The sequence below is a fragment of the Rosa chinensis genome, chromosome 1, assembly GCF_002994745.2.
Source record: "Rosa chinensis cultivar Old Blush chromosome 1, RchiOBHm-V2, whole genome shotgun sequence".
NCBI classification, from domain to species: domain Eukaryota; kingdom Viridiplantae; phylum Streptophyta; class Magnoliopsida; order Rosales; family Rosaceae; genus Rosa; species Rosa chinensis.
This window is the reverse complement of record NC_037088.1, coordinates 42613124-42667952: the sequence shown is the minus strand read 5'-3', so window position 1 is coordinate 42667952 and position 54829 is coordinate 42613124. Positions and strand designations below refer to the sequence as shown.

At 37.1% G+C, this 54829-nt stretch overlaps 2 protein-coding genes, 1 long non-coding RNA gene and 2 pseudogenes across 7 annotated transcripts; 1 reads left to right on the top strand and 4 right to left on the bottom strand.

Annotated features, from left to right (window-relative positions):
• Positions 1-10487: 10487 nt before the first annotated feature.
• On the bottom strand, positions 10488-12705 carry LOC112167191 (annotated as a pseudogene).
• Positions 12706-15414: 2709 nt separating this feature from the next.
• On the bottom strand, positions 15415-17168 carry LOC112176877. 3 transcript variants are annotated; one of them, XR_002927184.2, is made up of 4 exons: positions 17135-17168; positions 16717-16843; positions 16559-16609; positions 15415-15684 (listed from the first exon to the last, which is right to left on the bottom strand). It is a non-coding gene; the product is annotated as an uncharacterized LOC112176877 (long non-coding RNA). The 3 variants fall into 3 exon arrangements; XR_005804835.1 differs by lacking the exon at positions 17135-17168 and adding an exon at positions 16940-17121; XR_005804834.1 differs by lacking the exon at positions 15415-15684 and adding an exon at positions 15701-16401.
• A 966-nt stretch (positions 17169-18134) lies between these two features.
• LOC112176841 (methionine aminopeptidase 1A) lies at positions 18135-23567 on the bottom strand. 3 transcript variants are annotated; one of them, XM_040512829.1, is made up of 17 exons: positions 23344-23567; positions 23117-23198; positions 22870-22920; positions 22500-22661; positions 22236-22311; positions 22032-22079; positions 21845-21889; positions 21140-21239; positions 20754-20805; positions 20613-20654; positions 20247-20308; positions 20065-20163; positions 19542-19615; positions 19383-19452; positions 19210-19275; positions 19034-19122; positions 18135-18473 (listed from the first exon to the last, which is right to left on the bottom strand). In XM_040512829.1, the coding sequence occupies exons 2-17, from the start codon at positions 23170-23172 to the stop codon at positions 18396-18398; spliced, it is 1170 nt and encodes a 389-aa protein (XP_040368763.1). In that variant the 5' UTR covers positions 23173-23198; positions 23344-23567; the 3' UTR covers positions 18135-18395. The 3 variants fall into 3 exon arrangements, with proteins under 3 accessions (XP_040368763.1, XP_040368762.1, XP_024170710.1); XM_040512828.1 differs by having other exon boundaries at positions 23366-23567; XM_024314942.2 differs by lacking the exon at positions 23344-23567 and having other exon boundaries at positions 23117-23295.
• A 1305-nt stretch (positions 23568-24872) lies between these two features.
• On the bottom strand, positions 24873-26838 carry LOC112167187 (probable pectinesterase/pectinesterase inhibitor 36). Its single transcript, XM_040513116.1, has 3 exons — positions 26711-26838; positions 25780-26115; positions 24873-25564 (listed from the first exon to the last, which is right to left on the bottom strand). The coding sequence occupies exons 1-3, from the start codon at positions 26772-26774 to the stop codon at positions 24873-24875; spliced, it is 1092 nt and encodes a 363-aa protein (XP_040369050.1). The 5' UTR covers positions 26775-26838.
• A 14350-nt stretch (positions 26839-41188) lies between these two features.
• On the top strand, positions 41189-42669 carry LOC112182749 (annotated as a pseudogene).
• The last annotated feature ends 12160 nt before the right edge of the window (positions 42670-54829 follow it).

Here is a 54829-nt window from a genome sequence, read left to right as displayed (position 1 = left end):
GATGTTCAATTCTTTTGATTTGTAGATCTTCTTTGAGGTAGTTTATGTGATTTTCTTTGTTTTGAATTAAATTGACCCTTTTGGTGATTGCAGCATTTCGAATTAGGTTTAAGTTTCTAGTTTTTGCCTTTTCAATAAAAGGAAAACGGATTGTTTGACCTAAAATTGTTGTTTCTAAACCTTCATCAGTTGTCAAAAATGGATGGATTAAACTGATAAAAGGGGTTCCTAGGATCAGTTCAGTGTCTAAGTTGGTGACAACTGTGAGAAATGTTTGGATGCAGATATTATCTACACATACATGAACTTTTGGTAATTTGTATCGTATTTTCAATTTTGATCCTTCTGCTCCAGTAAGTTTTTCTTTTGATTTTTCGCAGTATTTGGTAGGTATTATACCTTGTTGAATACAGTTCATATCTGCTCCTGTATCAATCAAGGCAACTATTTGGATAGTATAAGAATCTGAAATTGCTAGAGTTATTAATGTTTTCCATTTTTGGTAGGTTACTCTAGTAATAAGTCCAATAAATTGTTCATTAAACACATTTTCTTGAATATTTTGATCGTTTTGGCTACTTTCTCCTTTTTCTTCAATTTTGGATGGTTCCTCATTTGTAGGTTTACTCTTGAGTTCTGCAATTTCTGTTTTTAAAAGAATTATATCTTTTTTGACTTGGTTTATTTCTTGTTGTAAATCTGAAATTGTTACTTCAGATTTTTGTCTTTTATCGAATCTTTGAAAAATATCTTTTATGTTATAAAGGTCATTTGACTGATTATCTTTTCCTATATCTTCTTTAATTAAATCTTTGAAGATAGTGAGAAATTGAGCTTGAAGTTCTGTGTCTTCCATTTTTGCAGCTATTTCTAAAAACTCATTTTTTGTTTTTCGGGAAATCATTTGAATTTTTAATTTGTCTTTACAGTTACAAATTTTTATACCTTCTTTTGAGATTTTATATTCTGTTTCTTCTTCATCAGAACTTGAAGTTTCTGAGAAGTCAATTTCGTCTATTTGCAAAGCTTCTTCTGAATCAGAGTCGTCATAGTCTGAGCTATCTGATTCTGAATCAAGCATGATTTTGAGAAGTTTGTTTTTTGTCTCTTCATCAAGATTTAAAGCATTGATTTTTTGTTTGACTCGACAGTCCTTTTTGTAATGTCCTGCTTTGCCACACTTGTAGTAAATAGGAAGTTTTGGGTTTTGACCTGAGTCTTTCTTGACAAATTTTCTTTTGTATTTTTTATAAGGCTTTGAGCTTGTATAGGGTTTAGATGTGACTTTTCTTTCTGGGTTTGATCTACGTTTTTTATAATATTTTGAATATTTTTTATGATGCTTTGGCTTTTTCCTAGAAGGAGATTTGAGAGATTGGTATCCAAATTGTTCACAAAAAGATCCTAGTTCTTTCTTTGTTGTGATTTGATTCTTTTTTATTTGGGCTTTTAACCTAATATCATTACAGAGTTCTAAACCTGTGGTGTTAATCGTACTAATTAACTGTCCATAGGTTAAATCTCCATAAGGAATTTCATTGCCATAAGTTTGTTTTAACTTTTGTCTAATTTTTTCAGCAAAAAGATTTGGTAATCCTGATATGAATTTTTCTTTCCATACAGGTTGGTTTGAGTCAGTTCTAAGCATGACTTTTGAGAGGAAAACATCTTTGTACCAACGAAAATCTTGAAGCTTTTTACATCTTAGATTTGTAAGGGTTTCGGCCATTCTATCTTTGATTGCTTTGTGATCACCTATAAAGTGAGTCATGATGGAGTAACAAAGCGTTGCTACTACATCGGTTACAGGCAGATTTTGCTGGTCAACAATCATTGCACCAGTTGTTTGTTCTATTTTGACACTGCTTAAAATTTGATTGCGTTGATCAGATGTGAGATAATTATCCCACCATCCTTTCAATTGGCCAGTAAATCCTGCTACGAGGATGTTACCGATTTCTCTATCTGTTTTTGTATTTTTGTAAACATTGCTAACCATTAACATTTCATTGATGTGTTGGATGATTCTGTATTCACTCATGCCGTCTATGTTCCACTCGTACAAAGTACCAGCAGAATATCCAGCATGTTTTTCAAGTTTTGCTTCTTCAAATTGCAAATCTATTGGAGTTGGTCTTGGATAATAATTTCTTGAAGGGGGGAATTTTAGTTTTTCTATCTTGAAGTTTTCTTCAATTTGGCTGACGTCAGAGTCACTATCCGAATCTTCTCTAAGGTCAGAAAGGGTATTGATTCTTAAGGAGTTTGATGGATTTGAACTAGTGGGCTCACTTAAATTTAATCTTTTTAAGTGTTGTTCAATTTCTTCTAGTAGTTGACTATCATTTTTTAGAGAAAGGTTTTCATCTGGTTGAAAGGGTTTGAGTATAGGCTCATTTATTTCTTTATTTTTTCCTTTTGGGTCTGGTCTAGGTTCAGACCTAACTAATGTTTCTATACGATCCAATTGGGTTCCTACCGTATCTAAATACTGGTTTGTAAAATTGTTTTGTTCCATAATTTTTTGAATATCATCTTTTGTTGCTTCTTTTTGTCTATCTAGCGCATTTTGCATTTTGTACGGAGAAGCAATAATTGTTTCTTTTCTTATTGGAATTTTTATTTCTTCCATTGGTGGTCTCTTAGCTTCTAGGGTTTTCTTGTCTGCTAGAGTCCAAGTTTTTGTAACTTTGTTTGTTACATTAATTTTCTTGTTAGAATTATTTTCAGTTTTGGACAAGTCAAAGTACCAATCAAAGAAAAAAATATTTAATTTGTGTTTGTTCATAAAAGCATAGTATTCTTCTTGAATTTGGTCTCTTTCTTGTTTGTCAAAGATTGCAAAGAAGGCCTTACGTTTGGAACTATTTTGGTGAGAATAAAAGTCTTTCCTTAGGTACTCTTTGTCAATTTCAAAGGGTTTTAATATTATAAAAATTTGAGGATCTCTTATTTCTTCTGCAGCCATTGAGGATTGAGTTGGAGAAGCTTGTCTAGTTTCTTGTTCTTCTACAGTATAGAAGGGTCTTGGTATTGTAGAGGATTCATCTAAATTTCTTAAATTAAGGTTTCTAAGATTTCTTTCATTTTCATGTGAGATTGGGGTTGATCGGGTAGATCTATTTGAGCTTGAAAATTGTCTGCAGAGCAGATTGTTTCCTGAACTACTTGATGCAAAACGTATATTTACACTTCCATCAGAATTTTGGGAAATATAATCTACTTGATGGCTTTCTATGGGTTTTGGAGGAACTGCCTCATCAAGCTTCCACTCAGAGGGTAGCTCAATGTCAGTCCACTTTATCATTTTGGGTATGACAATATTTGACTTTCTCATATCTGTTTCTAATAAAAGGGTTTGACCTTTGGGATCTGTAGATTTTGCTTTTGCACTTAACAGAGTGTTCATTACTCTGTAGTGAATTCGGTAAATGACAGCCAAGGGTTGTTCACCTGGAGACATGTCATAACCATGTGTTTTGACATTTAAGGTTAAAGCTTTTAAAAGTCCTGGATCATTAAGTGACACAGGAAAGTTTGGAAAACATTCAAAGTGAATAGGACCATTGCATAAACTTGATTCAACTAGTCCTAAAATTGAGTCTTCAAAGTTTCTGTGTCTACAATCACGTAGAGCAACAAAAACAGAGGCTTTGAGACCATTTCTGGTCAGGGGTTGAATTCCTAGTTGTACTGCACCTATATGCAAATACTTGTAGTCTTTCTTTTTGTGTTCTGCTAAAGCTTTTTTAGTGAACATTTGAATAACTTGATGGTATGCTGTTTTGTACTTGTCTTTTTCTGCGATTTGGATTTGCCAAATACTGAAAGTATTGCTTGCCATCTTGCAAAAATTTGTTTAGAGGCAAGGTTTTGAACATCCTTTTCTAAAACTGATTTTGCTGCTTTGCAATCAATGCGAAGTAAAAACCTTTTGTTCAAAAGATCATCTTGAAACTTTGTGATACATAGCACTATAGCCAAATACCCTGTTGTCCTCCCTTCTGTGTGTTTTGATTTTGATCATTTTGATTTATACCTTGTACCCATAGTCGACTATGACTGGTGTATATTTTATCAAACCTGAAATGTTTTTTATCTTCAAAATAAAAACAGGCAGCATTCCTGGTTTGTTTTCTTTTGCAAAAACTTTCGCCCAAAATTTCCTTCATGGTTCAAATCATGGTGGCAGTACTTCGGTGCAACCGAAATTATTTTGCCTCCACCAATGAAAAGCTTATTCAAATTCTTTCAAGAAAATTGTGAACTTTCTATCATCAAACCCTTTGATGCAATTTTTACTTTTTATGCCTTTCAAAATATTGCTTGGATCATCTCGTGGGATATAAATGCCCATACTCCAAAGATTAGGTACCGGGAACACAAGTTGCTACTTCCTCAAAGGACAACCTCCTAAGGTTTGGGTCTCTCTCTCACTAACTTCCCTCTCGGCCTTTTGGCTCTGATACCAGAGACGTATCCCAGGGTACAGGTGCTAAGCTGGATTTGGGGCTTAAGCTAAGCTAAACTGGAATTGAGGGGCTTAACTGGATTTGAAATGGCTTCACAGTATTTGGAAATAAGTTGACAGGATTTGGAACTAATAAGCAAATAGAGAAAGTTCATTTGAATAGTATTTGATTATTAAATTCAAGATCTTCTAGACAAAAGGTTGATAAGACCTAGCAAATCTCCATGGAGTTGTTCAGCTTTTTATGTTCAGAAGGTTTCTGAACTAGAAAGAGGAGCTCCAAGACTTGTAATTAATTACAAACCTTTAAACAAAGTCCTTCAGTGGATAAGATACCCCATTCCAAACAAAAGAGATTTACTCAAAAGACTAGTTCAAGCAAATGTTTTCTCAAAATTTGATATGAAATCTGGTTTTTGGCAAATCCAAATCGCAGAAACCAGTCTGCTTTGCTGTGGTCTTGTGGGAGTCATTGCATAGGATTCTTTTGAAGTTGGATGGGTTTTTTCACTCATCTTCCCTGTAAAAATTCTCTTGTAAGAAAATCTGGAAGGGAATTGCTCTCTCCTTTGGTGAATGCAATGTCGAAATCAAATACTGAAAGTATTGCTTGCCATCTTGCAAAAATTTGTTTAGAGGCAAGGTTTTGAACATCCTTTTCTAAAACTGATTTTGCTGCTTTGCAATCAATGCGAAGTAAAAACCCACGAGAACATCTTCAAGCTCAATTTCTCACTATCTTCAAAGATTTAATTAAAGAAGATATAGGAAAAGATAATCAGTCAAATGACCTTTATAACATAAAAGATATTTTTACGTCTCTGGTAAGGTTTTGAACATCCTTTTCTAAAACTGATTTTGCTGCTTTGCAATCAATGCGAAGTAAAAACCTTTTGTTCAAAAGATCATCTTGAAACTTTGTGATACATAGCACTATAGCTAAAATTTCCTTTTTGATAATGCTATAATTTTGCTGAGCTTGGTTCCATAAACCTGAGGTAAATCAAACCAGGAATGCTGCCTGTTTTTATTTTGAAGATAAAAAACATTTGACCAGGCATCAATATAATCCCAGTAAGTATAGTGTTGAGGAATAAAATCTTGAGAAAACCGTTTGGGAGTCATTGGGTGTTGATTCCAATCATCGAATGCTAAAATTTGGCGAATTTGAATTTTGGAATGAGAGATTTGGCCACTTGCTTTGTCTTGGTTGTGGGTGATTGTGATAGAATTGGTATCAACCAAGATAAATTCATAAAACCTTTGGCTTTTGTTTGGGTCATTGGTAACAAAATAATGAGGATAAGTTGTTTTTCTAAGAATTTGATACGGTTCAGTATCATAAATTTCTGGATCAATAACCAGAATGGTTTTGGTTTCAGGTTTGATAAAATACGGGCTTTTAAAATCCCGTATACTTGCTCATATACGGGAGTAGTTTCCTGGTTTGTTTCTTTTGCCGCTCACGAGTGGACAGATGCCCATACTCAAGATAAAAGGAAAAAGGGAAAAATTCACCAACGGTGTCTGGACACTTAAGGGACTTTCAGAATGATACCTGAACTTACAAAGTTATCAATGTGATACCTGAACTCATTTTTTCGTATCAATGTCGTACCTATGACCAATTTCCGTAACGGCTCCGTGACGGAAATTGGCCGTAGGTATCACATTGATACGAAAAAATGAGTCCAAGTATCACATTGATAACTTTGTAAGTTCAGGTATCATTCTGAAAGTCCCTAAGTGTCCAGACACCGTTGGTGAATTTTTCCCAATTTTGCACGTGAGTCACTTAATAAAGACAAAATGACCGATTTACCCTCAAATTCTTTCTTTCTTTTCTTTTCTTTTTTTCTTTATTCTTCTTTCTTTCTTTCTTTCTTCTTCTTCTTTTCTGGTTTCTTCTTCCCCTGATTTGAATCATCAAGATTCAAATCATCTTGCTCGTCCGATTCCCACCGCCGCTGCGTCTCAATCCACCTTCATGCACCACAGATGTTTCTGGTTCCCCCAACTTCAAATCCTATAGCAAATTGAAATTGTGCATTGAGGCTTCACCGCACACTCCGAGTTCATCCCCGCCACCGTCGCCAATGACTTGACCACAACATCCTCCACCACCGCACAACAACGTCATCCTCCACTGCTTCTCGATTGGGTTTGGGGATAAGGACTGCTTCTTCCTCCACCGCTAGCGAAATCGTGGAGGCTCAAGGCCACCGGCTGGAAGGACAGCCACAGCAAGGTTTGCACCACTAAAGGCCCCATGGATCGCAGCATCAGGCTCGTCGCCCACACCGCCATTCAATTCTACGACATGCAGGACCGGCTTGGATACGACCAGCCTAGCAAGGTCGTCGATTGGCCGCGCAGGACACGCAGAACGTGAGCCTCAATTTCTCGATGGTGGAGGCTCCGAGTCCTTTGTTTACTAATCGGCGAGGCACAATGGTGGGTAGCAGCGGAGTGGCGAAGCTGGTGAATAAGAACAGCTCGAATTTTCTGCAGGTGAGGATGGTGTTGAGGCCGAATTTGTTAATCTTTGTCTGCCTAAAATTGCCTCTGATCGAAGTTGGGCTAGAGGCCGAAGTTGTCGGCTAAACCGATGAAGTTGCAGGTGAGGATGGTGTGGAGGTGGTGTTGCATGTCGGGAAGAAGGAGAGGATGGAGGGGTGTGATTGGAGCTGTGATTTGAGAGTGCAGGGCTGGCGGGGTCTGAGTTTCTGATCAATGGTGTATAAAAGGGGGTCGGAGGAGAGAACGAGAGTGGTGGTGGTCAAGTCATTGGCGGCGGCGGCGGCGGGGATGAACTCGGAGTGAACGGTGAAGCCTCAATCCACAATTTCAATTTGCTATAGGATTTGAAGTTGGGGGAACCAGAAATATCTGTGGTGCATGAAGGTGGATTGAGACGCAGCGGCGGTGTTTGATCAGCGATCGGCGGTGGGAATCAGACGAGCAAGATGAATTGAATCTTGATGATTCAAATCAGGGGAAGAAGAAACCAGAAAAGAAGAAGAAGAAGAAAGAAAGAAAGAAAGAAGAATAAAGAAAAAAAGAAAAGAAAAGAAAGAAAGAATTTGAGGGTAAATCGGTCATTTTGTCTTCATTAAGTGACTCACGTGCAAAATTGGGAAAAATTCACCAACGGTGTCTGGACACTTAGGGACTTTCAGAATGATACCTGAACTTACAAAGTTATCAATGTGATACCTGGACTCATTTTTTCGTATCAATGTGATACCTAAGGCCAATTTCCGTCACGGAGCCGTTACGGAAATTGGTCATAGGTACGATGTTGATACGAAAAAATGAGTCCAAGTATCACATTGATAACTTTGTAAGTTCAGGTATCATTCTGAAAGTCCCCTAAGTGTCCAGACACCGTTGGTGAATTTTTCCCAAGGAAAAACTAGACAAACTTTCTTGTTGGAGAAGCTTGCTACTGGTTTTCCTTAAAGTATACGGAAAATTTTTTTTTTTTTATTATTATTATTATTATTATTATTATTATTATTATTATTATTATTTATTATTATTATTATTTATTATTATTATTATTATTATTATTATTATTATTATTATTATTATTATTATTATTATTATTATTATTATTATATTATTATTATTATTATTATTATTATTATTATTATTATTATTATTATTATTATTATTATTATTATTATTATTATTATTATTATTATTATTATTATTTTATTATTATTATTATTATTTTATTATTATTATTATTATATTATTATTATTATTATTATTATTATTATTATTATTATTATTATTATTATTATTATTATTATTATATTATTATTATTATTATTATTATTATTATTATTATTATTATTATTATTATTATTATTATTATTATTATTATTATTATTATTATTATTATTATTATTATTATTATTATTATTATTATTATTATATTATTATTATTATTATTATTATTATTATTATTATTATTATTATTATTATTATTATTATTATTATTTATTATTATTATTATTATTATTATTATTATTATTATTATTATTATTATTATTATTATTATTATTATTATTATTATTATTATTATTTTATTATTATTATTATTATTATTATTATTATTATTATTATTATTATTATTATTATTATTATTATTATTATTATTATTATTATTATTATTATTATTATTATTATTATTTATTATTATTATTATTATTATTATTATTATTATTATTATTATTATTATTATTATTATTATTATTATTATTATTATTATTATTTATTATTATTATTATTATTATTATTATTATTATTATTATTATTATTATTATTATTATTATTATTATTATTATTATTATTATTATTATTATTATCATCATCATCATCATCATCATCGCCTCCTCGTCTCTTATTATTATTATCATCATCATCATCATCATCATCGCCTCCTCGTCTCTTATTATTATGATCATCATCATCATCATCATCATCGCCTCCTCGTCTCTTATTATTATTATCATCATCATCATCATCATCATCATTATTATTATGATCATCATCATCATCATCATCATCATCATCATCGCCTCCTCGTCTCCTCGTTTTTCTGAAGGAGGTGATCGTGGTCTACACGGGCCTATTTCCGACGACCTTCTTCACGCTCCTAACTCTACTCTTCGCCGCTTACCATGTCCTTTTTGGGCTTTTTGGGCCGTCCGAGACCCACAACTGCCCCAGGAGCTTGGAGGAGATGCAGCCTCTTCCGCCACCGATCCAGCTCGGCGAGATCACCGCTGAGGAGCTCAAGCAGTACAACGGCTCTGATCCCAAGAACCCTCTGCTCGTCAAGTCTCAGATCTATGACGTGTTTCAGAGCAGGTGTTGAATCGAAAATTTCAATTTAGGGTTTAACTTTTGGGATTGTGATTGTTGTGCTTATCTGATTTATGAAGTAGTCAACTGGGTTTCTATTTTGATGTTACTTTGTTATCTGGTAATTTTAAAGTTGGAGACTTGATCATCTGATAGTTTCTAGGTTCTGTTAATTGTTGAATTTGGAAGATGATAAAGACTTGGGTAGAAACTAGAGCTGCAAATTGTTTCAATTTGGGGATTACGAATTTGCGATTTTTCTATGTGGGTTAGTGATTACTATCTGTGTGTTTTAACTTTTAACCAGTGGATGTTGTTTGTTGAGTCTCACCATTGTGATTAACAAGGTGGCTGCTTTCCATTTCACCGCTTGATGAGAAAGTGTTTCTATCTAGCTTGGTTTATGTTAGAGGTTCGATACAAAATAGTGAATTAGAAGTGTTTGGAATTGTTTGTTATGCAGCTTTTGTTTATGTATTTGCTAGTTCATCCATGGTGTTCGGTTCAAATTGGTTTCTGTAGAGTTAAATTTGTAGTTGGTGGAATTTCTTTTTTGATGAACTTAGGAAATACCTAGATGTTGGATATGTTAGTTTGATTGATTGTGCAGGCCTGGTTCTTGGAATTTGCTAATATATGATGGCAATGGAATTGGTGGTTGAGCTCGAGAGAGAGCTCGGTTGTGGTGGTTGTGGTGATTTGGGTGTGAAGAAAAGTAGGAAGAAAAGAAAAAGAAATGGAATAAAATAAAATAAATTAAAAAGAAAAAAGGAAGGGAGAAAGAGTATAGGGTTATATTGGACATTTCACTATTATCGAGCTGACTTGGCGTAACTTGGATTGCCACGTCAACAACTTAACGGCGCAATTTGACGGAATCTTAATGGTGAGGACCTATTGGACGGAAATTGTGACCTCAGTGACTTTTTGGATGAAATTAAAATGTCAGGGACTGAAACGATGTTGGAGGCAGAATACATGGACTAAACATAATTTAATCCAAAAAAAAAATTGTGAGAGCTGATTTGGTTTTTTTTTTTTTTTTTTAAAGAAGAAATACACAAAAAGGCTAGCGGACATATCACTACCACAATTTTGATACGTACGTATTAAGTTTATTTACAGTTTTCGATATAATTTTTCTTACAAATTAAACAACTACTAGTCATGCTCGATGTTCATGTTGTTGCCCTTACCAATAACATTTTATGGGTAACATGTTGAATCGAGGAAGCACCCGATGATTATATTCCAAGCCAAACTGGCACACCAGTGCCTAGAATCCATGACTCTCCTTGAATGAAACGACTAACTGTGAAGGGGCTGACCTCCTGTGGACCATTAAGCACATGAAAACCAGGCCATCTAACCCTCTTGTCAGTTGAGGCACCCACCCCTACATTCATATACTCCCCATAATAGAGTGTTGAAAGTGCAAAACTACCTAGCCTCTCCATTCCGTCCACCCCTTTGGATCAACCAAACCATCCAAATCTGTCTTCAAGAACAGAGTCCTCGAGTATCTCTGCCACGGCCGACCAAGGTAAGTCCTATACGAACCCTTAACCCCCTCAAACTCCCTCGCAGGTCTAACGCTACAACCTTGAATAACAATGCCCGTGTTCTCTCCCGGGTTGTCGCGTCCTTGGGCAGTGATCATGTTGGATTGGTGCCCCATTGGCCTCCTCACAAGAATGTCACAATTTTGTAGCACGACGGGGGCGTCACCGAATATGAAATCAATTGTGCCATATATGTGACAGTCACTGTAGAATTGCCTTAGGGAATGGGTGTAGAGAGTGTCTTGGTACCCCTTAATGCTGCATCGGTAAAACACTGCCAGGTCAGAGCTGACCCTCAATGCCACTGCTTGGTGCTTTTGTGGACCGGCCGTATTCTCAAACGTTATGTCCCTCGCCCAGAAACCATCCCCGGAGACACCTGCAAACGACAATATTATATGTGACTAATTCATAGTCATTAATTGTACTATGGTTTGCATATTCTAGCTTATATGATGTATTTTCTGACAATTAAAAAGGAAAATTTCTAAAATCCGCTATTGCACCCTGATAAAAGAGAATTGTGCTAGCTATGTATTGACAGAGATAAAGTTAATTTGGAATATATAATGATTGATTTTTGGGATCAAACTCACCGAATGTGGCTGAGGTCAAAGTGCTGTCACCGTCCATGACACTGCGGCTACCAGTGATTACAGTTCTGTCCATGCCATCCCCAACAAGCATCACATTCTTCATATGTCCACCAATTTCCACCTTCTCATTGTAGACGCCGGATTTCACATAGATTATGGCTCTTGGAGGTCGTCTGTGACCCATTCTAGCAAGTGCAGCCACGGCTTGGTTAAGTGTTGTGTGAGTGCCTGAACCATCTTTTGCAACCACGAAGTCAGCCCTGGATGTTGCTGGACTCCATGATGCTAAAAGCCCTCCATTTGGCCTGGGTTTGGAGTTTTGTCCATGTGATACGTCTACTATATATAACACCATAAAATGCAAAAACTCAGTTATGATAATAAGAAAAGCAGTACTTGTGGAGTTGTGGTCAGGGAATTAACCAAGAGATCGATCAATGTCGGAAGCTGGGAAATTGAGACACTTGGGACAGTAATTTGAATCACTAAATACTAATCATTATCGTCATTTTCACTATTGTAACACCAAAAGAAAAATCGCTCATCATTTCATTACAAAGAATTAATTGCAATTTTAATAGACGGAGCATGAGAAGCCACTCTACTTTTGGGGATAAATCAAGAGGAACAATGAGTATATAGACGTTTTATGTAAAAGTTTGGAAAATAGTAACTTTGAGTGCAAATTATACGTCCTTTTTTTTTTTGGCAATAAAAAAGATAAAGGTGAATAATAAATTATGAATTCGATCGTCACCTTACCTTTCTCTAACCAAAAAATAAATAAAAAATGTTCCTCTGCTAAATGTGCAACACAAAATATTCCTAATAGCAAGATGTCTTAACTGTATGTTTCAGTTGGTATAACGCACTGAAAGTAAGATTCAAATATCACCAATTGGCTTAGTTTAACGATCAACTACTTACTCATTGCCTCATCAGTAGTCATAGTACTCTTCCCATACAAAGCAAGAGCCTCATCAAGCACCATGGTCAAGTTTTGTGTCACCGCCCTATAATGATGAGCACCACTAGCATTCTTAAGAAAACCCTTCTCCTCCAAGCCATCCCAACAACTCCTATGGTTGGCAAGCACACCACTGAGCCATGTCCGAGCATCTTCTCTGGTATAATTACGCTCACCGGAGATCAACTCAGTGAGCCTCGGCACACTCTCATCATATAGTCTTTCACAGTCCATCAGAGCCACTTCATGGCCAGCAGAATCCGATTAGGAGCTTGTCAACCCATGTACCAGGTCCATAGATGTACGGACCACATTAGTGGCTTGAAGAACACCATTTAGGGCGAGCTGAACCGGGTTCGGATCTCGGAGGCAGGAGGTGCAAAAAGCAATAGCCATGGCTAGCAGGAGGAAGGTGGTGACAGAAGTGTACATTTTTGCTTAGTTAATGCTAGCTAGGGAAGAGCAGTGAGATGCATGAGCCAGCTATACCTTAAATGAGTTGCACTATCGAGGTGTTGTGGATTTATAGGGAGAGTTGAGGGAAGCAAACACGTGGAGCTAGCTACTAGTGTTGCATATAGCAAGCCAAGTGGCATTGGTGCTGAGGTGGAGGCAGTGCTTTGAGTTTGATACTTTGATGAGAAGCAAGTTGCGATAAATAATTGATTTCTAAGAGGGAGTTATGAAAACAGTTCTTAGGTGGCGAGTGGTTTGTGACGTTTATGTAAGGGTAGACTTATTGGGAAATGATGAGCTTCTTCCAAATTCAGCGATGCATGTCATACATTGTTTGCTGAGTTTCTTCCAAATTCCTTCACGTGATTGTTCCTGATTTTTCTCTCTTTTTCTTTGTATTTTTCTTTCTGCTAAGGAAGATAATTAGAGGAACGATTAGTACACAAACCTTAAGATTGATGTACGTAATTAACCAGGGATATATAAATATATATATATATTAATATATATTATATCAACTACCACGACAAATAAGAGATCATTTCTAGCCTAATTCTCTATTTTAAAAAGTTAATTTATAGTTATCAGTTCATGTCGATCTTCGATGAGTTTAAGAGCTATTATGATACTTCGATCTGTTCAGAGATAAAGTATATATGATCTTGTTATGAATTAGTATATATAAAACTCATGTTAGAGATAGAACCTAGCTAGGGACCTGAAACAACGTGTTAGGGAAACCAGCAGGTAGTGATTGATTTGGCAATGTAAGAGTAGAGGTACGTGCCATTGTTCTAAACATGCGCTATACATAACGTTCTATTTATGAATGTTTCGTCAGTTACTGCCGATTAATTACATTCCGGTACGTTTATATAATGCTGCCTTAAGATTGGTAGCAATCCTTCTTTTGTTTGGCTTTCCATTAAATGGTGAAGAGAACTGCTGGAGAAAGGATGCATCCGGAGAATTGGTAATGGGGAAGCAACAAGGATCTAATATGATAAATGGATTCCTAGACCCTTTCTTTTCAGAATTTGGAGTCCAGTGGTCCTCAATTCTGCTGCTACGGTGAATGAATTATTTCTACCCTCCGGTGAATGGAACATTCCTCTCATTTACAACAGTTCAACAGAGATGAAGCGGATATTATCAGTGGCATTTCAATGGGAAATAGAAATGACATCGATCAATGGAGATGGTTTTTTGAAAAAAAAAAAAAAAAGGCAGATACACAGTAAATTCCGGTTACAAGCTTGTTTTGGACATAGAGAGAAATCTGTCAAATATTGGTGGAGGTTCAAGTAATAAAGCCGACAGTAAGTTTTGGAAAGTGATTTGGGGACTTCATATTCCCAATAAGATCAAGTTTTTTTTTGTCGAGAGCAGTTCATGATATTCTTCCTTGTACCTATAACCTTCATCAAAGAAAGAATACAAACAACCCCTGCTGCTTCAGATGTGGATTTCAAGCTGAGACAACCTTTCATGCTTTATGGGATTGTGATTTTAGCCAGAAAGTTTGGAAGAAATCCAAGCGGAAAACGTACATCAGGAAAGAATCATTTTGTCTTTGCTAGTTGGTGTGAAGCAATGATTGGTCAAGCTACTAAGGATGAAATTGAATTGTTTGCTTATTAAATTGGTATCTTTGGAGGTTAAGAAATGACCATCTACATGGGAAGATTAATTCTCAGAGTCCAAGCTGCATCATCTCTAAAGCTACTTCTTTTTTGGGTGAGTTTAAGGAGGCTAACACCTTCAAGGGTCTCCAAAAAGTTGATAGAGATTGTCAATGGCAACCTCCCCCTGAAGGTGTGTACAAACAAAATACTGATGGTGCTGCAGATCCGCGAAATGGAAGAAGAGGCCTTGGGGCTGTGATTCGAAATGAGAATGGTGAACTTATGGGAGCATTTGCACAACAAATTATAGGTACGATCACTACCAGAAAAATGGTCTTTTACTGCCCACAAATGGTCTTTTACCAGAAAAATGATCTTTTACGGCACACAAAAATGCGCCGTAAATGGACATGCCGTAAAAGACAAAACTATTTTACGGCGTGTTTCCGAAAAGCCTTAAAAGACCCTACCAGCAAGCCGTGAAAGACATAAAAGATCGCCGTAAAAGGGTTTTAGAGATTCTTAATTTCGATTTTCAAATACAAAGCGCGCCGTGAATGACCAAATATGTGCGCCGTAATTGATATCAAAAGCATGCCGTGATTGATCTCAAAAGCACGCTGTAAAAGACAACAACGAATGCCGTAAAAGGGTCTAAGAGATTTTTTATTTCATTTTGAAATAGCAAAGCACGCCGTAATTGATATCATAAGCACGCCGTAATTCATGTCAGAAGCACGCCGTAATTCATATCTGAAGCACGCCGTAAATGTGGTTGTAGGATATATTTACAGCATGTAACATTTGCACCGATTTTTTTTTTCCTGTAAATTTTGTGATACCATTTCAAAATCTATATAAATCTATACAATTTATTGAGTTGAAAAGAGAGATAACAAACTGCAATATCACATTACAAAATGTAAATTAATATGCCAACAACAATGCTGTATGAAAACAACTTAATTAAACCAACAATTTATCATCACCGTCCTAAAATGTAAAACATTCCTGATTAACAGAGAGCATCCTAGATTAGAATCATCTTTGTTGATTGCAAAAGATGAATGGTCAGTGATCCATGCTGTGGCCTTTTAAATATCTTCATATTATGTTTGATGCCAACTTTTACCTACATAACCAAAACAAACACAAACAGAGCAATGAAATCTAGTCTGTCATGTGTCTTAATGTCTTTCGTTCAAGGAAAACACATGTAGCTAAAGTTCTAATTCATCAATTAATGTATCATAAGCAAATAGAAGCCCTTATTTACAATTAATGTTCTAATTCATATTATAGTGATGGAATCAATATATGTCTATCAATCTGCAATGTATGTCAATGGAGAAAATGGGTTGTATCTAGATAAATGAGCAGAGAGATCATGATTAATAGCAATAGTTGCTGTAAAAATATAGTAACTTGGAGCCTTGATGAAACAAAGTTCAAAATGAAACAAAAGCTATATGCAAAACAGCAAAAGGAAACCAAGAATGCACCATGTGCAAAACAAACAAAAAAAATCATTGTTCTGGATGTATTAAGTTAAAAAATCAAACCATTATACACTTACATGAGCAACAAAACATTACTAGAAAAAATATTTACAGCAAAACCTATATCTCTAAACCTATTGGCATGCAAAAGTCATAATGGCTATCAATGTGAAAAATGAAAAGATATCTTTTTCCCCCTAATATACCTTCTTTTTAACTACTATAGGGATCCACTTACTCTATGTAAAAGTTCAGCACATTATACCTCAAATAAAAATAGTGGTTCCCTTATCTATTGTGAAGGTAATTGTCAGCATACTTCATTAATTACCATAGACACAGAAATGCCACTGTAAAGGAAGCAAATATAAGAAACTTGCATAGAAACATAGTAACAAATTGAGAGAGATAAACCATTCATTATCAAAAGTTCAAAACCAGTCAATTGTTGCTGTACTCATGCCTGATAGAATATGTCTACAATATCTTGCATCCTAGAAAATATACATGAATGCATGGTTGAGAATCATGAGAACTGAGTATCCATGGAAGAAGCCCCTGAATATAGAAGAATGAGTTGAATATAATTGGAATCTAGGCATAATTGTAAGCATATAGTAAGCAGAAAATGCATGATCATAAATAGAGAGAAGTGTTTTACATACTTGTTCACAACAGCATCAAAATCTTGAATCACTATAGCAGCGGCATTGAAGACCCTTCCAAAGACGAACAACCAGAAGTTCTTCATCACTGGATAGCTGGCTTTTCAACCCCATGACTGACAATGCTCTGAAATAAATAAAAAAGCAGACGAATCAGTAAAAATAAATTGGAAGCAAATAACCTCCAGGAAATAACATACTCTAAGCATTAATCAACATGTACTTTGAAATCTGCAGGAGAGCAAAAAATCACCCTCAAAAGAACCAACAAGCAACTCAACAGAAGGTTAACTGCAGCAACTAAATAACCGAAATAAAAAAGTTGACATCAGCTACACAAGGCAGAGTCCAAACATTCAAGACATGAAAAGTTCTTTTTTCCATTCATAAAGCGACACAGAGGGAAAATCCTATGCACTGAATGCCTCACATAGCCGGCGGGCCTTGTCACAATGGTGATGCAAGACCTATACCAGATGTAAAAAGGATGAGTCAGAAATAGACATCCATTGGAAAAAAGAAGACTGTATTTAGTGCAATACTATGCACTAGGCAAGAAATGACCATCTTATGCGCTGCTCGGGAATGAACAGTCTCAACTCTAACCACATCGGTGCTCTAACTTAGACAAGTACCCATGTTTTGGTTCTCAAAATTAATGACAGAAAACAACCATTCAAGAAAAGGTTCAAGCTTTCACTGAGATTCACTCAACTATGCAACGGGTCTGCCAAATTCATAACTACAACTAACAACTAACACAAAGGAAGCCTTAGTTGTAAGACCAGAACACTTGAAAGACACAAACACCAATGGAAAACAGAGAAGGATGTTGAGTAAGTGGGTTACCCTGAGAAAGGCAACTCCAGCAAGTGGAATCGAAGGCAATGTTGGACTTGAGCCGAGCAGAAGCAATGGCGCTGTGAAGAGGCATCATTGATTCCAAGCTTCCCAATACCGAGACGAACCTATATATACTACAGATAACAATCATATATAAGAAAATCTGATTCCCATAAATGAATCCGTGATTTAAAAATGAAATGAAATTGCTAAAATCAGAATTCTCCATCTTAAGCCAAAAACAAGACAACAGGGGGCAGGAATAGAAATTCCATGACCCAAAAGCCAAACTATCGATAAGATTATGAACATCTACCATCCCCCTTGCCAAGGTTCATCATCAGTCTCAGTACCTTGGTCTTTGAACGCATGGTCTGCAATATTAATATCCACAACTCTCCTCAGACTGAAGAGCTTAGCTAAAGCCATGTTCAAATTGTTTTATTCTGATTTCCTACGTTTAACATTGTATGTGAATCATACACCGATTAAACGAAACAATTGTATGAACTATTCCGCCTATCACCCAACATCAATTACAATAGCGCAACAACAAAAACAATAGCCAACTCTAATGAGAATTAAATCATGAAATCTAATATAGACTCGGTGCTTTTGAAATCAAACATGTCGTAACCAAAACATACAATTGTCCTGTTTAACATTATTCGTCTTGCTCTTATAAAACAGACAGAGAAAATCATTCTTTAACCAAAATGTAAAATTGAAAGTTACAAAAACGAATGACCCCCTACAAAACACAACATTTGCTTTACTCCTGTATTGCCTGCCATAATAGAACCCCTCTGTTTGCAACTTTAACCAAGAGGCAGTGATCAGGCATCTAACCAAGGGTACACTTTTGGCGATGAAGGCAACCGTGCTGTAAGAACTTCAACTCCGGTCTCAGTCACCTACAAATTACGGAAGAAAAGAAAGATAAAGGAATTAGAAATGTAAGCCACTATAGCTGCATTCAGCCCAGAAAAATAATCACAAATTAATAACACATGAGCTAACATCATGACAACAACGGCTAACCTATCTTCCTATGAAAAAGAGAGTCCTAACTAAATCTCAATGGCATTGTAATTCAATGAAAAAAAAAGGCAGATTTGATTTAAGACAAAATACCAAGATACTAGCTTAAGGTACTTCCTTATCATCTCATAGGCAACATTTGAAGTCCTAATGCTAGCATGCCACGATATCCATCCTTTTATAACATGGAACTAGAAGATGTCTTCATTTTCTTTACATACTTATGGTGACTGAAGACCCAGAACAAATTTCAGAAACAGTTTCCAAGAAGAAGGAAAAAAAAAAAAAATCAATGCATACAGATCAATCCAAGAATATGCACAGAGATGCACAGAAAACCAACAAGAAAGTTATTCTCAGAGTCAGAGTAATGGCACTTAGAAGTTGCAAACAAGTTACGAACATAACATAATAAAAGGAACTGCACAGTTACCAGAAGTGTGTGCTCAAATTGAGCACTTCGTTTTCCATCTGCGGTAACATCAGTCCACCCGTCAGGCCACATTCGATCACGCCAAATTCCTATTGATATTTTGTTCATATTTAATAAGGTGTGGCCAGCAACCAAAAAACAATTCAATATGCTCATAAACAACTTTTCAAAAATACCTGCATTGATCATTGGTTCAATCGTAAAAGTTTGTCCAGCTTTCATCACTCCAACTGCTTTATTTCCTGCTTGGATTAAAGGTACCAATGCATTAAAAGGAGAAGCAAAAAATATATATATGAAAAAAAAAATCAATGACCGGTAGATACACAAGCTTCTTAAAGGAGCATACTTGCATAGTGAGGAATATTTGGTGCACAATGAAAGAGCTCCCCTATACCATGACCACAATATGATTTCGCCTGTTGGTGCAATACAAGAATACTCAGTCTTATCTGTTATTCTTAAAATTGAAAGTACTGTGCAAGTCCAAATACAAGTTACAAATTACCACAGAAAATCCCGCCATCGTAGCATGGCGATTAATGACTTCTCCAACTTCACGAAATCTAACTCCAGGTTTTACTGCACTCAACAAATATCACGAATCAGGTATTACGCTTTCGAACCCAAATACTTGAAATTATACTATTGTACACTTCCAATTACAAACGAATAGGTTGACTTCTCCGACACAATCAGTTATCACTATAATCTAGAATTTGCCGATACAAAACCAAGCAAAAACAAAACCATAAAGATATTTCAAGAATGATTGCAACTTGCCCGGCATCAAATAAGTATACAAGCAATATCAGAGAAAATAAATAACAAAAGTGAATAAAATGAAAAGGAGACACATGAGAACACTTGAGAAAAGGTGCAATTTTCTTGGACCCCTAAAAAATCCAGCGTGACAGATAAGACACCCCAATATCAAAATCCTCACGTAACAACTGTAAATTTTACTTGAGAATCCCCAACCCCCAATAATAGATCAGTAATGCACCAAATAGTTACATCGTAATGCATACCAATGGATATTGCTTTTTCCAAGCACTCATAAGTACACTGGACTAGCCGTCGAGACTCTTCATCAACATTTCCCACAAAGTATGTATCATTGAGATCAGCTGTATTATGAGTTTCCAATTGATCAAGCAAAGAACATGAGAGAATTTTGAACTATATGTTAAATGTGCAAAGCAGGTATTACCATGGACACCCTTGTAAAACACAGACACATCAACATTGACGATATCACCATCCTCTAATTTCCTGGAGCAAAAGTTTCACTAAAATGACAGAACAAAAAAAGGCTACAATGCTATACACAACTGCCTCTAATAATTCTAATCTAGTAATCTCCTAAAAGAAAACTGTCAAGATTATGCTAAAGTGGACCACAAGTTCAAACATGGAACCAAAAAAAGCACAAAACAAAAGAAGTAAGAATGGGAAAAAAAAAAAAAATACTGTAAAAACAAAATTTTACAAACCCCTAATATAAAACAAGATTTTCCCATTAAGTATTTCAGAACCCAAAAGGCACCGGCAAATATAAAATACGTAAGAGATATACCTGGCATCAGGAATCCCATGGCAAATTACTTCATTGACTGACCTGCGATGATGAAACAAGACAAAGCACAATTACTTGATCAATATCGTACAATCTCAATAAAAAAAACTATTAGAAAATCTACAAGCAAAAAGTACCTACGTGCAGCAAGACTTTGGGAAAAAATGATAATTGAGGGGAGATGGATATCCACCTGCAGTGAGTTTACAAGTCAGACAACCAAACGAACAAGATTCGGCCTAGTCCACTAAAAAGCATAGAAGTTGTGTGTGTGTGTGTGTGTGTGTGTGTTTAGTCATATAGCTATGTAAATTATAATTGAATAGCTATGTAAATTATAATTGATAAGCAAAGCATAGAACTGATATGATAAAAAATAGACATTAAATTATATGAATATAAAACTAAGGAATTGAACTAGTAAACACACTGCAACATCAATAAGAACTCACTAAAGAGCATATAAAACTTGAATGAAAATCCTAGATTTGGCATGCTACATATAATGGTGAAGGCCTATTATATACCCGCAGCAATAGTAGCATCATGGACCACCCGATCAATTTCATCAGTCGTGATACCAGGTCGTATGACACGAGCAGCTGCATCCAAAACCTCTCTTGCAATCTGAAAACAAAGAACAGCCCAATATAAGTAAAACTTAAGCAGATGATATAGTGAAGAGTTCACATTTGATACTTAATAATATCATTCTATACATACAACCCTTCTCATCTCTGCTCAATCTCTCTCTCTCTCTCTCTAAAAAAAAAAAAAAAGAAGAAGATATAACTCCTATAAACTGAACTATCTGATTTGCTAAAACATACAAGCTCTGTAAGAGATGTTCCCTAAACCTTTATTCTGTTTGACTCATAGAAATGTTCATCAAGGACAATCAAATGATCATATAGTAAAAATAAAACATATTCTCAGTCTTGTCTCCTTTGTTTAGTCATCTTAATGTAAGTGTTCCATCTCTTTTTAAAGTTTCACATTTCCTGTTCAGGATAAATCACTTTGACTTTATTAACAGAAACTCTTCCATCCAAAGCACTATCAGTGAGAAAAATTGTTAAGACATGAAGTCTGATGCATTTTGTTTAAGGTCTACAGTATAAAGTGAAAAGGCACTGGCAGCAAATTAAAAAGAAAATAAGTAACAAGATAACACTAATTCATCAGAACTAAATATAATGAAAGAAAATAAGAAATAAGCAATTGGAACTTACTCGACAAGTTTCTCGCATCCTCTCAATTTGATCCGGAGTTTTGATCTTCAAAATGAATATACAATTAATTACTTGCAAAATAAGAAAAAAGGAAACCTAGAGCAGAAAGTCTAACTTGATAGCAGTCATAGCACATCAACCTATACCTAAACTATGAATTTTATGAGGTTATCAAGTACATTCTTACCTCAACAACACGCTGCAGGTCACTACTGGGCTCCTCTTTTGGGATTCCCTGCAATTTTTGAAAGGTCAAAACCATGATGCCATATTTGCATCTAGAAGTAGCAACACAATGCAGCATCTACTTCCAATTAAATCAGCAAAAGATGCAGTGCATCTATGCAAATAAACCATGAGGATTACATAGAAATGATTTCAAAAAACTTACATCAGCTGCCCAATCAGGTAAATCAATATGAGCAGGTACCACACGCTTACTAGATATAGGATATGGTCTCAATGTCCTGCACAAGACAGATATCAGTTTCAGAAACTCCATAAGCTGATCAATTCTTGTGATTTATAACAATTTATATGATGTCATAGCCATGATACGTAACTTTTCACACCATAAGACTAAGAATGCCAAGAGTCAGACCAGTCCAGCATGATTAACATTAATGAAAAGGCAGGCAAAAACATAGAAACATACCCTGTCCAATCAAAATAAGGAAGTTTCGGAGTTCGACCCTGTCCTTTCTTCAAGCAATATTGCCAGCCTTCGTTCTCTGGATTTCCCGCCCCATTGGACTGCTTGGCCTTTAAATGTACCGATTTATGCGAGCTCCACGAAGCCTTAAAACAATCCTGAGTGCTGATAAGAGTCCAAATCTCCATAATCAGTCAAACTTACAAATCATCTTCAAACTTCTATCAACATACGCTATCGATTCTAGTCAAATCAAACCCCTAATGTGTTCTAAATCCTGATCAAGCTAAACCCAAAAAGCTCAACTCACTATAATTTCTACAGGGCACCCTAATAATCCACTATAAACTCAAAGAAGGAAATCATTACAAACCAGAAAGCGGCATCTTCACGAGGAAGTTTCAATTCCACACACTTGGGACACCTGCAAATGGAAAATCAAAGCTCAATTCAACAAAAGTTCCAATCTTTCAAGCCATGAACATTCAAGAATTCTCAGAATCAAGTATTTCTGATTTAGTAGCATCAAGATTATAGCTTTATTAATCAAAAATCATAAAGATTACATCTTTGAGTAGCGAAATTGAAAAAAAAAAAATGAGAGTGAGAAATTGACATACTGAAGATTGGCGGGTTTGCTGCAACGAGCACACGATAGGGTGGCGACGTCGGCCATGATCGCATTCAGTAGCCTCAGGCGAGCTGTGAGACAAGAGGAGGAGGGGCTAAGGTTTGAGTTGGAGATTTCTGTATTTATACATTTATTAATTTTCCGCAAATATTATGGAAAAAATAAAAATAAAATAAAAACTATGTCAAAGAAACAAAAATGGAAACAACACGCAACGAAGAGTGCAGAAATTCTTCACATTTGACTTGATCCATAATCAAACCCAAGCATGCTGCTCCTCAATCTTGCACCCTATTTCTCACGGTCTCACCTCTATGACCCATACCACCATCCTCCAAGTGAAACCAAATCGAAGGCAAGCAAATTAAACTCAACAAACAATCAATGGAGACAAAGTGAGAGAAGATTGTTTTTATATTAATTTCCCATTCAATTAACCTCCAAGATTTTCAATTAATCAATGTACCATGAGAAAGTTGAAATCACCAGGATGCTTTCAGACCGTAGACCACTTGGAGTCCTAAATATGTAGAGAAACTCAAAAGTTTAATATTCAAATTTGAATTTGTTACTTCAACCTATCAAATTCATGAAAAAAAACTTGAATAGAGTATGAGAAGTTTTTTGAGTGCATGGTAAATTAGTTGTATTGTTATTGAATGTAGGATCTTGGTCGTCCCGGTCATCTCCAGTTCTAGGTCAAAGATTTTATTTTCTTTATTTTGTTTTCAGTTTTTTGTAGTTTTCTTTTTGTTCATCTTTATCAAAAAGGGTAAAAACGTATTAAAAAAAGTTTTAGAAAATAGGGGTGTGCATTAAGTAATTTGGTATGTGTGGATAAAATTTCTCTATTCTAAATGTTTTATGTATATATTTTATATAACGCAAGGCTTACGCTTTGTTGAGACTCTTCCAAAAACGTCATGAATTACGCTTCAGCATTTTAAAAAATTGATTTAAATAGAATATTTCGTTACTAATCCACTGTGGAAATGTCTAATCGTCATCTTTTACATATCTTTTCCTCCCTCAGATTGACACCCTTACCTCCATCTCTTCTCGTCTTCACTCTTGTCACCCATTTCATTTCCCAAAAACATAGATTTCCTCATAGGTGGTAATATGCTAGATCAACGATGATTTAGTCCATGGCTACCAAGGTTGTGCGGTTGTACCCCAATCCGTGCTAAAAAAAAGGGACCGGGAAGGAAGATCTCCCTATTGGGAATAGTGGATCCGAGATGAAGAGCTGGATCGAATATCAAGTAACCACCTATGAAAATTTAGTTGCAAAGACTCCACTTCGCAAAATGTGGTAGAGGTACTAGTACAATCAACAATTCAGCGTGGAGAAGTTATGGGATTGTTGGTTGGGTTCCAGAATGGCCCGATTGTTATTTTTGCTTTCATTGCTCTTAAAGCCTGTAGTTCCAACCGAACAGGTTCAATCTTAGGTCTTGTAATATGGTCTTGGTGTCTCTTTCTTACTGCATTCATTTCCTGATAAAAAAAAAATTGTGAGAGTTGATTTTTTTTTTTTAAAGAAGAAATACGCAAAAAGGCTAGCGGACATATTACTACCACAATTTTGGTAGGTACGTATTAAGTTTATTTAGAGTTTACGATATAATTTTTCTTACAAATTAAACAACTACTAGTCGTCTAGTCATGCCCGATGTTCATGTTGTTGCCCTTACCAATAACATTTTATGGGTAACATGTTGAATCGAGGAAGCACCCGATGATTATATTCCAAGCCAAACTGGCACACCAGTGCCTAGAATCCATGACTCTCCTTGAATGAAACGACTAACTGTGAAAGGGCTGACCTCCTGTGGACCATTAAGCACATGAAAACCAGGCCATCTAACCCTCTTGTCAGTTGAGGCACCCACCCCTACATTCATATACTCCCCATAATACAGTGTTGAAAGTGCAAACCTACCTCTCCATTCCGTCCACCCCTTTGGATCAACCAAACCATCCAAATCTGTCTTCAAGAACAGAGTCCTCGAGTATCTCTGCCACGGCCGACCAAGGTAAGTCCTATACGAACCCTTAACCCCCTCAAACTCCCTCGCAGGTCTAACGCTACAACCTTGAATAACAATGCCCGTGTTCTCTCCCGGGTTGTCGCGTCCTTGGGCAGTGATCATGTTGGATTGGTGCCCCATTGGCCTCCTCACAAGAATGTCACAATTTTGTAGCACGACGGGGGCGTCACCGAATATGAAATCGATTGTGCCATATATGTGACAGTCACGGTAGAATTGCCTTAGGGAATGGGTGTAGAGAGTGTCTTGGTACCCCTTAATGCTGCATCGGTAAAACACTGCCAGGTCAGAGCTGACCCTCAATGCCACTGCTTGGTGCTTTTGTGGACCGGCCGTATTCTCAAACGTTATGTCCCTCGCCCAGAAACCATCCCCGGAGACACCTGCAAACGACAATATTATATGTGACTAATTCATAGTCATTAATTGTACTATGGTTGCATATTCTAGCTTATATGATGTATTTTCTGACTATTAAAAAGAAAATTTTTTAAAATCGCTATTGCACCCTGATAAAAGAGAATTGTGCTAGCTATGTATTGACAGAGATAAAGTTAATTTGGAATACATAGTGATTGATTTTTGGGATCAAACTCACCGAATGTGGCTGAGGTCAAAGTGCTGTCACCGTCCACGACACTGCGGCTACCAGTGATTACAGTTCTGTCCATGCCATCCCCAACAATTATCACATTCTTCATATGTCCACCAATCTCCACCTTCTCATTGTAGACTCCGGATTTCACATAGATTATGGCTCTTGGAGGTCGCCTGTGACCCATTCTAGCAAGTGCAGCCACGGCTTGGTTAAGTGTTGTGTGAGTGCCTGAACCATCTTTTGCAACCACAAAGTCAGCCCTGGATGTTGCTGGACTCCATGATGCTAAAAGCCCTCCATTTGACCTGGGGTTGGAGTTTTGTCCATGTGGCACGTCTACATAACACCATAAATTGCAAAAACTCAGTTATATATGATAATCAGAAAAGCAGTACTTGTGGAGTTGTGGTCAGGGAATTAACCAAGAGATCGATCAAGGTCGGAAGCTGGGAAATTGAGACACTTGGGACAGCAATTTGAATCACTAAATACTAATCATTATCGTCATTTTCACTATTTTAACACCAAAAGAAAAATCGCTCATCATTTCATTACAAAGAATTAGTTGCAATTTTGATAGCCGGAGCATGAGAAGCCACTCTACTTTTGGGGATAAATCAAGAGGAACAATGAGTATATAGACGTTTTATGTAAAAGTTTGGAAAATAGTAACTTCAAGTGCAAATTGTACGTGCTTTTTTTTTTTTTTTTTGCAATAAAAAAGATAGAGGTGAATAATAAATTATGAATTCGATTGTCACCTTACCTTTCTCTAACCAAAAAATAAATAAAAAATGTCCCTCCGCTAAATCTGCAACACAAAATATTCCTAATAGCAAGATGTCTTAACTGTATGTTTCAGTGGGTATAACGCACTGAAAGTAAGATTCAAATATCACCAATTGGCTTAGTTTAACGATCAACTACTTACTCATTGCCTCATCAGTAGTCATAGTACTCTTCCCATACAAAGCAAGAGCCTCATCAAGCACCATGGTCAAGTTTTGTGTCACCGCCCTATAATGATGAGCACCACTAGTATTCTTAAGAAAACCCTTCTCCTCCAAGCCATCCCAACAGCTCCTATGGTTGGCAAGCACACCACTGAGCCATGTCCGAGCATCTTCTCTGGTATAATTACCCTCACCGGATATCAACTCAGTGAGCCTCGGCACACTCTCATCATATAGTCTTTCACAGTCCATCAGAGCCACATCATGGCCAGCAGAATCCGATTCGGAGCTTGTCAACCCATGTACCAGGTCCATAGATGTACGGACCACATTAGTGGCTTGAAGAACGCCATTTAGGGCGAGCTGAACCGGGTTCGGATCTCGGAGGCAGGAGGTGCAAGAAGCAATAGCCACGGCTAGCAGGAGGAAGGCGGTGACAGAAGTGTACATTTTTGCTTAGTCAATGCTAGCTAGGGAAGAGCAGTGAGATGCATGAGCCAGCTATAGCTTAAATGAGTTGCCCTATCGAGGTGTTGTGGATTTATAGGGAGAGTTGAGGGAAGCAAACACGTGGAGCTATTTACTAGTGTTGCATATAGCAAGCCAAGTGGCATTGGTGCTGAGGTGGAGGCAGTGGTTTGAGTTTGATACTTTGATGAGAAGTAAGTTGCGATAAATAATTGATTTCCAAGAGGGAGTTATGAAAACAGTTCTTAGGTGGCGAGTGGTTTGTAACGTTTATGTAAAAGTAGACTTATTGGGAAATGATGAGCTTCTTCCAAATTCAGCGATGCATGTCATACATTGTTTGCTGAGTTTCTTCCAAATTCCTTCACGTGATTGTTCCTGATTTTTCTCTCTTTTTCTTTGTATTTTTCTTTCTGCTAAGGAAGATAATAAGAGGAACGATTAGAACACAAACCTTAAGATTGATGTACGTAATTAACCAGGGATATGAATATATATATATATATATATATATATATATTATATCAACTACCACGACAAATAAGAGATCATTTCTCGCCTAATTCTCTATTTTAAAAAGTTAATTTATAGTTATCAGTTCATGTCGATCTTGGATGAGTTTAAGAGCTATTACGATACTTCAATCTGTTCAGAGATAAAGTATATATGATCTTGTTATGAATTAGTATATATAAAACTCATGTTAGAGATAGAACCTAGGGGCCTGAAACAACGTGTTAGGGAAACCAGCAGGTAGTGATTGATTTGGCAATGTAAGAGTAGAGGTACGTGCCATTGTTCTAAACATGCGCTATACATAACGTTCTATTTATGAATGTTTCGTCAGTTACTGCCGATTAATTACATTCCGGTACGTTTATATAATGCTGCCTTAATATTGGTAGCAATCTTTCTTTTGTTTGGCTTTCCATTAAATGGTGAAGAGAACTGGTGGAGAAAGGATGCATCCGGAGAATTGGTAATGGGGAAGCAACAAGGATCTAATATGATAAATGGATTCATAGACCCTTTCTTTTCAGAATTTGGAGTCCAGTGGTCCTCAATTCTGCTGCTACGGTGAATGAATTATTTCTACCCTCCGGTGAATGGAACATTCCTCTCATTTACAACAGTTTCAACAGAGATGAAGCGGATATTATCAGTGGCATTTCAATGGGAAATAGAAATGACATCGATCAATGGAGATGATTTTTTGAAAAAAAAAAAAAAAAAAAAAGGCAGATACACAGTGAATTCGGGTTACAGGCTTGTTTTGGACATAGAGAAAAATCTGTCAAATATTGGTGGAGGTTCAAGTAATGAAGCCGACAGTAAGTTTTGGAAAGTGATTTGGGGACTTCATATTCCCAATAAGATCAAGCTTTTTTTTGTCGAGAGCAGTTCATGATATTCTTCCTTGTACATATAACCTTCATCAAAGAAAGATTACAAACAACCCCTGCTGCTTCAGATGTGGATTTCAAGCTGAGACAACCTTTCATGCTTTATGGGATTGTGATTTTAGCTAGAAAGTTTGGAAGAAATCCAAACGGAAAACATCAGGAAATTAAGAATCATTTTGTCTTTGCTAGTTGGTGTGAAGCAATGATTGGTCAATCTACTAAGGATGAAATGGAATTGTTTGCTTATGTAAATTGGTATTTTGGAGGTTAAGAAATGACCATCTACATGGGAAGATTAATTCTCAGAGTCCAAGCTGCATTATCTCTAAAGCTACTTCTCTTTTGGGTGAGTTTAAGGAGGCTAACACCTTCAAGGGTCTCCAAAAAGTTGATAGAGATTGTAAATGGCAACCTCCCCCTGAAGGTGTGTACAAACAAAATACTGATGGTGCTGCAGATCCACGAAATGGAAGAAGAGGCCTTGGGGCTGTGATTCGAAATGAGAATGGTGAGCTTATGGGAGCATTTGCACAATAAACTATAGGTACATTCTCCCCATTGGTAACTGAACTTTTGGCATTCAAAGCAGGACTTTGTTTTGCTATTGATTTGAGAACCATCCCAGTGGTGATTGAAATGGATAGCATAGAGGCAGTGCGTCTTGTCAATTTCTTTGATCCTTGTTCCACCGAAGAAGGTTTTTTAGTTGAAGTAAAGTCTTTGTTAAAAGTCTGCAGTGCAAGTAATTTCATCTTCGAACCCTGAGAATGCAGCAATGTTGCTCATAGTTTAGCTAAATTCATCCCATGTATTAAACATGGGCCGCAGTGACTTATGGAATTGGTGAAAATCGATTCCGGTGGTTATAACCCTTATTAATGAATAGTTACTCTTCTTGATATATATATATATATATATATATATATATATATCCTATCTAGAGCGGAGCTCCGCTTTGAAATTAACGTGTGAAGTTCGAGTTTTGGGTCACTTTTCGGTCGCACATCCACATCTCGACTTTTCAGTTTTTAGGTACTAGTGTATAGATCAACTCTGCAAATTTTTAGCCAAAATGATGATCGTTAAGGCATTGATAACTACCTTAAAGCTAGTACGGTTCAGGTTGATAGATTCAATCCGTCCATTGGTTTAAGCGAGTTAAATATCTTAACGATCATCAATTTGGCTGAAAATTTACAAAGATGATCTATAAACTAGTACCTAAAAACTGAACGGTCGAGATGTGGATATGCCACCGAAAAGTGACCAAAAACTCGAACTTCACACGTTAATTTCAAAGCAGAGCTCCGCTCTGGATAGGATCTGTACACACACACATACAGAAAGGTTCCAAAGAGGACGTCCGTGACATACTTAATTTGTGGATGTGTCATTCTCAGCCGTTGATTGCTTTAAATGAAAAGCAACAGCTCAGATCGAATTCTTCTCAACCTTTCTCGCGGGTCGAAGTACAAGACTCAAACCTACTGTAGAGTCTCCACTCCCAGCGATGCAACCAAAGTCTCTGGTTCTCCACCCAAAATCCAGGTCTTCTCGTCTCCAAAATACTAGAAACTCTGATGAGTCTCTTCTCACCTAAAACCATTAACAGCGCCGGAGTGATTCCACCGGCGACGCACGATATCAGTCCCCGTCGAACCTCGTCATCTCCTTAGTCCTCCTCACTGCTGCCGTTTGGGTTTGATGATGATGTGGTCACCGGAGCTCATCACTGGTAAAGACCTCAATGAAGGTTCCCAAGTCGCCGTATAAGGTAAAGTTTTGAGTTTTCTGTGTTTGAAGATTTGGGATTTCTCAGATTTCAGATTTTGCATCTGATTACGGATGTGTTTGATTTTTGTGGATTATGGATTTTGTGGTGTGTTTGACTTTTGAGGGTTATGGATTTTGTGGTGTGTTTGATTTTTCAGGTGTTGGATTTGCAAGATCATTTTAGGTTGGCTATTGGCTTTATTGATTAGCTTCTGTGCTGCTTTCGACATTGTTGAGAAATTGTTGTTGTTATTGGTGATTTAGCTTATGAATTTTGTGGTGTGTTTGATTCTTCAAGCTTTGGATGCACCAGCAATGAGTGACTATTTCTATCTGAGGCAAAATAGCAGGTTGCTGCATAATGTATTGGCTGTGGAGTAGGAAAACTATGTTTATTTGTGGAATGCTTGTAGTAGTAAGGTGACCTCTTAGCTTTATGAAATCAATGTAGTATCAAGATGTGAATGTAATGTGCATTTTCTCATAACACAGAGTTGTGCTCTTGTAATTCTAGAAAATGTTCATTTGTTGTACTTTACAGTATTATAGAATGAATGAAATCCATGTTCTTTGTATATTGTATCTGATTGAGAAAGGTTGGTTGTATCAGCTTTGCTTTGGGAGCATTTTGTTTTATTGGTTGTCTACTTTGGCATGAAACATTTATTTGAAACAAGGTTGTTTACTTTGGCAACAGACATGTATTGGAACCATTTTGAGTCTAACATTGCATATAGCTCCAGAATTGAACTTTTGATCCCATGGTTCCTCATTGATTTTCTGGAATCATTACATATTAAGTCATGACAACTCTAGAAAACTAAGATGAGCTGATGAAAGAAGTTAAATCTCCCTGGAAACAAAAACAGCAACTTTTGAGTATCCAATCTTCCAACAAGACTATCACCTTTTGACTAGCAACTTTTGACCATTCACAATTGAAAACCATTACATACAAAATTGACTATCAACAAGACTCTACCATATAATCTTGAAATGAAGCAAAATGTCTTCCAAAAGTTGCAGAATCAAACAGACCACAAAATCTTCTTGCAGACTGATCAGTGCATCCAAAACCTGCAGAATTAAACAGACCACAAACCTACTGCAGACTGATCAGTGCATCCAAAACCTACAGAATCAAACAGACCACAATAGCTAATCAAACGGATGCACACAGTCTGATCCCTACAAAAGAGAAAGAGAACAAAAAATTCACGTCAATTACTAGGGCAAATTTAGTGATTCTATACAAGAATATTGAAATATATACTTCAACCTGAAACCAAACCATTTATTTAATGATGGTAAACTTTATGGAGTTCCAACTTATAACCATCAAAATTATATCAGCCAACTGGACCTTCAGTTGATTGCATTATCAGTAAGTACATGCATCTAATGACAACCATAACCAGAATTAGCAAAATCCATTCAAGAACTTGTCATTTGGCAGAAGGAAGAGCAAAAGACGGTGAAAAACATCACTCAATTTTTGTCATGAATCTCCAAATCTCCGGTCTGTTTGGTACTCGGATGAAAAATCAACCTAGGTGAATGCATTTTCGACTTTAAATAACTATAAGAAGAAAGTCTAAAAATACAGGTCAACAGTGATAATTTTTCCTTTTCCTGTTTAGTGTTGGCAGCTTATAGTTATGACATATATTATGTTACATGTTCTATTCCATTACATATTATTAAGTAAAATAGAGTTGTAAATATGTTGTGTGCCAATTTGCACAAGGATCCAAAAATAAAATAAAAGAAACCCCATAATTTATATTTTGGCAAAGTTCGATACTACCTTCTCTTCCACAGTACTCTTCAAATAACAAACAAAAGCCTCTGAAAATCAAAAAAATGCATGGTTCAGATCCTTTAATTGCCAAAATGAACTACAGAGACAACACACCCATCTTGCACGATGACAAGTTTGTGTTTTTAAAATGGACTAACCTCATTCCTATCATTGCCATATGCTGCAGCTTCTGTAAATGCACAACAAAGGTAGGAATATAAGCTATTGTCCACATAAAAAACTGGCAGATGATAAAGGAATCGAAGTATCAGAAACTATATAAAGGATGTAGTAGCTCTAAAAACTCTATAAAACTATATGAAGGATGTGGACCTACTATTTTGCCTCAGATAGAAATCGTCACTCATTGTCGGTGCATCCAAAGCTTGAAGAATCAAACACACCACAAAATTCATAAGCTAAATCACCAATAACAGCAACAATTTCTCAACAATATCGAAACCAGCACAGAAGCTAATCAATAAAGCCAATAGCCAACCTGAAATGATCTTGCAAATCCAACACCTGAAAAATCAAACACACCACAAAATCCATAATCCACAAAAGTCAAACACATCCATAATCAGATGCAAAATCTAAAATCTGAAAAATCTCAAATCTTCAAACACAAAAAACTCAAAGCTTTACCTTATATGGCAACTTGGGGACCTTCATCGAGGTCTTCATCGGTGATGAGCTCCGGTGAGTCGGTGACCATGTCATCGTCGAACCCAAACGGCAGCAGTGAGGAGGACTAAGGAGATGACGAGGTTCGGTGGGGACTGATATCGGGAGTCGCCGGTGGAATGCGCTGTTAATGGTTTTGGGTGAGAAGAGACTCATCAGAGTTTCTAGTATTTTGGAGATGAGAAGACCTGGATTTTGGGTGGAGAACCAGAGACTTTGGTTGCATCGCTGGGAGTGGAGACTCTACAGTGGGTTTGAGTCTTGTACTTCGACCCGCGAGAAAGGTTGAGAAGAATTCGATCTGAGCCATTGCTGTTCATTTAAAGCAATCAACGGCTGAGAATGACACATCCGCAAATTAAGTATGTCACGAACGTCCTCTTTGAAACCTTTCTCTGTGTGTACGTGTATATATATATATATATATATATGTGTGTGTGTGTGTGTGTGTGTGTGTGTGTGTGTGTGTGTGTGTGTGTGTGTATAATGTTGCCTTGGGTTGACATCATGGATATAATACAAATAAATTTTAACCAAAGTAGTGATGATGATCGAGAGTAACGCCCTTGGTGTCTTCCATATGAATAAAGCATAAATGTGTGATCAAATTTGACGGACCATAGACACGTAGAAAATAACTTGATGTTAACTTGTTATTGATTGTGTACTTCATTGTTATTGATTGTGTACTTCATTAACTATGTACATATGTGGCAATTGATTTTCATTCATAATTAACTCGCAAATGATACATATAAATCATGTTCTTCTAAAATGTAGTGTTCTCATTATTGTCCAATGCTTAGCTAGCCATCTAAAACAACTTTAGCAAACTCTCTTGGCTACTTAGTTATTTTGGAGGGTGTGATTTATTTTTATTTTTTTTAACAAATTTTAGCAGTCACATCAAACTCTTAAGTGACTCTCCATTTTAACTTTTAGCTATCTCACTCCTAAATATAGAAAGCGAGATGAGACTGATTTGTTTGTGTTAATTTAAAACATTGCTTTTAAGTTGTTATATGTAAAATGCATTTAAACTATTTTATTTATTTAAAAGATAAAATAAATTCAGAACTTTTTTATTTTATTTTTTATTTTTAATTCTGGATGACAATGTAACTCCCCACCCTATGCACCCCTGATGTCAGTGAAATTTGAAACCGTGACCTCCATGATGTTAGTTAGACTAGCTAACCAACATGCCACGGCTCACCGACAAGAACTAGTTAAAATAGGGAGAACTGATGCAAAAGTATTTTTAAATTGACTAGCTAAAATGACTTTTTAGCTATTTTCGCTAAAATTTGACTAAAATTGCTAAAAATGCTCTTTAAGTATATCAGCAGAAAAACTAGCAACGTCATCAATGAGCAAAAAGGTTGATGTTGAGCTACTCTAATACAAAAATATGTAATTGTTTAAGGTAAACTGAATTGGGAGAGAATTGAGTCGTACTTTCATTAATAATAAGGCCTCTTTATATAGAGGATTACAAGCATAGAGATAGAGTTGTACATGGAAACATAATCGTACATTGATTGGATATCTCCTAAGATTCTCCGAGAATATCTCTAATATAAACCATATTTCAACTAGAGCAAGTAACCTCGAGTTTCGGCCAAACACATATTCTGGATTTACTTGAACACTCCCCCTTGTGTCGCCCAAACGTGGTGCTCCTCTCGTTGCCTCATTAAAAACCTTGTCGAGTAACAAAAACCCAGTGGGACAAAAATAACCTAGGTCAAAGGGGAAAAAGAGCACAACACTCCCTTCACGTTTCGAGACCATACATGTAGACACCTCCCCTTGATGTCTGCATCTCCCCCTGACGACTACGGTCATCGGAGTTTGGATAACTTCCGCAAACGATGCTACCAACATGTTTCTCAAAAGTGGAATTTAGGCAACTTAGTGAGCAAGCCTGCCGCACTATCCTCAGATTGAACCTAGTTCACTTTGATCTTGAGGAGAGTTTGTTGTTGCTGATTATACTTGGTGTGGTCACTTTTGATGTAGCCTTGCTTCAAAACAAGCAGCATTATCCTATATACTCGTAGGCTCATCTGTGATAGATTTCAAACCACAATTGTTCGAACATGCGTAATTATGGATCCAATCCATATACATTCACAAACCACTTCGTGAAGAGCAAGAATCTCTGCATTATTAGAAGATATAGCGACTAAGGTCTGTTCTGTACACCACCAAGATATCACGGTCTTTTCCCATGGTGAACACTTAACCAGTTTGGGAATGACCTTTGTATGGGTCAGAGAGATACCCAGCAAAACCTTCCAACACTTATGTCATTTTGGGATGGGGATAGTGGAAGTAGGCCAGTGTTGGTGGTGTTCCTGGTGTGTGATGGGCCCGAATCCATCATCTCTTTGTAGGGATAGAACAACCCTATATCAATCATACATCTCAGGTATCGAAAGATATCTTTTACACCAATCCAATGGCGTCGCGTTGGCGCAGAGCTATATCTAGCTAACAAGTTCATGGCAAATGAGATGTCCGGTCTTGTGCATTGAGCTAAGTATAATAATGCACCTATTGTACTCAAGTAAGGCACTCCTGCCTCTAGCACATCTTCATTATCATCATTTCAACGAAGATGATCCTTTTCAGGATCAAGACTACAGACGATCATGGGGGTGCTTGAAGGCTTGACCTTGTCAAAATGCCTAAGCATCTATCGACACGATACTCAAGTTCCAAACCGAGACATAATCGTGTTCTCCCATAATCCTTCATCTCAAAATCAGATTTCAAGTGTTCAGCGGTTTCCTTTAACTCTTTAAGGGCTTCTAATGAAGATTATGTCCAACATGAACCGCAATAGAATCTGAAACTTATTATGGAAACGCGTGGGCATATCCCTTCCCAATCAAGTAGTCACATTAGTGAGCGTTTCAACCTCTTTGTAAACGCGCTTCGTGGTCTAGAGCCACTTGACTTGGGTAAATGAAGTTCACCATGAACCTTCATGTATATTCCGTATCTAGATCCCTATAGAGATACGTAGTGACCACATTTGTAAGCTGCATGTTCAGTTATTCGGAAACTACCAAACTGACAGGGTAGTGGAGTGCCATGACATCCATTACGAGAGAATATGTCTCATCTTAGTCGATTCCAGGGCGTTTTATGAGAAGCCTTGCGCCATAAGGCGAGATTACCATATCTTTTTCTCACTACGCTTTCTAACAAAGACCCATTAGTCAACAGGTTTTATGTTAGGAGGTGTTAGCATCACTACCTCGAAAACCTTCCTCTAAGTTAGAGAATCCATCTTAACCTAGATCGCATCTTTCCATTTAGGCCAAATTTATCTACGTTGGCATTCATTCATCAACGAAGCGTGGTCCGATATCATCAGATTCAACAAACTCATGTGCAACTACATCAACAATTATGATGGAGCTTCTATCCCACGTCTCATGTACACTAGTGTAATTTTCATAGAGCTCTATATTCTCAGGAATAGGGTTCTAACGTTGAGGCGTCCCCCAATGATAACCCTAACCCAGAAAATTCTCATGAGACGGATTTTGAGTCTTGATGATCAAAGGATTGGAATGTGCCAAAGTGTCCGTCGAACCCACGAGCCTCCCACGCATCCTAGCTGGGGCCATGGCCTGTAACACCAGAGTGTCACTCTCTTTGACTTTGGCACCATGCCTATCTCCGCGTAGGGTAGCGCTACGTCCTCTTGTAGGGACGTACTTCCTTGCAGGCATATTTGCAGCAGATGTGTGATCTCATCACTTTAGTAGGGATCGAGATGAGACATAGTGGGGACAGACCACAACAATTCCTGTCGTTCCTGCTGAACATCCGTGTTCTTATCTCCCCCTATCGACGGGAAGATTGTCTCATCAAAGTGACAACCCACAAATCTAGCGGTAAGGAGATCGCCTTGCAAGGGCATTAAGTGCCGAACGATTGTTGGTGTCTCAAATCCAACGTAGTTGCCCATTCATCTATAAGGACCCATTATAGAGCGTTGTGGCAGCGTAATTGGCACATAAAGGCACACTCAAATTTGCGTAAGTACAATACTTGTACCCAGTCACTAGCTGTAACGCAGAGGTACATTGAGTGGCGGTGGGTCGTAGACGAATCAGCATAACTGCATGCGATATTGCGTCACCCCAAGCGGATATAAGGAAATTAGTGCACATTACCAATGTCCGGACTACCATCGTAGTCGTTTTCGCGAGACCAATTGGGTGTGTTCATGGGAATATAATGTCCAACATCAGTCCCAATGCAATAACCATCGAAAGTCTTCGATGTAAACTCGCTAGCATCGTCAAGTCCAATTGACGGAATAGGATGATCCGGGGAGTGAGCCCGTTGTCATATGATATTTGCTAGGAGTGTAGCATGAGCAGTATTACAAGTGGACAATGACACAACATGTGACCAGTGTGTTTGCGTGTCAACCAACATCATGAGATATTTAAATGTCCGCAAGTTGGTTGAATCAGTCCACAGAATCCCCACAGATTCTATGTAAGAACAAAATGAGTATTTTCATATCCTTTACATATGATGGTCTCAGTCCTAATTTTCCTAAGGAACGGCTTTTGTAAAACGAGCGAGAGGCTTTAGAAGCAACCAATGAGAATTTTGGTTAGGCTTGAGCGTCTGAAACACTATTTGAAGCAAGTTGGTGATTGTAGCATCACCTGGGGCGCCATAACCATGATGGACGCTATCCAAGGTGTTATGGATAGGGACTGTGCCATCCCTAGGCTGGTGGTGGACGGAGGTGGTGCCCTAGGCAGCCGTGTCGGTCACACTTAGTCCAGAAATCAACTTTTGATTCATGCTTCGTTTCACTCGAAAGAAATGATGTCCATGTGAAGTCTTTAGTAGACGGATCATCATATCACGACTAGGATGATCTATCCTGTCGTGACAAAACCAATATGTGTCTAAATCTAAGAGATCTTCTCTCATAACTTTATTGGATTAACAGCTCGAATAGTGACATAGAATCCACTAGAGAGACCATAAACTTCTCTAAGATGCGCCTTTGTTCGCAATCATTAGAGGTATTGTAAAGGAACTCATTTTCGTTCTCTACATGCGTTTTCGCATGGAATCCGTTGGCTATTCATAGGTGCGATTGGCCCTAGGAGCGTAGAGAGTTTCTGTGACAGTAATTAAGGTGCCATTTGGCAAGTGGAACTTGGGCTATTCCATGTCCTTGAATTAATACTGATGGCCCAGCCATCATAGTCACAAAAGTCATATGCTCAGAATCAAAATTGAGTCATAAAGAACTCGAAATTTTATTCATAAGCCAACAGAGTTACATCATTGTCTCTTTGACTAAACAAAATCTAATCCAAAATGATAGCTAATGCAAAACAATGGTAGTCATCTAACTTCTTTCGGTAATTCCAAAATAAATGTGACCAGAGGTGAGTAGAGAGATATCGGTGGAGCAAGGCTCGCTTAAGTATCACTAATCTCAGAACCTTCCTAGACATTACACTTACTTTGAGTGAGCCTACTTTGAAGAAAAACTAAACCATTGGCATTTACTACAAAAATATATGGCAATTGCCTATTACATCTCTTGGAAAAATAAAGACTTAAACAGAATTGGCGATCTATTGATCCCAGCCAGATTTGTAGTCTTCAACCCTTCACTCTAGATCATCTTCTTGATCTTCTTGTTCCATATAGTGAGCTCTCTTGCTTCACAATATGCTTTGTAGGCGGTGACAATTTCTTCACGAGCTCTACAAATGTGTGCCCAATGATTAGACACTCCACATCGAGAGAACATACATCTCTTTGCTCAAACTCCATTGATTGAGGCGCTTTGAAAGCGTCATTTAGATGGCTCTTAGTGTTGGTGGCGCCACCAACATAGCCAGAGCCGTTGCCTCCCTCTCTCTTTCCAGGTTGACCTCTTCGGTTCCGTGTTCACCTATTTTGGCAATTACCTTCCCAAATAGAGCGATTATATGGACCAGAATGTCCAAATGTATTCCTAAAATTAGGGTTTCACTCTTGGTGCCCTCTCTTTGGGGCGCGACTATAACTGGATTCCGGAATATGCTCTGTTCCCACAGATCTCGAATTATAGTTCTTCACAAGGATGTTGTCATGCTTTTCAGCGACATTCATAGCTCCAATGAGCTCATGAAACCTTGTGATTCGTCTTGCAGTAACATCGATTCGATAGTTCTTAGCAACCATCAATGCAGAGACGGGGAAGGTAGAGAGAGTCTTCTTAATCAACATCGCATTTGTGATCTCTTTACCACAAAATTCCATTAAGGATTTAATGCGAAGTGCTTCCGAGTTGTAGTCAAGAACTGACTTGAAATCACAAAAGCGGAGGCTATGCCATCTCATTTCTAGGTCAGGAAGCAGGGAGTCAAGGATGTTGCCAAATCTTTCATCGAGTGAGACCCACAGCCTTCTGGGGTCTTCTTTATTCATACACTCGTACTAGAGCGGATCATCCATATGACGAGTCATTAGGATGATGGCTTTCGCCTTTTTTGCCTCTAAGGCTGCTCTATTGGCTTCCAAAGCTTGAGCTTGCTCAATAGTTAGCACGTCCTGGCTAGGCTTGAGAATCGTATCTAGGATTCCATCGGCCTTGAGATGCTGGAGGACATCACAAACCCACCTGTGATATACAGAGCCAGTTGTTCCCAATGGAACAAAGTCCAATTTGTTTAGGTTATTCATCCTGAAAAAGAACAAGAAATTAGGGTTAGTTTCGGAGCGTAAAAGGCTACCACAAAAACATATAAAATTTCTGAGCGTAGTTGCTCCCAAGAAATTAGGAATTTCTGAGCGTAATTGCTTCCAAGAAATTCAATCCAAGAGGTATTGGATTAGATCGAAACAATGACATAAGTGGTCGATCATAAATTCTCTACAAACTCTAAGTTTGGAGATCTCAACAAGCTCCAAGCTTGGAGTGAGCACGAACCCCCACAGTTCGGCTTAATTAGGTCTCCCCTATGATAAAGAAAGGGGGGTAGAAGAAGGGATGTTGCAAGTTCCTGAAAAAGAAGAGAAATTGAATTTAAAAACTCTAAAAAAAGGGGAACGTTTAATAAAAATACCTCGAAATAGGTCGCCGGGAAATTTGATCGGAAAAAGTCGCCGGAAGGTGGCTGGAAAGTTGCCGGAAAAGTCGTTGACCAGGGGTTGACCGGAGGGCTGATGTGGCAGTGGGTCCTGCTGCTGACATGGGCACTGGTCCTAGGCTTGATGTCAGCGGGGTCCTAGGGCTGATGTCAGTAGGCTTCTGGGCCTGTTCCTCTTTTTTTTTTTTTTTTTTTTTTTTTTTTCTGGGTTGGGCTTCCTTTCTTCTCTATTTCTTTTCTTCTTTTCTTCTTTTCTGCCCGTTCAAGATTCAGCTGCTCAGGTGGCCGATTCACGTCTTTTTAGGCCTGTTTTTGGACGTTTTCTTTCGGTTCCTGAAACTTCAAATCAACGGGCTTCTGCTACCAAAATTTGGTGGAAATTGGAGGTCTGGAAGATGGTGAACCGGTGGAATATTTGCTGCAAGTTGTATGGGGCTTCTGGTGGCCGGTTCGGTAGGTTTCCGGCAGGTTCTTGGGGTGCCGCCGCCGGTTCTGGACTCCTAGAATCGAGTTCTTCAAGGTGTGAGATGGAGACAGAAAAGGCTTTAAAGTTTTGTATTCGGATTCAAGGTTTTTAGCTTCTTGAATCAGGGTTTGGCTATTTGTTTCAGGGTTAGGGCTTCGTGTTGATAACATGTTTAAGGAAAACTGAATTAGGAGGGAATTGAGTCGTAATTTCATTGATAATAGGGCCTCTTTATATAGAGGATTACAAGCATAGAGATAGATTTGTACATGGAAACATAATCGTATATTGATTGGATATCTCCTAAGATTCTCCGAGAATATCTCTAATATAAACCATATTTCAACTAGAGCAAGTAACCTCGAATTTGGGTCAGACACATATTCTGGATTTATTTGAACAATAATTTGTTTTATAATTGAATTATTGTTGTCGGTTAATTGTGAGACTAAATATTGCCTGTTTTTTAATATGAAAAATTTTCAGCAATAATATCAGGAGTAAACAGTTCTTTCAAAGTCACCCACTCATTTTGCGATCATAACTATTGGTCAATTTCAATGAAGCCTGAAATGATTATGATGGTATTTACTTATGTTTATACTTCCCGAAAACCTCCATTCCTGGCCGGATTAAAGCTAGCCCTACATGAATATATACCTTCACCTTCATTCTACCCAAGAATTTCTCGTGGGGTAAAGATATATGAACATCAAACATAAAGTACACACTCAGATAGAGATAACAGACGCACAAATACCATGAAAAAAAGACCATAATTATCATGTTGCTTGAGACGCATATGAAGCACCGGGTCTACACCAGAAGCCAAGCAGTGCATGTCTTTAGCCCAACGCTGCACCAACATGCACACTCTCAAACCCACCCACGCCATCTTCATAAGCCACGGCCTCCACCTCAACAACTACGCCGTCAGCAAACTCATCGCCTTCTGCGCGCTCTCTGACTCCGGCAATCTCCGATACGCCTCTCTCCTCTTCAACCAAGTCCAGACCCCCAACACCTACATGTACAACACCCTGATCAGAGCCCACTCCACCAGCTCCGACCCTCATCTGGCCATGCATTGCTTCCGGCTTATGTTAAACCAGAGCGACTTAGAACCCGATAATTTTACGTTTCATTTCGTCATCTTGGGTTGTGTAAATTGCGGTTGGATTGTTCCCGGGAGGCAGATTCATAGTTGGGTGGTCAAGAATGGGATGGTTATAGTGGATGCTCATGTTCAGACTGCGCTTCTGAGGTTGTATGCGGAATGCAGGGTTTTAGGGGATGTGCACAAGGTGTTCCATGAAATTTCTGAGACAGATATGACACAGTAGAATGTGATTATGAATGGGTATGTGAAGTGTGGCATGGCTTCTGAGGGTTTTCCGGGATATGTTGGTGCATGGGTTTGAGCCCTGATGACTTTTGTGTGGCTGCAGGGCTTGCGGCGTGTGCTCATTTGGGGGCTCTTTGGCAGGGAAAGTGGATTCATGAGTATGTTAGAAAGAGGAAAGGGTTGGATTCGGATGTGTTTATTGGGACGGCGCTTGTTGATATGTATGCCAAGTGTGGTTGTATTGATTTAGCTGTCGAGGCGAAAAGGAATGTGGTGTCGTGGTCAGCCATGATTGGAGCGTTTGGGGTGCATGGTTATGCGGCGGAAGCAAGTTCTTTCTTGGAGAGAATGCAGGTAGATGATGGAATCAAGCCTGATGGTGTTGTCCTTCTTGGAGTCCTAATGGCATGTACTCATGCAGGATTGCTTGAGAAGGGTAAGGCTCTGTTGGACAACATGAAAAGCTCAATATGGGATTGTGCCCAAACACGAACATTATAGTTGTGTTATAGACCTGCTGTGTAAGGCAGGTCGATTATGTGATGCATTTGAGCTTATTAGAAGAATGCCCATGAAGCCGCTTGCTTCTTTGTGGGGTGCTTTATTGAGTGGGTGCCGTATCCATAATAATGTAGGTCTTGCAGAGATTGCTGTCGAATAGCAAACATTTATTTAGGTGTCCGGAGAAGTGAAGATGCTTATAAGGAAGATGATTGGTGAAAAGGAATCAAGAAGACACCAGGCTGCAGCATGCGAGAGGTGGCTGGGAAGGTTAATGAGTTTGTTTCAGGAGATGTATTCCATTCACGTACATCGTGTTCAGATATGTACAATGTTGGATCTAATATCTGCTGACTCAGTTCAGGACCCGTAAAAGAACTTTAATTATCTGCAGTTATTTAGTTATTCATTGTATTTAAAAAAAATAAAAAAAACTATCATGTTGCTTGATAAACAGCAAACAAATTAAACCTGTATAAGACAATAAATACATAAGAAATACTATACAAACAACTTGCAAAGCATGAATGAAACTATATTTCTTTGCATCTCAGTGTGGCCTTGGTGACTCAACATAATAGTGACTAAATCAAAGTTCCACCATATCATTTGGTCCAGTCTTCCTTTGTAAGTGGGAATTCTTCCATAAAAACTCACATACGGTTAGTTGTGTACTCTATTGTTATGCAATCAAAAACTTCATTTAAAGTTTACAAGAAAATTGGGTCTATGATCTATCTAGATATGTACGTGAAGGAAGATAAACTAGATGACGAGGATAATCTTAGCTAGAGTTGATATTGTTTGTATAAGGTTTCTGACTTTGATAGTTTTATATATTAGTCAAAGTCAACAAGTTCAAAATTAATGTTGGTGATCTACCTAGCACGTCCGTCTATTGTTTTGGCCGGCGCCTTAATGTGCAACCGTGTTTTGAATGATCATCGATCAACAATGATCGAAAGATCAACAACTAGCACCTAGTTTTGTTATCTATTTGGTGAATTGTCCCATCGATCTTCTGGTGTTCCAAGAAACAAACCTCAATGTCCGGATCATCAACTGAGATAAAAGGACAAGCTATGGCAGACACCTCAGAATACAGGCTATCTCTCTAGCTATATCTCTTCCTCATGCTCTAATATTACGTTGCAACAATGCTTTATCATCACTTGCATCAAACCTCATTTACACTTTTAAAATTAAGCATGTTAAGGTGGATGTGCATTATTTTATAGGAAATTAATAAATAACTAACTAAGGTGAACACACATTACAATTCGCCAATTCGTGGATTATCTAGCTAGACCATTTTGCACATGTTTTCACGAAAGGCTTAAGCACACCTCGATTTCATTATCCATATACCCTGCAAATAATCTCATGTTTAGTCTCCAAGAATTAATTCGCTTGAGGAGGGATGTACGTTAATCCTATAACGTATACAGCTGCATCAACTACGTGCTCATCATGACAGGTCTACATGCAACTACTATCTATGCTGAGTGACAGTGAAAAAAGAAACGCTATGGAAGATGAAAATGAAGAAACAAAAATAACTGATATTGATATTTTATAATGGTAACTGTACAATTGCTAAGCTTAATTAACATAATTGGAGTTCTTCAATTTATACTAATAAGGGCTTGAGACTACGCTAATTAATTCTCCTAATCATTTGCCAATACAGTGTATTGTTAGATACTTAGACATATGTTTGCTCGAAAATTATTTCACGTGTCCCCAACCCACTATTTGTGTATATCTACTGTCCGTACATTGAATTCGCTTCAAGGGCAATGATATAGGGCCTCAATGAGTCATAAGATTTGTGGCCTCAATCCTAGGTGTTAAGCCATGTCACTTATACACCTCACTAATTTGTCAAATCATGTCATGACATTCTTTTTTTTTTTTTTTTGATCGGGTTAGTTGTTAGTAACTCACACACCCATGCAATGATATCCCAGCGCCAGGACACCTGCACCGACATTACGGCGAAAGCCAGACTAATCCACTGCACTGCAGACGCACGAACCCAAAGGGTCCCTCAAATCTGCTGGCCACGGGATGGAGCTGGGATTCGAAAGCTAGACCTGGGGGTTCCAGACTAGGCCATTCATGTCATAGCATTCTTGAATAAAAAGACTATCTTAAGTGGGAAAATTGACATTCTTGATAGAATTGGGTTTCTTAAGTGGGAGGGTAAAATTGGCAGGATTGAATTAATTTGGGAAAGCAAGTGGCCTTATGTGTACAAAAAAAATTAAGTGGCTTTATCACTAAATAAAGTTTCAAAAGATCACACAATGTAATTTTCTATAATAATTCGTCCAAAAAATTTATATATTTTGGATGGAGAATTAATGTGGTGTGTGTGTGTGTGTATATATTAATATCGTAATTATAATCCATGAAATCTGGTAAATTGAAGTAATATTTAAATCTTTTAATAAATAAATTTAATAAAATTAATGGAAGATTAGTTACCTTATATTAACAAGTTAATTTGAAAAGTCAAAAATTAAATTGGATTCACAAAAATGGAAAGAAAATGTATTTAAATTGTAATTTTAACTCATAAAATCTGGTGATTGAAAACCTAGATATCTAAATTGATTGGGAAGTTGATATCTGAAAAGAAATTGCTTAATATGGAATACAATATATTGCACATAAGGAAATTAATTTTTGAAAGTATACTTGTTTTGTTGATCCCAAATTTTTCAATAGACAATAATGATTTTTAAATGTGAATGATAGCTTCTATTTTAGTGCAAATATGTCATTAGAAAAAAGTTCTCAGTGAACTCATTCATTATTAGCTACTTAGTACTTTTTTGTTCGTATAAGACATGTTAGTACTTAGCTGATTTTCAATTTCAACGTGAATGATATATGGCTTGAATTTTAGTGTGAATATGTTATTAGGGAAAGATTCCCGTTGAACTTTACTATTGGCTACTTAGTACTTACTTGTTCGTGCAAGACACACTAGCTTATTTTAAGTTTCAATAGATGATGGCTTCTATTTTAGTGTGAATATGTCATTCGGGAAAGGTCTCCAGTAAACTTTAATGACTCATTATTAGCTAGTTAGTACTTATTATTCATGTAAGACATGCTAGCTAACTTTAAATTTCAGTATGGATGATGACTTCTATTTTAGTGTAATTATGTCATTAGGAAAAGGTCCCCAATGAACTTTACTAGCTCATTATTGGCTACTTAGTACTTATTTGTTACTGTAAGACAATTTGGATGATGACTTCTATTTTAGTGTAATTATGCCATTAGAAAAAGATCCTCAGTAAACTTGACCAGCTCATCATTGGCTACTTAATACTTACTTGTTCGTGCAAAACATGTTAGCTCTTTCAGTTTCAGTAGATGATGGTTTCTATTTAAGTGTGAATATGCCATTATGTAAAAATCTTTAGTGAACTCTACTAGCTCATCATTGGCTACTTAATACTTACTTGTTCGTGCAGGACATGTTAGTTCTTTCAGTTTCAATAGATGATGGCTTCTATTTAAGTGTGAATATGCCATTAGGTAAAGGTCTCCAGTGAACTCTACTGGCTCGTCATTGGATACTTAGTACTTATTTGTTACTGTAAGACATGTTAGCTGACTTTAAATTTCAGTGTGGATGATGATTTCTATTTCAGTGTAAATATGTCATTAGGGAAAAGTTCCCAGTAAACTTTATTGGCTCATTATTAGCTACTTATTACTTATTTGTTCGTGTAAGACATGTTAGCTGACTTTAATATTAATGTGGACGATGATTTCTATTTTACACCTTCCTTAATTGCACTTTTTATTTAATTATTGCTGTGTCATACATCTATTGTTCATTGAATTTCTACATCGTATTAATAACATTATGATTGTTTTTTCATGTAAAAATAAACGAACAGTTGTATTAATGAAGTCTCACTTGACCTTTAAGGAACACTTCCTAATGTTGAGTTTGGATGCGACAATATTAAATTATCGAGAAATTTTGAAATATGATGGAATCTAGAATATTATCAATTCAATTTATTAATGATATTTTCTTACCTCTTCAATTACCAGATTTTATAGGTTTTAATTACAATTTCAATACATTTTCTTTCCATTTTTGTATATCCAATTTAATTTTTGACTTTTCTAATTAACTTGTTAGTGTAAGGTAAACTAATCTTCCATTAATTTTATTAAATTCATTTATTAAAAGAGTTGAATATTACTTCAATTTACCAAATTTGATGGGTTATAATTAAGATATTAATATATTTTCTTTCCATTTTTGTGGAATCAATTTTAAATTTGATTTTTTTTAATCAATTTTTAAAAAAAAAATTGTGGGTTAGAATTATGACATTAATATATATATATATATATATATATATTTATACCATATTAATTCTACATCGAATATACATATATAAATTCTGTACGAATTATATATATACATATATAATATAATTATATATATATATTTATATTTATACACACAGACACATATTTGTATATAATTTTTTTTTTGACGAATTATATATATATATATATATATTCACAAACATATATATATATATATAATTATATATATAATGAAAAAAGAAAAAAAATCAAAATAATATATTTTATTTTTAGATGAAAATCAAAATAATTTAGAGCCATTAGATTTTGGAAGGATAAGATAGTCTTTTTACTCAAGAATTACATGACATGATTTGACAAATAGGTGATGTGTGTAGGTGACATGGCATGATACTTAGGATTGAGGCAACAAATCTTAGGCGTCATTAAGGCCACAAATCATTTTCCTTCGCGTCAATGTTTGCTGGATTCAAATAGCATGCAATATTCTAGACAAAACACAATAAAGTTGTCGACATTTAGGGTGCCACAAAGTGAATAATTAAGGGCAAAGCAAATAATTAATTTGTACATAACACGGCACCAGATGCAATAATTAAGATCAAAGTATAATCTACAAGCACTATACTTAGAGCAACTCTAACAGATTCCTTATATTTTGATTTTTCTCTGCTTTAGGGAAAAATGAACCTCTTTTGCTCCAACAGATTCCCTATAACTATCTCTATTTTAGGGAAAGTGAGGAGAGAGAAAACCAAATTCCCTATATTTACAGCAAACTCCAAAATTTTAAAGAAGAATATGGAGATTTTATAGATTACTGTAAACTAGGGAATCTGTTGAAGTTGGAGAAGAAAAATAGGCTAAAGGTTTGACTTTTGCTTCTCTATAATACAAAAATTATAGGGAAGCTGTTGGAGTTGCTCTTAGGCCATAGCATAAGAACAACTCCAATAGGTTCTCTATAATTTTTGTATTATAGGGAAGTAAAAGTCAAAGCTTTAAATAATTTTTCTTCTTCAACTCTAACAGATTCCCTATTTTATAGCAATCTCTAAAAATCTCCATAATTCTTCCTTAAAGTTTTAGAGATTGCTGCAAATATAGAGAACTTTGTTTTCTCTTTCCTCACTATCCCTAAAGTGGAGATGGTTATGGAATCTGTTGGAGCAAATTATGCTTATTTTTCCCTAAAATAGAGAAAAAACAAACTATAGGGAATCTGTTGCAATTGCTCTAAATACCATATTTATTGATAAATAACAAGCACCACTAGTATAAGGTCAAAATATGAATAAAATAACAAAACACATGCATGAACTAATCAGCTGCCAAGATATTAAGTTTTTTATTTACATGTAAATGTGATTGAAAGATGAGAGTGAATTGATTCGAAGGAATTTCAAATATCAATCGAGTAGTTTGGTTGTAGCATGAAAAATCACAAGTGGATAAACAAACATGTATTCGATTTTCTTCAAGTTTTAAACATATAACAGAAGCACAAACAGCATGAAAAGTGAACATGATTTATCATGCAGCTTGATAAATACAAGCACCTCCTCTATAAGGCAGTAATTATATATATATAAAAATAAGGAAAAAATAGGTGCAAAAGTATAAACAAATATATATATATATATATATATATATATATATATAAACATGCAAGCAGCATGAAAGTCATATGAAACCTAATCACCTGCACGCCAAGATTAAATCGAACAGCTTTCAGTTTCATATATCATTCAGAGTCATTGAGTTTTAAAATGATATATCACAAGTGGATCAAGACTATATAAAAAAATAAAATAAAATAATTGGCGGGACAAAGACTATATTAGGTCATTTATGTATTTAAAGTCTACATGAAAATTAATTAGGTTTATGATCTATCTACATTTAGGTCATTTATTTATTTAAAGTCTACACGAAAATAATTAGGTTTATGATCTATCTACATATGTGAAGGAAGATAAACTCGATGACAAGGATAATCAACGTACTCTAACACACAGTTTATATATCATTTCTGATTTTGATAGTTTTATTAGTCAAAGTCAACATATTCGATATGTTGATGATCTACCTAGCTGGTTCGTTCGTCCCACATTGTTTTGTGGCCTCAATAAAGTACAATCGTGTTTGAATGATCATCGGTCATTGGCGAATAGCATGCCTTCTGTTCTAAGCTTTGATTTTTTAATTAGCTCTAAGTCAAACCTTAATTAACAACCAGACAATGATAAAAAAGATCGATGACGACCACCTTTTCTCGCATATCTCTTGTAATAATTTGAAAAAGATGATGTCTGTCTTCTTTTTATCGGTACCAAACTAGTCGAAAGGAAAAGTACTAAAGTAGATTAGACTTCTTTGGTTCAAAACTTCAAACTCGGAACTTCTGGAATTGAGAGCGATGCCAAGGGTTTACGTACTCATCCTGCAGTTCTTCCACCAAAAAGGTCCATATATCAAGCGTTCTTATGCTTTGCTTTCGGGTAAGACAACTAGCCTTGGTTAACATGCCCTATGGTAAGCACAAGTTTATTTTTCATCTCACTTGTTAGTTTATTTAAGGAAATGAATTCAATTCATAAATTAAAAATCACTACAATTAAAGTTCAAAGCATAGTCCACAGACGATCGAAGGAGCTACATCCATAAAAATGGAAATACATTATAAATGTATAGCATTTTGTACCGGAATGTGGGCCACTTGGTTGGCCGATCTCCTTGTGTGCACCAATCTGTCTGCTAACAAGAGCTCAAGCTCCTTTCTTGTGATGCCTCAGAAATTCGTATTTATTTTCCAAGGATTTTCCGGTAGATATCGGACGGTTTCGTGGCTCGTGGATGGAGCGGAAGTGTTTCGGGCGAATAATTATTCAGGAAGCGTCATTTAGAGGGGGCAAGGGTTGACTTTTTATTCGTTGGCATTCTCAGAAAACTTCCTTCACAAAAGTCGTAGAGCGAGTAGATACGAGTTCGTGGATATGCAGAACGCAGAAATCGGAGTTCGTATGAAGAAGTTATGGTCGTCGGAAAAATTTTCCATTTTGGTATATATGGGATTTTTCCGAAAAATTATCAGAAAAATCAGAGTTTCCATTTTGGGAAACTTTTCTCTCTCTTAAGTCCCGACCCCATTTTCGCCCTCTCCCCTTCGCCGGCTTCGTTCTCCCTCCTCCGGCCACCATAGAACGCGATTCAAAGTAGGTTCTCTTCGCCTCAATCCCCTCTTGAGATCTGTGGAAGAATTGGAGCATGAAACGAGCTGTGGAGGGCGGTGCAAGGCCGAGAAGTTTGGCGGCGGAGCTGCTTCGGACCCAAATGTGAACTTCCGATTCCGGCCACCTTTGCCGGTGATTCTTGAGGGCTTTTGGAGCTCGGAGGACATAGATGCTTCCCACAAGTTGGTTTGCATCGATTCAACTCGTGGAGGTCGAATTTTGGAATTGAAATTCTAGGGTTTCCATCGAGCTGTTTTGTTCAAAGGTACTTGACGAAGTATTCTTGGACGGTCGTTTTGTGGGTTGGCTACTTTGTTCAGTATTGAAGATGTAGCAGGAGTTTCGAGGTGAGTAATCTCATGATGTTCATTCACGAACGGGTTTACCATATTGTCTTGGAGTTATGGGATTAACTGTGATAATGGTGGTATTAGTGGCATTCTTGGGTGGATGATCATGTATATATATATATATATATATATATATTTGCGTGATATATATACATATATATATATATATATATATGTATATGTATTGGTGGAATCTGTGTGATGAGTTGGATGATTGCTATTTGGATGATGACTGATGAAATTGTGTATTGAGTTGTGATTGTAGGATATCATGTGTTGAGATACCATGAGTTTAGTATGATCGTCTTAAGTGAGATTTAAGATATGGTAGCTTGTGTAGGAATATCTGTGTGATGAATTGATGACATTAGTATGATAAATCTTTGTGATGATTGTCATGTAAAGCTTGTGTAGAAATATCTGTGTGATGAATTGATGACATAAGTATGATGAATCTTTGTGATGATTGTCATGTAAAGCTTGTGTAGGAATATGTGTGTGATGAATCGATGACATCAGTATGATGAATCTTTGTGATGATTGTCATGTAAAGCTTGTGTAGAAATATCTGTGTAGGTTGTGTACGGATATTTGTGTGATGATTGTTATCTGTGTGATGACTAGAAATGAATCTATGTGATGATCGCTATCTGTGTGATGACCGGCGATATCTGTGTGATGAATATGTGTGATGATCGCTATCTATGTGATGACCAGTGATATCTGTGTGATGATTAGTTGGATGATCTCTATCTATGTGATGACCGGCGATATCTGTGTGATGAATATGTGTGATGATCGCTATCTATGTGATGACCAGCGATATCTGTGTGATGATTAATTGGATGGTCGCTATCTGTGTGATGATCAGTAGGATGATAGCTATATGTGTGATGATCGGTGAAATCTGTGTGATGATCAGTGTGATGACAGCTCGGTAGCGGAGTTGAATTGTTATTAAGTTAACAAAGATCGAGAGGACTGCTATGATGGTCAGGGCTACCTACAAACGTTAGAGTGTGGGATTACGATGATTACTATGATTTGAATTGCTTGACTTAGTGTGACCTCCTGAACAAAATTATATGCAGGGGGTTACCATGAATTGTTTTGTTTGTTTTGAATTGTGATTGCCTTGTTTTCTTCTTGATTTGATTGATTAATGGTTTGATTTATCTTGAAGACCATAGTGGTGACGATTGTGCTCTGTGTGAGGATAGGAAGGTGATTCATTGTTTTCACCTTGATGTCATGTTGATGACAAAAAGCTCCCAGGGGGGGAGGGAATGAGTGTGATTTGGAATTCACCGTAGTGCGTTAGAATGGCGTCAAACATTACTTGAGGAAGTCTTGTTTGATTTAATTTGTGTAATGGGATGCTAGGTTGAGAATCTGAGCATGTAGTTTAGTCACGAGTTGACAAACGTAAGCATGAGATGGAAGATTATGAAGAAGATGGTTGTAGGTGTGAGTTGTATGCTTATCGTTGTTTAGGTTGGGGTGACTTAAGAAATGTGTTTTGCTTTGTGGTTTTGAGTATACTCATACGGGCTTGCAAAAGCTTACCGGGTTTGTTGTGTGGCAACCCGGTACATCATTCCAACGGTGTAGGGGTTATTTCTGCAGGTCAGGTTACTCGTGGCTGATGCTGAGGTAGCGTGCTTGCAGCTTAACGGTAAGAAGTCAATTTTGTGACTTTACCGTTATAAAGACTTCCGCTTGTAGTGAGCTCTGAGGAGCATTTACGTTTTATTTTGTTGTTGACAATTTAATTCGTAAGCTCGTGTATTATGTGATTCTGTGGAGCGAGTCAATGTTGGAATTGTGGGTTCAGGGCATCAATATGTACTTGGGTTAAAAGAGAAAAAGTTTCTAAGTATTTTGTATTGATGGCTTAACGTTCACGCATATATAATTATGGGGTTATATATCGATTTTTTTTTATTGTGTTAAAAATCAAGGGCGTGACATTTCTATCCTCCACTAGGACTCCAAGCAATGAGAAACTCTCACAAGGAGAGTTTAATTACCCCCGATACCTCCAAGCAATCTGATTCAACAATCAGAGGAACTATGCTTCTTTTTAGGGTTGACAAAAATCCCCATCGGGTATTCAACCTTGATGGGAAAAAATTCGGGGGAAATCGGGTAACGGGGATGGGGATCCCCAGTATTGGAATTCTGAAATCGGGTACGGGGCAGGGATGGTATTATATTGATATAAACTTCATCTTTCCGTCAATATTTGAATTCTGTTAATAAATATGTTCAAAAAAAGAAAGATTCTTTTAATAAAAATTCTTTATCAACATGTCAATTTTCCTTTATTGAAATAAGAAATTTATTTTATTTTGATGTTGATTTTAACTTCATATTTTATAATCCATAATTATTTGTATGAATTTTTATATAATAAATTAGTAATATTGTTAACGGAGATTGAGGCGGGTACAGGGACCTAATTCCCAATGAGGATGGGGACGGGGAATCCCCAAGTTCTTATTATGGGGATTGGGGCGGGTAAGGGAATGGGGAATGAAGTCAGGTATGAAAATGGTAACCAGAGCCGGTCCTGACATTTTGGAGGCCTAAGGCAAATAATTAAAATGTGGCCTCATATAAAAAATCATATAATCAAAGAAACTTTATATATATATATATATATATATATATATATAAACTCTCCTCTGTAGGTTTTTCTCTCACCTCGGGAAACCCTAAGGCCACCTCCGGTTGCAAATTCGTTCTCGTCCGGCGGCGCCCGGACGTCGGGGCTGGCCTCCGGCCTCACCGCCGTCATAAGGTTTGCTGCCGGACGGGAGACCTACTGTTCATGGGGTTGTCAAAGGATTTTGCTCGGGTTTTGTCAGAGCGTTCGGCTGGGATGGTGGTGAAGGGGGGATCGTGCTTTACGGTCCGGTTTGTCGATCCCCGCTGCTTGGTTTTGTTGGATCGACGATGCCATGGATTGATGACGGAGGGCGGTTGCGATGCCTGGCTTAGGGATGGTTGTTCTGGGCTGATGCAGGTCATGGCGGCGACGTGGACTCAGGACGGCTTAGATCACTGGGATGGTCATTCTGTGCTGATGCAGGTCGCAGGGCTGGTGGGGCGGATCGGGAAGAGGCGGGTCGGACTGAACATGGCCAGACGGTGACGTACGACGAGGATGCGAGGGAAGGGGGACTGGACCGAACCAACATGACTGGCCTGGAGCAATTTCCCTTGGTAGACTACCCTATTGGGCCGCGAACTGTTGGGCTGGGGTTCTGCTCTGGTCCATTGCTATTTGGGCTAGGGTTTAGGCTCTTGGCCCAACCCTAAGTTTTTAGTTTTATCTAAATTCAATAATGTTCTTGTATTAGGAACTTAGATCTCTAGCGCCTCCAGCGTAGTACCAAAGGAGGATCTCTGCTATCTCTATGATCTGAAATGTATAATGAGTGGATCTATTTCTATGTACCACTGTGGGTACTTCCACTACCTTCTTGTCTGTCTATGTCCTTAAATGACAGCGGAAGGGTATGTAACGGCCTATTCTGGCTTGTGATGAATATTCTATTTCGCCCTGTGGGCTTGATTATATATATATATATATATATATATATATATATAATTGAATCCCTACATTATTACTAATGCAAAAAAAAAAAAAAAAAAAAAAAAAAGGTGTTCAATTTCAAAATAATTTTTCTCTTACAAGTTGAAAAAAGAAGAAGAACAAACTATATTTAATTACAAAAGAAACCAATGAAAAACAAAGGGCAAATACGTTAGTGTTCTTTTTTTTTCGTTAGTGTTCAATTCCAAAATATTCCTTCCATAGAAGCTGGAAAAAGAAGGAACAAAAAAAGTTTAATTACAAAGAAATTAATTAAGGACAAAAAAAAGAGGCCACTATGACTCGAACCTTAGTGCTGGCGTGCTGCAAACAACAGCCAAACTTTGTCACCGCTGCACTAGCATGACCACATTGTGTGATGTGGGCGAAAGTAAAATATATAAGGATAAATTTCAGTTTAGTACCCTGTGGTTTGGGGGTAACATCATGTCACTCCCTGCTCTTTCAATTTGATCAGCAACACCCCTGTGCTTTCAATTTCAATCAGCCTTGCCCAAATTTTACTGTTCCGTCCAATTTGAACGTTAACTTTGACTGGATTGACAAAGTAAAATTTGAACGGAACAGTAAAATTTGGGCACGGCTGATTGAAATCGAAAGCACAGGGTTGTTGCTGATCAAATTGAAAGAGCAGGGACTGACATGATGTTACCCCCAAACCACAGGGTACTAGACTGAAATTAATCCAATATATAATTATACAACATATATATGTAAAAAAATAAAAAATAAAAATTGGAGGAGGCCCACTGGAGAGCGGTGGCCTAGGCGGCTGCCTCAGATAGCAGCCCTCAGAGACGGCCCTGATGGTAACTTAATCTCCTTACCCTACCCTCCCCATTGCCATCCTTGCTTCTTTCCAAAGCAATGAACTCCTTCCAAAAAAAAAAGAAGCATAAAAACAACCTAGAAAAGATCCTTCTGCATCCCTAAAATCT

What these genes read in the sequence shown, in the direction of transcription:
- LOC112176841 (XM_040512828.1), bottom strand. An exon ending in CCTTATTTTGATTGGACAGG is followed by an intron (nt 22,312 to 22,499) that starts GTATGTTTCTAT and finishes TGTCTTGTGCAG; the next exon opens with GACATTGAGACCATATCCTA. An exon ending in AATTTGAGCACACACTTCTG is followed by an intron (nt 18,474 to 19,033) that starts GTAACTGTGCAG and finishes CGTAATTTGTAG; the next exon opens with GTGACTGAGACCGGAGTTGA.
- LOC112167187 (XM_040513116.1), bottom strand. Translation starts at nt 26,774, where the DNA reads ATGGTGCTTGATGAGGCTCTTGCTTTGTATGGGAAGAGTACTATGACT. An exon ending in GACTACTGATGAGGCAATGA is followed by an intron (nt 26,116 to 26,710) that starts GTAAGTAGTTGA and finishes GGTGTTATGTAG; the next exon opens with ACGTGCCACATGGACAAAAC. An exon ending in TTTGACCTCAGCCACATTCG is followed by an intron (nt 25,565 to 25,779) that starts GTGAGTTTGATC and finishes TGTCGTTTGCAG; the next exon opens with GTGTCTCCGGGGATGGTTTC.